At 46.8% G+C, this 63,348-nt stretch overlaps 1 protein-coding gene and 2 long non-coding RNA genes across 4 annotated transcripts in view; 2 read left to right on the top strand and 1 right to left on the bottom strand.

The window, feature by feature from the left end:
• Positions 1-2,619: 2,619 nt before the first annotated feature.
• On the bottom strand, positions 2,620-34,686 carry SHH (sonic hedgehog signaling molecule). Its single transcript, XM_082192534.1, has 3 exons — positions 33,902-34,686; positions 25,303-25,564; positions 2,620-4,564 (listed from the first exon to the last, which is right to left on the bottom strand). Exons 1-3 carry the CDS (start codon positions 34,202-34,204, stop codon positions 3,861-3,863), a joined length of 1,269 nt encoding a protein of 422 aa, XP_082048660.1. The 5' UTR covers positions 34,205-34,686; the 3' UTR covers positions 2,620-3,860.
• Positions 31,231-36,526, top strand: LOC309515119. Its single transcript, XR_014212290.1, has 2 exons — positions 31,231-31,989; positions 35,363-36,526. It is a non-coding gene; the product is annotated as an uncharacterized lncRNA (long non-coding RNA).
• Positions 36,527-63,044: 26,518 nt separating this feature from the next.
• The window catches only part of LOC309515081, an 8,302-nt gene continuing 7,998 nt past the window's right edge, over positions 63,045-63,348 (top strand). The window contains exon 1 of one of the 2 annotated variants that reach the window (XR_014212241.1): positions 63,045-63,189. This is a non-coding gene — a long non-coding RNA (uncharacterized lncRNA). The remainder of the gene's footprint in view (positions 63,190-63,348) is intronic. The other variant, XR_014212242.1, reaches the window with a different exon arrangement.

The raw sequence follows: 63,348 nt of genomic DNA, 5'->3' as shown, positions 1-63,348 counted from the left end.
CGGCAGGTGGAGTTAGCGGAAGGAGAGATGTTTTTGTAGCCTAGTTGTTTTGGGAGCCTGTTCTTGGTGTACTCTTTCCGTACACTTTGTCTGAGTGCCAGTGCAGTGCTGTGGTTAAAATGGCGGCCTAAAACCAAGGGGGCCTGGTTTAAATTCCCAACACACTGTGACCTCTGCTTCTTTTTGGCCCTGCCTGCCACACAAGGATGCTGGGAGGATAACAATGGGATAAGCCCTGTGTGTGCTGGCATGAGCGCTTAAATTAATTCAAACCTCTACGCACTGCTTGTAATTACTAACTGACATCCTAGAGTTGTTGTGAAGATATCTGGAAAGAATTCCACAAATGTCACTTTGCTACGATGGGTGCTAGATATTGGGGGTGTTTTGTTTTTATTTCCACACTACATCTTGTAGTGTGCAAAGTGAACGTTTAGTGCTCCTTCCTGTGCTTTGCAGTTTGGAGTAGTTCTGGTGCATAAACGCAGGAGTACTCATGTAGGTTTTTCTCCCCTTCTCGCTCATGGATTCCAGGATTTGTAGCCATGGTTGGAGCACCCTTGAAATGTCTTGGGAGAGGGGTGGTGTTATGTACTGAGCTGAATCCTAGAACAATAGGATCCAGACTGCAGCAGTCTGACTGGTCTGCAGGAGCCACCCAATCCAGCTCCAGGTGGAAGTGAATCAGCAACCTGATTGGCCTGCAGGAGCAGCTTGGAATAAACCAATCACATGGGGCTGATTGTGTAAATAATGTATATATAGCTAGACATTTTGGGGAAAGTTTCATTCATTGCTACTATGAGCTGAATAAAGAGTATGACATTCACACTCGACTCTGAGTATATTTCAGGTGGGATGCAAATCATATATGAAATGAAGAGTGAAGATCACAAAGGATCAGTGACCTACTTACTCATACAGTAGATTACGCAGGAGTGTGGATGACTTCCATTAGTGCAAAGTATATACACAGCTTCTAAATCAATGTTGGAGAAACTACAGCTCTCCAGATGTGGCTGGACTCCAACTCCATCATCCCCGACCATTGGCCATGCTGACTGAAGCTAGTGGGAACAACACCTAGAGGGTCAGATGTTCCCCATTCCAGCTCTAGTGGTTGCCTCTAGCCCAGGAGGAAATGTGATCTTCAAGGTTAAATGTAAGTCTCTTGCTTGTCCATAGTATGGTCTGCAAGTCAATCTCTTATGGTCAATATGGTTCTTCTTGAAATAGCTTAATTCTTCAAAGTTTGGAAAGTGGATTCAGGAAGATTATACCACCAGTATAGCTGATAACGAAAAACCTCTAAGGTGCTTATTTGCAAAGACATTAGGGAGGGAATTATCAATCACTTACAGAGAAAGAGAGAGAGAGCGCACACCCCAAAATGTACATAATCTAAACTAAGTTTATAACCTCAGATGTATTAACATTCCATCAACAAAGACTTTACAACCTTGATGATATTGACACATCACCAGGTGAAGGGAGAATGATTTTAACAGGCCTAAAGGCCATCACTTAGTTTGGAGAGAGTTCTCAGTTCCCCACTTGAAGGTGGGTTTACAACCCTGAAATTACTGGCAGACTCAAAAGCCATGTGTGTAATAGCACACACAGTCTTAGTCAGAGAGGAAAAGAGATATACCAGTCTATGGCCTGTTATTGAACTGAGGTCCAAAGGTCCTCTTCAGTGTGAACTGAGGATAATCCAAAAACCCTCCTCCATAGAATGAACTCGGGTTCAAACACCACAGTACGTTAAGCATGTGGCTTCTGACAAACCACATGGCAAACTCCTTCTTGGTCCCCATAAGATTTAGGGACCTTAGGGGAATCATTGGCCATCTGAAGGCAGCCCTGTTTAGGGAAGCTTTTAATGTTTGATGGACTACTGTATTTTAATATTTTGTTGGAAGCTGCCCAGAGTGGCTGGGGAATGTTGGATTCCAGCTTCCATCAGCCCCAGCCAGCATAGCCAATGACCAAGGATGATGGAAGTTGGAGTCCAGCAGAATATGGAAGACCCCTAGTCTAGGGCAATATCTGCATCTTGATAGCAACCAAAACACAATTCTTTGAAATTCACACATCTCCCAATCAGTTCTCCAACCAGTCAATGTGTGCAAAAATGTGTATATTTGAATAAAAAGTGTGTGTGCAAAGGAATACATTAGTGAGCATAATATAGAAAAAGAGTATTGTGCTAGAGGAAATGGCTTGCAGAGATGTGTATGTTAGTCAAAATCACATATAAAAATGTGTACATTGGAATAAATGTGCGCTAAAATACTGATGAATCTTCATGAAGACTTTTTAATTATTATTATTTTTTAAAAAAATAAATGCAGATGGCTGCAGAAATTTAGAGAAACTGAAATTGAGTGATTCATCCATCCTCAGTTACCTAAAGATCAGAGATTTTAGCACAGCTCTGAAAATGGCCACGGGAGTGTTCAAAGGTGACTACGTTATTTGAGAAGGTGACTAAGTAATAGCAAGAGAGCTTTGGCCAATCAGCAGCCCTTGGAATGGTGATGTCAGATATTCACATTTTCCTACCTCAACACCTCAACAACAGTTTAAAAAGAAAAAAACAATGTGATGCACCAGGAATCCTTTGTTATTATATACTAACCAGACTGTGCATGGCACATTTTATTTCTATAAAACTATTAAAACTATTACAAAATATTCAAAAATACATTTTAGTAAATTGACAGCGGTTATTTATCAGTTTATTAATGCAAAACATCCTTTGCCCCCCTCCTCTGTACAAACTATTCTCCATTGTCACATAATAGCCAACATGTGCGCTTTTTAAAAAATATTTTCTCATAAATTTCTTCTTCTTGATTTTGAAGGTAAAAATAAGAGAGTTTCTCCCCCACCTCCCCAGAGTTTTGCAGATGAATCAAGGTGTGTGTAACAGTCTTGCGTTCCAAGAGTGTGGTTGAAAAGGGGTGGCTCTTATCTTTTATACAAAGCAAAATATTTCCAAAGACAATTAGAAACAATACAGAAGCTGACATTACATTTGATACTATTTAAATTAAAATAATATATTCTTATATTTTACACTATTTCAAAAAAAATGAAATGTGACTGTTAAGTATTGATCTCTCTCTCTCTAAAAAAAAATTGAATTTACAATTCTGTGTATAAAAATATAATTTACGGACCCCCTCCCCCCCTGTCTATGGAGTAGTATGTCTTTCGTTTGTTCCAGGACTCGCTGTTGTAGAAGAGCAAAGCAACGTACAGATGGGAGGGACAGAAGTTTTACTTTTGGAAAGTCTGGACGTGTGTCACACATAGAAAAATAGAACTCTGTGCACTTTTGCTTGGCCTTGCAAAATAATTTTCTTCTCCCCGTTGAGTGTACAGTTCACATGATAATAAATTATCAAAGAAACTATTTAAGGCTCTTGAAGGTCGGGTTCATATCCTTTAAAACATCTATTTCAAAATACCAAACAAATAAATATCCAGGAGATGAGGACAACGAAACAATCAAACAGACAACAAAATAGAAATCAAATAAAAAATATATATATTTCTCAACTAAACTGGGGGGGGGGTATTCCTGGGCTCTTCCTGCTCCTTAAAGTCTACTTTGGACTGTCCTACTATTATTATTATTGTTTTAAAGTCTTTCATTCTCTTTCTTTCCTTCTTCATCTTAGTTTTCTCCCCTCCCCGCCCTTTGTACTATTTTCATCATCGTCATTGTTCACTTGCAGGCCGCTTTCCCATGGTAAACCATGCTCAGAGTGGCTCACAACACCAAGAAGTTTACATAAGGTGATTCTCTGTTCTTATGACAGGTCAAGGTGGGGTGTGGAGATCCGTCCCCCTCAGCTGGCCATGCCCAGTGGGTGTATCATCTCAGAATCCAATACCCAGCGGCCAATGTGGTAGAGGAGGCGGGAATACCAGTGGACTCCTGCTGGGGCGTCGTCCAGGGCAGCGGCTGGGAAAAGGACTGGGGAGGAGAGGCCGCTGGGGTACAGCATTGCCAGGAGAGCGTGAGTGACTCGGAAAGGGGCAAACGCCCAGTGGGCCCAGCTATGCTCCTCAATGACCGCATAGCACGACGCCAGCACCTGATTGATGAGGATAGTGCCCTGAGCAGTGAGCGGGGCGTAGGCACCCAAAGCCTCTTCCCGCAGGGACACGCTGCGCACCTCGGCCTGCAACAGTGTCTGGCTCCCTTTGCCCAGCACGTAGACGCGTTGACCCGGCTGAACGCGGCTGGCGAAAACAGGCTGGGGCTTGGAGTGGTTCTGTGGTGGGGCCACGAAAAGCAGGTGAGCCGCCGTGAGCAAGAGGCGCGCCCGGGGCCGTTGGGTCTCGATCACGTAGAAAAGCTTGCGGACGGGAGGCTCCTCCTGGTCCAGGAAGGCGAGGAACTCGCTGTAGAGCAGCTGCCCTTGCACGTCAGCTGCCAGGACCCGGTCTCCAGGGTGGAGGTCCTTCACCAGCTTGGTGCCTCCTTGCTCCAGGTTCACCCAAGCCGATCCAGGGAAGCAACCGCCCGATTTGGCCGCCACTGAGTTCTCTGGAGGTGGGAGAAGGGAAGGAGTGTTAGAAGAGAGTGAGGGCACCAACGAGAAACAGAACAAATCGGGACAACTGTCAGGGACCTGTTGAAATCCCAATCCTGAATCTTACCAGGAGCAGGAGGACAGTATAGATTTGGAACAGTGGTTTGCAGAGGGACATAGTTCAGAAGGCAGAAGCTGGGAAATACTGGATGGGGAACAGCTAGGAGACGAAATACTGGGAGAGAGAGGGTTAACAGATTCACAGTCTCTGGGCAGCATTCACACACCCCTTCTCCAAAGTCACAGAGAGCTCAGAAAGTGGCAGAACAGAAGGTACAGAGGGTTATCAAGCTCAGATTACAAGATGTAGGAGTGACGTAAATTAATAAGGACAGAAGGGGGTGGGATCCTTAATCGGGAGAACCACCATTCTGAGTGCCATGGGGGAGGAAACCAATTCCTGGAAGCCTGACAACAAGAAGCAATATCTAGCAACAACACAAGTGAAACTCGGAGTTATCAGGGATACTAAACTGCCACCCCCCGTATCTCTCTAGCTCCCCCTTTCACACAATTTCTATGACATCACATGGTGCAACGTGATGTCATCCTGCCTGTGTGTTTCCCTACCCCAGCCAGCCAATCATGCTGGAATGGGGTGGGAGGTGTACCGTGTGGCGGCAGAACTTATTGCATTATGTTGTAAAGCATGGCGAAACTTGGTCACTGGAGATCAGATGCAGCCCTCTAGCCATCAGGGCTGGCCCTGGGCCATACACCTCACTGGTGCTGCTTTGCACTCGGCCTGGTTGTTTTTGCCTGGCTGGAAAGAGTCCTTGATCCCCATTAATGCTTTTTGCTTGAATGGCTTGAGGATAGAGGGCTTGTGTAGAAACTAGCCTACCAAACAAAGGCAAAATTCACATTCATTGACTTTTAACTCTGCTCTGACCACCACTGGCAAGTTGCCCCAGAAAAATTGCCCAGGAATAAGTGTGGCCCTCAAGCCCCATTCCTGCAGTGGAATTTACAAGGAAGAGGGATCTGAGAGACACAGGCTTTTGTAACTCTCTAGCCAATTGTTCTGATACAGTGTGCGCGAAAGTCAATAGTTCCCTCTCAAATTTGGCTCAATTTAAAATAAACATTGGACGCATCAGAACTAATTCTACTGTGGCTTCTCTAATAGTAAGATGGCGATGAGAATAATAGTAGTAATGTTGTTGTTGTTGTTAAACTGCCCTTCAACGCAAAGTTTCCCAAGACAGGGTACAAATATTCCAATAAAGCACAACAACAGCATTAAAACAAAAATATATTACTCAACAAGATGGCGACAAAGCACAGCTGAATATATTTCCTACAAGATAGCCTGGCTACAAGCTTTTCTGTCCCTCGAAGTCAGAAACAAGAGTTTCTGATGCTCAGGCTGTGAGAGCCAATTCTTACAAACCGAAAATGGAACTTTCCAAGCGCAAGTGGGCAATATCAGCAGGCTTGGGGGGTGAGGGGTACCCAATATTTGCAGGAGTACATAAATTCTGTAGGGAAAGAACCCTAAAAAGTGGGGGAGTCTAACCCCCCCCCAACAATTCTATGTTTCTGATACAGTGGTACCTCGGGTTAAGAACTTAAATTGTTCTGGAGGTCCGTTCTTAAACTGAAACTGTTCTTAACCTGAAGCACCACTTTAGCTAATGGGGCCACCCGCTGCCGCCGCGTGATTTCTGTTCTAATCATGAAGCAAAGTTCTTAACCCGAGGTACTATTTCTGGGTTAGTGGAGTCTGTAATCTGAAGCGTCTGTAACCTGAAGCGTATGGAACCCGAGGTACCACTGTAAATCAATAAAATAGATATTTTGAAAAATGAGGACCGAGCATCGTCAGAGGCCACAGAACGCTGGCTGATGACCGGAGGATCCTGAGGTCAAGCCACACTCTCTCCCTCTGGTCAGCCCTGTCTCCCACCCTCCTGGAGTGTTTGTGGTTGCCTGGAATGTGTCCCTGAACTCAGTAGTGTTTCCTGGTGGTGAGGATGGAGGAAAGAGAGGGGTGTGTGTGAGAGAGAGTTTGTGTAGAAACCAGCCTATGGTGCACTGGAAAGAGATACATTGGCTGCTCATCTCACTTTTGCCTCTGGTACCACACACCACTTGGTAGGAAAGGTGCCCCACCCGTGCTCTAGACTAGAGCACTGGGGGAAGTCCAAAGGGTGGTTAGATACAGCCGTCCAGGGACTCTGCTACATTAGTAAAGATAAAGCATTTTATATGCGTTGTAACACCGTGACACCAGATGGCGCTGTGGGGTTCCATCTTTCACCAACGTGATATATCCCACTTTGAGGTTTACAACGCATTTCCTGAAACACTTTCTGGACATATCTAGATCCAGCCCAGCATTGCCCGAAGCAGCTGCCACCACAACCAGAGCGCACCACGACACACTGACGCAGCAGGAGGCCCCACTGTTGTCGTTTTGCTCAGGGCTCCTGTCAAACCTGGAGCTGGCCCTGGGAAGGATTGACGTTTGTGACGAAAAGGGCTTTCTGGCAGCTCACTAAGAGAATTGGGCTGGCTCCTCCTTCACTACTCCTTCCTGAAAATGGTCCCTGACTAAGAGTATTGCCATTCAGTCCCCTCCAGCAGAGCACAGTCATCCTTTTGTGGCTGGGGCAGAGGCTCTGTGCGACTCCAACAAATGCACTGTGCTGCTTCTTTGGGGGGGGGGTGCAAGATAACAGGTGCAGGAGCCTTTGGGAGGACGTCTGCTCTGCAGCACGAGAGTGATGGGACCTGTTGATGGCATTTTACCATTGCACTGTGGAGAGTGTATTATGGTCTGTGTGTGTGGTTTGGGAGCTGCACAGTCAGCAGAAAAACAATGCTGTCCAGGCTTGTAAAGACTGCAGAGAATAATTGGGTGCACTCTTCCCACCTTAGATCAAATCTATGCTGTCAGGTGCCATAAGAAAGCAGCAGAGATATTGCAGGATAGTACGGACCCCGGAAATGATCTCTTTCAGCTTCTGCCTTCTGGAAGAAGGTATAGGGTTATAAAGGCCAGGACTAGCCACCTGAGAAACAGTTTCTACGCAAATGCAATTCTGGTTCTAAACACAGCATAAGGGGTCTCTATAGTATAGTGTATTTTAAAATGGGGTTTCAGAGTTTTTAGAGGTTTTTGAATGTTTTATGTAGTTTTTCAGTTTCATTGTTCTGCATGGGACAATGACAATAAAGATATTGTATATATGGGCCAATGGGGCTGCAAGCAGATGCCTTCACTTTGGCCTGCAGCTTATTCACCTTGCTGCTAATCTTGCACCAAAGTGGAGCTGCTTCTGCAAAGCTCCCTCTTCTCCTGGCTCGGGTCCATGTCTGCTCCTAGATCACTACTTATAATTATGATTCTAATACATTCCTAAGTGCAAGGGAAAATCCAGGGTTTAATTTGAGTAGGGATCAGCCCAGGAACTTGCCTTGAATGCCAGAGGAATAATTAAGAAGGGAGTGCTTGGAACGTGCGTAAGGAAAGCCTCGTCTCCTCACCGCTGGACATAGGTATTAAATATCTCGGGTTGATTATTTCCTGCCTGTCCTTTTTGTATTTAAATGCTTGGTGCCTAGGTGATACTGGGAAAATCCCAGCTGCGGCCACATTACTGATTCTCAGAGCTTGCTGCCGTCATTTCCCACAAAACTCTTCTTGCCACAACCACAGCCCTTCCTGCTTTTATCCTCACTGGTACATTGGAACAGGCTAAATCAGGCATCCCCAGACTTGGCCTTCCAGCTGTTTTGGGACTACAGTTCCCATCATCCCTGACCACTGGTCCTGTTAGCTAGGGATGGTGGGAGTTGTAGTCCCAAAACAGCTGGAGGGCTGAATATGAGGATGCTAAATCACTAGCTAAATTAAAATGGGTCAGAATAGCCATGGTCTACCTCTGCATATCTGGGGAGAGGAGACCAGCTTCCAGATTCAAGAGTGTAGCTCTGAGCCTTGCAACTACGCCTTTTTTTAAAAAGATTAAATGCTGGGAAAATCCCTACCGTTGGCAACAATGCCGGGCTGAGTGGAGGTGCATTATAATGCCAGACGAGGAGTTTCTAGCAAAACATGCCTGCCTCCTTCCCAGGACGGGCTAGGAAGCTTTGAAATCTAATCTCCCTCCCGCCTTGTTCCTTTCCCACCCGCGCATGTTTATACACCTGCTCCCTTACCTATGAAGTTAGCACGCATCACAGTGGAATGAAAGAAGGAGCAGAGAAAGTGTTAAGGGGCTCTCCCTTCTTCTCCCTTTCTCAGCTGCCCAGATGCTACTCACACAAAGCGATTACAATGAAAAGCAGCGGGGGAGGGGAACCCCACCCAAGGCAGCGTTTTGCCCTTTTCCCTTTTGTCTTTAAAGTTCGCACATTGGAGACACCTGCCCCGGGGTTGCCGGTGTAAGGTGTGCGATGGGGACACAGATTGGTTTTCATTCGGGAAGGGAGGACCTGTCAGTTTGGCTTCATTGATGTCTCTTGTTTTTCCACTCTTAAGCTCAGCTCGTTTCTGCAGCAGTTCGCAACTCGTGAAAATTAGCCAGCATTTTAATATTCGTATCTTTGGGTGCAGGTGTTCCCATTAATAACATTTACCCAGCCCATTTTGAAAATGCTTATATTTTCCCTATTTTAGCAACTCTTTCATATATGCCCTTCACCCCTTCATATACGCATTTTTGGGTTGAAGAACTGCATTGCAAAATTCAGGGAAGTAAACGTTTCTAAGGATGGCTGCATTCTGGTGTTGTCGGCAACTTAAGTGAAAAGGTAACTGAATTTCTCTCATATCCCAGGCTTGAACTCAAGGATGTGAAACCAGCTGTCCTTCTAAGCAGTGCCGGATTTACGTATAAGCTAAAAAAGCTATACATAAGGCCCCACTCTCTTGGGAGCCACCCAAAAATTAAAGGAAAAACAACCTGGATGTTCATTTCCAAAATATAAGATTAAAAAACAAATAAAATAAAGCCTACATACAGCAACAGTGTTTTGTGTTGTGTAGGCTCCTATGATGTAACTAATGGGCTCCGCCTGCTAGCCTGCTCCCTAAAATATCACTGGTTTGCTCATTTCTATATATAGGGTGCCTACATTCTGCATGGACTTTGCATTCTGCATGGACTTTTCAACAATTACATTGATAAAATACATATTTTGTTATGTGCAAATGGCTTTAGATACCTATTAGGTCCATAAATTACCATATAGCATATATTCAACACAAAAAACAGCGACAATTTGTTGACAAAGGACAACTGGACATATAAAGGGCCCCATTACCTTCAGTAGCTTAGGGCCTCATCAAACCTAAATCCAGCTCTGCTTCTAAGGTTGGGTTGCCACATTTCTACGCAATGGTGCTGTCAGGGAACAACCGTGAGGCAGAAGTCCTGAGCCCTACTCAGTAGGAGAGCAGGACTCACCACGTTTTGGAGTTCAGTAAGTGAAGGAAAACACATCAAAAGGGTGGGGTTGGGGTCTGTACGTGAGCATTAAGTCCAGAGTCTAAAATCAGCTCACTTAAGCTAGAGTTTATAGACAGGGTTTCAAGTCCAGGGATCCATTTATTTTCCCCCTCCCTCAGTTTAATATTTTATTATCATTGAATTAAGAGTTGCATGTGAATGGATATGATGAATCATATCAAAAACAGGGATAATGGGAATTGTAGTCCCAAAACATCTGGAGGGCCGAGTTTGCCTATGCCTGAACTAAACCCACTGAAATGAATGAACATGACTAAGTTAGGTCTATGAATTTCAACAGGTCTACTCTGAACAAAACAGAGCTGAATGCCACTCACAGAAATCAAAAGGGGATTTTTTTTTAATTTCCATGAACACTTCAAGCGTGTAGATAGTGATCTTGAAAAATCCACCCTGAGCCAAGGAAACATTTGTGTGGGTGCTGCTTTGGTCTGCCAAGTGGGTAATGTTTGGAACAATATCAAGGGCACCAGTTGCTGCTGATTATTATTGTTGTTGTCTTTTAAACCAGAAATGTTCCCATTCTAAAATGAAGCCCTCATCTTTAAACAAAAACTGTTATGTCACAAATTTAAAAACGTCATTAGAATTCCATCCCACCTTTCTTCAAAGGTGGCACACATGGTTTTCCCGCTCTCCATTTTTTCCTCACAACAACTCTGTGAGGTAGGGTGGCCTAAGAGAAAGTGACTGGCCCAAGATCACCCAGTGAGCTTCAGGACTGAGGATTTGAACCCTGGTCTCCCAGGGCCTAGTCCAACACTTTAACCACCACACCACATCTGGGTTGGGTGCTTGTTTCTGAACGTTCCTTGGCCGGAGCAGCCATCTGCTGGCCTCACCTTGGCTATTGCCGTGCTTGAATGGCCCATGACCAAGAGCAAACCCTTTGGGCCAGGTTTCCCGCCAACCCTGGGGTCTGAGGCCATAATATGTTCATGCAGGAGATTTATCTTCCTAAACAGGCTGAGCACATATGCCCTGCCCGTTCTCCCCTTCTGTCAGACAACCAGTTCTTTGGACATGCAAAAATCCATCCTATAAACCTGGGGTCACCAGTGCTGCACTTGCAGGTGGGCCTGTGCCTATATAGACCTCATCTGGTGCCCACGGGACCCACAACCCCACCCCTTTCCCCACTGAAATTTATGCTCAAAAGAAGACTTATTTTGTAGCTAACTTTTTTCAAGCACTTCCCCGCTAGCTGCGGCCTACTTTGAAATTGCCCCACTCTGTTGCAATTACGGTAGGCTTTAAAGAAACCCCTTCTGTCGACTCCAGTAGAAGACTATTCAACTGCTTGCTGTCCATTACTTACTTACACACACACACACACACACGGTTTTGCACAAGACTCATGTTTGCCTTTCCAGGGCCCCCAGTGGCGTAGCGTGGGGGGTGCAGGGGCCCCCGGCTGCACCGGGTGCAACATCTGGGGGTTAGGGTTAGGGGGCGCAAATCCACGGGTTAGGGGGCGCAAATTACTTGCCTTGCCCCGGGTGCTGACAACCCACACTACGCCACTGAGTGCCCAACAAATAAAACTATACTGCTGCCATACTTCCTGTGGCAGATAATATACATGGGTGACTGTTGGAATCAAGGAAGTTTGGGAGGGAGGATTGATGAGGCAGGAGGATAAAAAACAAATAAATTTGCTCTTTATTCTTCAGAACAACTCATACTTTAAATAGGTGCCTCCTACTCCACTCCATCAGCTAAATCTGTACTGCGAAAATATAATTTATATATTTGTGGTTCTGTGTCTGTCTCTGTGATTTGTTTTGCTTTGGTTTTGGTAATTTTTTTATTATCTGTATACAGTGGTTCCTCTGGTTAAGAACTTAATTCGTTCTGGAGGTCCGTTCTTAACCTGAAACTGTTCTTAACCTGAGGTACCACTTTAGCTAATGAGGCCTCCCGCTGCCGCTGCACAATTTCTGTTTTCATTCTGAAGCAAAGTTCTTAACCCGAGGTACTGTTTCTGGGTTAGCGGAGTCTGTAACCTGAAGCGTCTGTAACCTGAAGTGTCTGTAACCTGAGGTACCACTGTATTTAATTCCAGATCCAATCTTTATGCATATAAAGTTGCTAGGGTGGCCATTTACACATTACCAAAGAAGAGGAGATTCGCCAGCACAAAAAATGAAGACACCAACGAGTGTAAAATTTGCACATGGACAGGTGACCTCCATCCCTGCTTAGTCTGCCGTTCAGGTGCTGAAACTGTTGATGGGACAATATAAAGACCTTTGCAGCAGACAGTCTTTCAGATTGACCATCTTCTGATCACTCTTCAAGACAGAGGGCTGACCTTTGCAGATTAGGGCCCCAGTCCTGCTAAAAGTTAAGTACCACGCAATGCTCCTGTTCTTGTGTAAAACTAGAACTTACTTGGGAGAAAAGACAGCTTCTCCCACTAATATATGAAGTCTACATGTAAAAATCACATCCTATATATTTGTATCTATACAATGCACACACACACACCTTTCAAAAATATAGTCTAAACTTTCTTTTGCCACTCTGCAATGTCTTAAAAGAGCAAAAAGGTGTGGCCGGCCAAATGACCTCAGCAAGGCAACTCTCACCCTAGGGTCATTTTGCCATCTCTATAAGATTTATCTGCCAGATATAAATTATCACCATCATTGCACCAGGCATTGAGTGCAGCTGTGTGGTAGCTGCAGTAAAAGCATTGACTGTAGGGGCTCATATTTCTGTTTCATCCAAAGCAAGCAAATCCATGAGCACCACCTACACTGAAGTCAATAGACATGTTAAGTCATGCCAATGGTTCTACAGTGAGTAGGACTTAGCTGACTACAACCCTTACATTGTGTGTGTGTGTGCACGTGTGTGCACGATAAATTTTATAAGCATATATATGCACATAAAACCTGTGCAACTGTTGCTGGAATAATGTAGGGGCAGTATAAAACTAGGGAGCTGTACTCTGCAGTAGCCACTGAAACTCTGTTACTATGGAAACGCAGTTGCCAGGGAGAAGAGGGACCTTGTGCCCTCGGATTTGCTTCAAACAGCAGACAAAATCTGTGGTCCTCCTAATGGCTTCACAGGTCCCATGTCCGCACACTTTTAATTTGGCTCATTACTGGCCCAGTTTGAACAGGCATAACTCAGCTCAGAGAAGATGAATGCAGCCACTAAAAGGTGTGCACACCAAGATTTCTTCCTACCCATCTCTGAAATAAAGACCCTATTTATCCTGGTCTGTCATTTTGTGACCTGTCCTTCCCCCAACCCCAAGCCTGCCTTGTCCTCTGCATCACCAAATCAAGACTGCAAGATCTTTGGAGCAGGGATTTTTGACTGAATGTTTTTGCATTTTGCCTGGACATGAGCCTTTTCACTCTCTTGTAACATAAGGCCAGGCCCAAGCTAAACGGACTGTGTTCATCTTGAGCTGACTGACTACGTTTGTCTTGAGCTGATTCTCTTTCAGCCAGGACAATACTGAAAGGCAGGAGAACAAAGAAAATAAAGAGTCTTCTGTCTCTCCCAGAACCTGAAGCCTCAATTCCTTCTCATAAACGTCAGCCAATACCATGTCTACTGTAATATACCAACTTCCTTGGACATATTTATTGCCTGAAACAATTTAACACCTTTCTCCGAAGAAACCAAACATATTGGGTGGGTCTCTGACTCTACCCAGGAAGTTAAACATCAGAGCTCAAACAAATGCTTTTCAAGCTCAAACAAGGAGCAGTTTTCAAATTCAGATTCAGATGTGGGTTTTTGTTTCTTGCTGAATACTTGTATTCAGATCAAAAACCTTTGAGGACTTTCTTTTGCTTACAGATACCCCAAATTCACCCAGGGTCAAGCTACTCTCTCACGGAGGACACAGCAGCCACCCCCAGGGATTGTGAGATGAAATCCCAGGTCCTTAGAAAACTTGGAGGAGATACTTAACCTTGTGCCCTCAATATAGCATTGCTTTGGATCAGCATAGTTCACATGGGCCAATTTTACAACATAAAAAAAAAAATCCTTAGTACCCATAGGACCAGGAATAATAATAATAATAGTAATAATAGTCCATCACAAGTTCTCCTTAGTAATTATGCATGGTCAAAGCAGATCTCCAAAGAAGGTGACAGATACTACAGTTTTATGAATGAGGAACTTCCTCAAGGTTACACAGAGAGTTCATGCATGAAAAAGGATTTGAACTCAGCAAGCATCCCTACTTCAAAGTCAACACTCAGTTTGTTGCAAGAGTTGGACAAGAAAGAACATAAAAAGCATGCCATGATCCCAAACACACTTGTTTGGAAACAAGTGTTTTCCCCATGACATAGAGATACCATTTCCATGGTGCCACTATTGAGTACCAACACACTGGGACTTTCAGATATAACATGCACCAGGATGTAGTTCTTTGAAAGGCCACCACAGGATGATAATTTTAATGTATCTGGTGCCATAAACATTTCCTATTCCTGGAACTGCTTTCCTAAACACCTCTGTGCCTCTCTCTCCTACTTCAAAAAACCCAACTCCAAATCCACATTTTTGATGTAACCTTTGGCACAACCAAGTAGCCACTTGTTGAAACACACCACTTGAATGAAGCTCACAGACCACTGGTGGTCCATGGACCACAGTTTCTGAACCACCTGGATCAGCCCATCTGCTGGCAATCTAAATGGAGTCATATTACAAGTCAGAACATTCCATCCAAGGAGATCTGGGTTCCAGCTTCATTGCTATGTTTAAAGCTGCTCTTGGCTGTGGGTTAACTGGCTTAGACAGATGAAGAAAGGTGGTAGCCAGGCACCAGAGGGGAGCCTCAGGAACAGTTAGCAGCTGCCAGATCTTTTCTCAGTCAACTGGAATGAAAGACTTAATACCCCAAGAACTGTACCATCATCCTTGAATGTCATAGAAGCAGCAACCTTTCTAAACCAAAGACAAACAGTGCAGTCCTGTAGGTGTTTACTCACAAGTAAGTTGCACAGTGTTGTAAATTGCTTCAGGACTTTTTGTTGTGGGAAGTGAGTCACAAATTTAATAAACCAATAAATATAAACGGTGTTCAGTGGGGAACACTGTTTCAAGGGAAGGGGCACCGGTCTCAGTAGGTATCTGAAGAACTTGAGATACATGTCACATTTGTGGCATTGTCACAAATCTACATAAAAATTGCACATGGTTGCAGGTAGTTTCGATCTTACCAGAATTGCACTTTGCAAGTGCATCCAGACTGCAGAAAAATATTAAAGGGAAGGGAAGCAGGCAAATTTGGGACTTGAAACAAAAGTTTGTGGCTTTGTTTCCATGTAAGTGTGCATAGTGTTGCAGTCTTAGACTGACTACTCCATCTCCCCAGAAATCTTGGTGAGTCAGGAAGGGGAAGAGGGATGACTATGGGTATCAATTAGAGAACTATCAAGTACCTCCACAAAACTACAATTCTCACCATCCTCTGGGAAAGCTGTTGCAGTTAAACTGGTATACATTTGGAATGCAACAAAGAGTTTCAAAGGGTGGGCCAAGAAGACCCATCTGAAGATCGCTGGACACCCCAGGCTCTCAGAAAACAGCACCAGAAGGCAGGATGTGGGCATAAGTTGCCCTCACAGCTTTCTCTCAAAGGAAAAAGTAGAACTGAGTGCTTCTGCCATACTTTCCAGACATGAGATATCATGGTAGTCCTACCCCAGGGGTAGCTAAGATGCCATCCTCTAATATTGGACCCTAACTCCCATCAGCACCAGCCAGCATGGTCCATGGTCAGGGATGATGGGAGCTGGAGTCCAACGACATCCTGCCCCACCTCAACATCAGGTGTAGTGTCTGGGGAGGATGTGCAGGGCCTCACTCTGAGTGAGAAGGAAGGCACTCAGATGCAATAAGGAAAGATTCCCAGATACATCTTGCCAAGGGTTCTCCATATGACCATTCGGTCCAGTATCTAAAATGACCTCACGGTCCCACCCTCCAACATCAAGAGGTTTTGCAAAATAAGCTGTGTGAGCTGGCTGAAGTCAAGTGCCACGCTGGGTTTCAACGGAGCCAGGATGCTGAAACCCATCTTCCCTCTCTGTCTTTCAAGTTCCCTCTTCCTTCCTGAGTGGGCTATTTCCAGAGCAAATTTCCTCCTAAAAGCAGGCTGGGTCGGGGCAGCCAGTGGCTCGGCTCCCTCTGTGGCTAGCCGGCTGAGCAATTACATTTCGAAATCAACCCTTGGAACCTTTCCTAATGCCTTTTCTCAGGAAGGGGTAAAATAGGAAAAAGAAAACAAAACAGATTGGTATTGATCGGCTAGCAGTTTTATCTCCAAGGCTTGGGCGTGGAGGGTGGGGAAGGAACCGAACAGAAATCTTCGGAGAGGAGGCAAAGATGCCCTTTGCGAGGAAGCGAAAAGAAAAGTTCCTGACACCTTCAGACAACCTCCCTCCACCCCCCGCCAGCCCCCCCTGTTCCCCCCAAAGTCCCGTCTTCTTCAGCCTAGGCTTTATTTGCACACTCGGAGGGGCCTGATGAATAGGTCCAGTTGTGTAGCAACTCAGTAAACATGCCAGCAAGCTGGCGGAGGTGTGAAAATCTGCTTCTTTGAGCAGGCCCTTATTTGGGTTCTCTAATTAAAATCCAATAAAAGGCCAGCATTGTCATTCTGATCTGTGCAATAAAAGGGAGGCACTCTCAGAAGAGAGGACACTTCCAACACTCCACCCTGCCGCCCCCCAGGCCCCCTATTTGTTCAGGTGTGTGGGGGGGCTCTATGCCAATTCACACACGCATACTTTTGCAAAAAGAAGACCCTATACAACCCTGCTGCCCCCTCCCCACCAAAGGCCTTCCAAGAGCTATTTGCACAGACCAAGACACTTTTCCAAAACACTCAAGATGTGTATTTGAAATTGAAATGGAGGAGCTTGCTCTCAGTCTCTCTCTCTTCCCGCCCCCCGCCCTCGCCCGCACCAGCCCCCACGATCCGTCTTGTCTCTTATACGGTGCCTTCCCCCTCTTGACAGTCATTCAGGCCTTGGGGCGAGGGCAGCTCGCCTCTTTTGCATTCCAATCTCTGGGATCATACTTTTTGCAAACAGAGATGGCGGCTCAGAGAATCTCCTCTGCCTGGACCGCTTTGGTTTTTTAATCTCCTCATCGCATTCTCAGTCATGAAACCAGCGCTCGGCCATTGGAAACCAGCTGGAGCAGACGGGATTCAAGCCAGCGCTGGGGAAATCCACCTTGTACAGTCACACGACCTCGTGTGACATGCCCCCCAAGTTACCCCCTCCCTTCCCAAATCCTGAGCGTGCCCCGAATCTCCATGCCCAGATTGAGCCTGGTGGGGCCATTTGCTTCTGATGGAATTGGATGGTGCTGAAGATGAGTATGGGCACCCAGTTTAGGCCTTACCAACACGGCACCCTCCATGCTACAAACCAGGGCTGATGGGAGTTGTAGTCCAACCATCTTCGGAGGGCACCCAGTTGGCAAAGGCTGCTTTGGAGTACAGCACTTGAAATGGTTGTTGAAAGATCTATAAAGGGCGAATTCTTCCCTGATGCGAAGGCCCTATAAAACCATTTATTATTGTAGTATTGTTCCTTTTGTGTTGACCTTGTGGGTGGTAGCTCGGCTAAGAGATAATTTACTCCAGAAGGCAGGTGAGATTGAAAACTTGGATTAGAGCTGATTTGACTCCTCTGGCGGAAACCAAACTTTAAAAAAGAAATCTTGCTTAAGTAGAGGTTTAGAACTGGACCTAGGAGGCATGGGCGTAGCCAAAAGGGGGTGAGGGGCAGCTGCCCCCCTAAATTAAGTAAATCAATAAAAATACTTAACTGACTGAGGTTCTCCCCCCCCCCCACATAAATCCTGGCTATGCCCATGCTGGGAGCAAGCTGCAGCAAGATCTGTTGCTCAGACCTAATAGGTTCTCCATATCCCATCTGCCCCTGATCCCCTTTCCTATTTCAGATCTCACCAATTTGGGCATCAAAACTATGGTTTCCTAATTCCATTTAAAACAGCAACAACATGAAATTATAGAAGTAAGGGTTTTTTTGGGGGGGGGTGAGAGTAAAAGTTTTAACTTTGGCACCTTGATATTAAATGGTAGTGCCTAAGATTAAACGAGCAAGACTTCAAATCTAAGTTTCATTTAAAACGTAATTCTGAAATACCAGTTTCAGTGAGAACCTGTTCGAGAGAGCCATAGAAATTCTGAGATCAATGGGAATTTTTAGTTCCAAACTTGGACAAGATTTTGTTGCAGTTCCCCCAGTTGTCTAATTTTAACATTATCATTATCTTGTGATCCATATTTAAACAATTATAGGGTGGAAATGCTGTATTTACATTTGTATATAAGCAGACTATAAATAAATATTTATAAACTAAAACTATTTGGGTTCCTTTACTTAGAAACGAACAACTTTTTCAATACTTATTTTGTGCCCATGGTATTCTAGACTACAGCGGAGATCAAATGCTATAAAAACCTAAAGTTCCCTATCAGAGGTCCTGTGCTTCTAGTAACTGAAGGACAGGACAATTTTTCAAAAGGAGCTAATTTTCTCAACACAGAGATGTAGCAACGGGCACAGCTATATGTGCTGAGTTTTCCCCGTGTCACTGGAGCTAGTGAATGTGCACAAGTGAGACAAAGGGAACTGGCAAGCACTATTACATCATAAGAATAACACTATTATACCATTCCACATTAAAGGTAAAGGTAAAGGGACCCCTGACCATTAGGTCCAGTCGTGACCAACTCTGGGGTTGCGGCGCTCATCTCGCTTTATTGGCCGAGGGAGCCGGCATACAGCTTCTGGGTCATGTGGCCAGCATGACTAAGCCGCTTCTGGCGAACCAGAGCAGCACACAGAAACACCATTTACCTTCCCGCCAGAGCGGTACCTATTTGTCTACTTGCACTTTGTGCTTTCGAACTGCTAGGTTGGCAGGAGTAGGGACTGAGCACGGGAGCTCACCCCGTCGTGGGGATTCAAACCTCCAACCTTCTGATCGGCAAGTCCTAGGCTCTGTGGTTTAACCCACAGCGCCACCCGCATCCCTTACCATTCCACATTATTGCACTGCAATTGTCCTTCACTTCCGAAAGAGTCTTGGGGGAAGGCCCTTTGAACCCTCACACCATTTAGATTCTATGGCTTGCCTCCAGCTACACTCTGCTCAAAGTAGACCAACTGAAATTCATGGTCTGTAATCAAACTAGGTTCTACTCCGAGTGGATTCTAATGGATAAACCTAAGTTAGACAAGTCCCTGCACTTCAGAGGGTCTACTCTAAGTAGAACTTAGTTGGAATCAACTCAGTGGTCCATTTTGTTCATTAATTCAGCCTTTGCCCACCTGGTGGCCTCCAAATGATGTTGGACTACAACTCCCATCAGCCCTAGCCAGCACACTGGCTGGAGCTGATGGGAGTTGTAGTCCAGCAACATCTGGACGTCATTGCATTGGCAAAATCTTCCTTAATCTACAAACTACAGTACAAGTCTGTCTATCTATCTATCTATCATCTATATCATCCATCATCCATCATCCATCATCCATCATCCATCATCCATCATCTATCTATCTATCTATCTATCTATCTATCTATCTATCTATCTCCTGAACTATTTTTGTACATATATCTTCCAAGATGGTTCTTGGCTGCCACCACAAGATGTTCCACACTCACTATGAGGATCATGAAAAGTATGTGAAACAGAAAATGCCACCGTCCATTATTCTTCCTATCTACAATGAGGAAGTCTCTGTCCTAGACTTCTGGATGCTGTTATGGACCAATCTAGTTGTTATTAACTCTGGATCCAGATTTTAACCATGCCCTCTTCAGTGATTGAGTAAGGCCGCAATCCTAACCATGCCTCCCCAGAGGTTTATCCTGTCCAATCTAATTGGGTTGACTTTCAGGTAAGTAGGGCCAGGCAGCAGCCTAAATCTCAAGCACCTTTAGATGTAAATGGTACCTATATATAAACTTGACGTTGTCCAGCATAAACCACCAAGTCCTTTGGGGATTTCTAGTGATCCTACAGCACGCAACATGCACCACAATAATGATTAAACTATCCTGTATGAGTGTGTGTGTGAGTGAGAGAGAGAGAGTGTGTGTGTGGGGACTTAAGTTCCTGTTTTGGAAGTCAGGTTTTGGGGGATGGGAAAGTCTACACAATACAAATGTGTAAAGATAGATGATTTGCAAGAGCTACAGGGTGGAAATCCAGTTGTAGTGCCTTTTTGAAAGGAAATGAATCATTTGGGTCAATTGTTAATTGTAGTAATAATTATTAACTGGGAGAGGGCTGTCAATGGCCACTAGCCACAGAGGCTACTCTCTGCCACCATAGATGGAAGCATAAATGCTTCCGAATAACAGTTACTGGAAACCACAGGAGAGGAGAGTGGCTCCTGCGCTCAGAAACTGCTTTTTCTTCTTATGTTCTTAAATCCAGGTGGATTCTGAAAGTTCTGGATGAGTACCCCTGAGCATTCCCTGAGTAGGAAAGTTAACCCCTCCCTCCTGCCCCTTCCTCTTTGTTTAAGCTTTTTATTTTTTTTTATTTTTGGCATGGCAGAAAAACAAGGAATATTTAGGCACGTCCTCTGTCCAGGGAGGGCAACCAATAACTCTCAAAATGTCATTGGACTACAATGCCCATCATCCCTGACCATTGGCCTGGCTGGCTGAAGCAGACAGAGCTGGACGACAACATCTAGAAGGCTGCAGTTTCCTCATCCCTGGCTTATGCACATATTCTTATGCATACATGAAAATACAAACACCTTCCTGTAAACTAGCCTCGTAAGGCTCAGGTGCTTTGTTTTCACTGCTTAATTAAACAAGTTGTTGCTGTTCAAGGCTTTTAAATGTTACCTCTCTTAGCCTGAAGCCAAAGAAATGTGGGATATGCTGTCCTGCACATGCCCTCGGACCCTCCGTTGATTGTTATTTAAACAGGGGCAGTGAATTTCCTACTCATTTCATGGTAGGGTGGGGGGCAGAAATGGAACTCTGTGTGTGAGGGTGTGGAAGGGGAGAAGTGGGAGGGCATATATTTAGGAATAGGAACTCTTTTCATTAGACATTAGAGCAGGCATCCCCAAACTTGGCCCTCCAGCTGTTTTGGAACTACAACTCCCATCACCCCTAGCTAACAGGACCAGTGGCCAGGGATGATGGGAACTGTAGTCCCAAAACAGCTGGAGGGACGAGTTTGGGGATGCCTGCATTAGAGGCTACCGGTAGTTAGAAGAAACCCGAGCTGCTCCCATCCTCTTCTCAATGAAATCATCTCCATTGACTTAAATGGGTGGCTGCTCCCCGCCCTCCTCCCAAACACGGGCGCGCCGTTAACTCTTGTTTCTTATGTCAATCGATATATTTAGAGCAAGTTCATTATTTTTCTTTCGCGAATGCATGTTTCTTGGCACGTTTAAATTGATGGTGGGGTTTTTTGTTTTTGTTTTTTTGCCCCAGCTGAAAGCTGCCACTGAACTACTGTTTAAACTCCAGGCAACAAACAAACGAGAGGAGGTGGCAAAACAAGCGGCCTGACTCCTCCGAAATAATTCACCGTTAACTGTTTTGCTAAAAAGCGACAATTTATGCAGATAGCTTGAGGGGGAGGGGGCCGGCCACGTGCGTGCATTTCTACGCCGGACCAGCAGGTGGCGCTGCAAGCACGGGGGATTCCCAGTACCGCCAGGTGGATTGTAAGAACGAAGCTAAAGGGGTGTGTGGAGGGTGTGTGTGTGTGTGTGTGTGGCCCCTACACCCTGTAGGTTTTGGCTCATCTAAACGGTGGCCATTTGTGATCCAGATTAAAAGAATCTGCCTCGTGTCAATGTGCCGATTTACAATCTGGATTTGAGAAAACAACTTTTTTTCATCGGAACTAGGGTGGTTTTATTGCAGATGACAGAGAAGCAGGAACAAGAAGAATAATGAGGAAGAGGTTTACTAATTAACCTATTTTAGGATGAATATAGGGCGAGGCGTGGTGGGAAAGCATTTGAAATCCAGTCGACACAGGACTTGGCCTCTTCCAGCTCGTTGCGAAAGAAAACGGGGTCTTGGCACACGCTGTCTGTCAGAAAACAGCCCTGGCCCTATGTAAGAGCAATTGTGCCGGGTAAATTAGTTTGTGGGTCGCACTGCCTGTTGGAGAGTCAAACACTTGAGAATTCTTACTAGAATCTTTTTCTTCTTCCCAGAAGAGCCACAAAGGGGACGCGCGCCGCCCCCCCCCCCCATCCCCAAATCCCAGTGCCAAAGTTGCATTTGCTCTGGAGTATTTGGAAAACTTGGCTTGCCTACAAGACTGAAGGATGAGCAGCCATCGACTGAGCTGTCCCTGCCTGAGAGTTGTTTGCATTTGAAGTGACGGGTGGGCTTGAGTTGGGGGTGCCAGCTGCTTACAATCCCAAGGAACTATCTAGGTCAGGCCTGAAAGGGCTGAGTCAGTTCTAAGACAGTCTGAAGGAGCTGGAATTGGATTGTCAAGCCTCTAATCTTACTACAGGTGCAGCAATGCACTACTACTCAGTTTCATTTACTCCGGATAAATTGAGCACTAGGCCAGCTCAACTCGCTGATGCTCATCAGGGAGTTAAAAGTGTGCTGTAAAGTAAAGGTAAAGGGACTCCTGACCATTAGGTCCAGTCGTGGACGACTCTGGGGTTGTGGCGCTCATCTCGCTTTATTGGCTGAGGGAGCCGGCTTACAGCTTCCGGGTCATGTGGCCATCATGACTGAGCCGCTTCTGGCAAACCAGAGCAGCACACAGAAATGCCGTTTACCTTCCCGCCAGAGCGGTACCTATTTATCTACTTGCACTTTGGCGTGCTTTCGAACTGCTAGGTTGGCAGGAGCAGGGACCGGACAACGGGAGCTCACCCTGTTGCAGGGATTCGAACCGCCGACCTTCTGATCGGCAAGTCCTAGGCTCTGTGGTTTAACCCACAGCGCCACCCGCGTCCCAGGGAGTTAAAAGTGTGCTGAGGAGTGAGTTAAACTGCATCAAGGGCGACCCATGTTGTAGCCACGCTGAGTTGGAAGCCTGCGCCCTTCGAAACCAGCCTCTCTCACTCGCTGCACCTAAATCCATCTTGCAACTTTGACTCGCAGCCTCAAGTGCATTTGCCAGTGATTCAGCAGAGAAGGAATCCTGACTGCTAGGGGCAAGACTGGCCTATGACCAGTGAGCTTTGACTCTTCCTCGGGATAGGGTAGGGTGCGTGGGATCTAATCTCCTTCCTTCTAGTGAGAACCCAGCTTCTCCCTGTCTAAACACAGTCCTGGAAAGTAAAAATGCTGTCGAAATAAGGCTGCACAGATTTTGTACTCGGGAGTTGGAAGTAGAAAAACAAAGGGCTTAACTGGCTTGGGGAGAGAGGCTTTCAACGAGCTCTCTGTATTCAGATTCCTAGACAGTTTTCCTTGGAAGTAAGTCTCACTGACTTAAATGGAGCAGGCTTCAAGTGGGCAGCAAGACTGCAGCCTTTAGATCTGGCAGGCAAGTCTGGGATAGCCTTTTCTCAGGTAGTTTCCAGAGGAGGGTGGGAGCCACATCTCAGTGGATGGAGTCTGGGGCAAGGTCTTCCCATGGCAATGAAGGACAGATCCGTCCGTTAAAGGTGGATTCTCCCTTACATTATGGGTTCAATGGATATTCAATGCAGACTTCACATTGGAGTTTTGTCCATTAGGGCAATTGGGGCCCTGCACCACCAAGCTCAGCCTTGATTCTTCCCGGCCCATCTGCTTGCCTTCTTACACCCAGCCCAGCAGGTGACACTGCCTGGACCTCAGCCTCAGCATTAGGCTTGTACAATTCAGCAGAGAGGACAGTGGAGACCAAAACCAGTCAGCTCTCCTTTCATTGGCTCTGGCTCCCAACTTTGGTTGGGCTCCCTGCCTTCTTCCCTACCATTTCCACAGGACAACAGCTGCCACCACTTCTCCATAAGCCTGGTTGGGGAACCTGTGGGCCTCCAGCTGTTGCTGGACTACAACATCTCTAACCATTGGCTATGCTGGCTAGGCCTGGAGGGAACTGGGGTCCAGTGAGGTTTGGAGAGCCACAGATTCCCCAGTCCTGCCCTAAGCACTATTCGTCCTCCACACAAGGCACAATGAAGTCAAGTTGATGGATACCAGCAACCAAGGATTTGGCAGATTTGTGGAGAATGGGCCTGCCAGTGGTTTGGCAGACCGGCCATGATAGCTAAGCAGAAACCTCTACACATAAAGGCAGTCTACCTGTGGATTGCTGACTCTGGGCTAGCTCAACACCTTCACGCCCACTTTGTGAGTTTCTCAAAGGCATTTGCCTTGCCAGTATTGGCGACAGTAAACTGGGTTAAGATACGTCTGTTGTGTTGCCCATGAAATCACACATCACAACAAAGCTCTTTGTCTTTTAAAGTGCTATAGCTCCACTGGTGCTTCTTAAATTATCTGACCAATTGCCATGGGATTGTTCCACCTCTCCATTCCTTGCTTCTCTACTAATCCTAAATAACTGTAGTTGTTGCAACTGTCCTATAGCAGGACTAATTGTTGGCTGTGAGATCCAGTGACCAGTCCTTTTCACTATTTCAACTAGCATGTCCCTGGCTCAAAGTGAAGTACTACTAATACTAGGATTTGCTTACTACTAGCAGCAACAGTTACAACAAGCTCTTTTGACCAAAGACCAATCCCTATCTATAAAGTACCTGCTCTGTTGTTTGGAATAAAGAAACAGATGTGAACCACTACTGTACTTACTACCTGCTTACTACTAGGAGTTGGATCTTAGCACTGCCCCTTCTCTTTCTGTACAGGCCAAGCTATGTGTGTGGTTGGCATCCCGTCTGTCTATAGAGAGACAATGGAGTGAGTTTGGGGAGGGGATTGAAGTCGAACCACTGCCTTAGCAGCACTGAAGTGTCTGGAGGTCCTGGGCTGCCCAGGCGACAAGCCTTGGACCTCGCTGATGCGCCCAAAGGAAAGCAGAACAAGACTTTTTTGGCTGCAGGAGTTACCGGAAGGAAGCGCACAAGGCGCCATCCAAATGTCTTAGGGACCAAGCTATGATTATTGTGAAATGCTGCTAAGAGGTTAATAACAGAGCAACATCTATATTTATTGGGAGGGGGTGTTAAGGGTCGGTTCCCGAGTCGAATGAGCCGCCCCCAGCCCCTTCTTACCGGCCTTGACCGAGCAGTGGATGTGCGCCTTGGACTCGTAGTACACCCAGTCGAAGCCGGCCTCGACGGCCAGGCGCGCCAACATGCCATACTTGCTGCGGTCCCGATCCGAGGTGGTGATGTCCACGGCGCGGCCCTCGTAGTGCAGCGACTCCTCCGAGTGGTGGCCGTCCTCGTCCCAGCCCTCGGTCACGCGCAGCTTCACGCCAGGCCACTGGTTCATCACCGAGATCGCCAAGGCGTTCAGCTTATCCTTGCAGCGCTGCAGGGGGGGGGTGTCGAGGGGGGAGGGTCAAGCAGAGCACAGGAGTATCGCGAGGGGGAGGAAACGAAGGCCAGCCGCTCCCTGCTTCCCCACTCCCGCCATCCCAGGGTAGTAATAGCAGCAGCAGCAGCGACCCATCCACACCTCCCTTCCGCACGCATCTTTCTGGAGACGCGCGAAGGCTGCAAAGGGTTAAACAGCACTCCGGTACCCGAATCAAATCGCTTCCCTACTCCTCGCATCAGGAATAGGGAACCTGTGGGCCCCCCAGGAGCTGCTGGGCCCCCTATTCCCCGCCACTGACAATTCTGGCTGGGGGTGATGGGAGCTGGAGCCCTGCAACAACATGGTGGAGATTCTCCATCCTTCAACCCTAAACCAGATCGGTGCACTCATTGATATCGATCTGGTGCGCTTCTGTTAAGGCCAGGATCCGGAAGGGATGTCAGCTAGGATAGCTCCTCTTCCTCTTGCACCCCTAAATGGGCTCCAATCCCTCCCCACCCCATAGCAGTCTCACTGCTGCTGGGCGCGCTCTCCCACTCTGCGTGGACCCCGGATTTCCACGCAGAGTCAAGAGGAAGACTCAGACTGCAAAGGCATCCATGGTAACCATCCCAGCGGCTACCCGTGTCTCCCGGCCTGTGGCCCAACTGGCTAAGCCCACCCCCCTCCCACGCCAAGGATATTGACTCACGCACACACGCACGCACATACACACACCTTTACTAGACCCATACCCACGTTGCTTATTTCTAGGGAGCGTTTGAGAGCAGAGCGAATCGAATATGAGAACATCTTAGAAGGCAGGGCGGGGAGAAAGGTGCGATCCACAGATGTTTTGTGGGTGGTATCCTCCAGTGACCGAAGCATTCTATCGCAAACATTTTTTTATAAAATCTCTTCCGGAAGTGGAGGTAAGAAAGAACCGTGTTGATTTCGAAACCGGGAAGGGGGGATCGCGGTCTTAGGATCGCGGCCTTAAAGCTTCCCATCACCTCTCCGAAAACCAACAAGACTTATTTACTTCTTAAGCCATCTCCTCTGCCCACTCACTATGGAGGAAAAACCCGTGCGCACCCATGATTTCATCCTGAACGTTTCTGCCTGTTTAGGATACGTCGCAAATCGGTTTTGCGAGCAAAGGCCCCAGTTGGGGCTGGCAAAGAAGCAGGTGGGTAGAAAAGACGGGAGCAGGAACTACCCGGCAGAGACCCACGGCATGAAAAGGAGGCTGTGGATGACGTGGAAACTTCCTTGGGAATAAGTCCTTCAATAGAACTTGCTCCTGTATAAACGTGGATAGGATCGAGCTGCACGAAACGTGTGTGTGTGTGTGTGTGTGTGAGAGAGAGAGAGAGAGAGAGAGAGAGAGAGAGAGAGAGAGAGAGAGAGAGAGAGAGTTGCGGTCTTAACCCTTAACCCATCACGGAGAACCTAGGCATAGGCTCTAATCTCTGCCCCGAGGATCGCTCACAGGCACCCTACGCTGGAATCTCCCAAGAAGAATAATTTTGGATCCCATAATTGGAACGTGGTGATATAGGAAGCAGCTGACACTGAGGGTCCTTGTAGCTCCATACCGTCTACACTGACTGGCAGTGGCTCTCCCAGAATTTCAGCAGGAGGCTCTCCCAGCCCTCCCTGGAGATGTGCGGAATTAAGTATGGAAGTCCCGGCAACGCTTCCCACTCGCGTCCCCGGCCCTTCCAAGCGCCACGGGTGTTCGTTCCTTATGCTTTTAGTGTGTCGCGGGAGGGCAAGACCCCTTTCTCCACACTGGCAGCCGAGCGAAGTTTACCGGGGGACACAATTGCCTTCTGTACCTCCCCGCATCTCATGGTCTCGTGTGTTCGATCCAACGGGATCCAGCTGCCGTAAGGTCAAGAAACTCACGCGCGGACCCGCACGTTTAAAAATGTGCCTTTTAGATAGGAGTCCCAGGACTGAAACAACGAACCTTGGACAACAAGCAGGTGCACCCCAGGGAGAAAGAGGTGGGTGCAGAGGCTGGCTTAAGCTATGCCCCACTGGAAAACGCACCCACAAGGCCAGCCTTACCAACAGTCCCGGTTATCTGATAACCCAGGAGGACACCTCTAAATGCGTGTACAGTACTCCGAAACCAGTTAGCTTCGCCTTCTTGGAACCTATTTGCAAGTAAAGTTGTGATCCTTACACGGGAGTAAGCCTTGCTGGACACAATAGGACATACTTCTGAGTAGACATGCCTGCTAGGGTCCTGCCCTTTGTACGCTTAAAACAGCAGCTGCTGGAATCCTCCCAGGTGTCCATGGGACTGGCCATCCCATATCCTAATATTTTTACTCCCAAGCAGAACTGAGGTTAAGATCAGGGTGCTAAGTGGGGAAAGTCCCGTTTATTTCAGTGGGGTTGGCTTTTGAAGCAAACTGACGGAAGGCTAGCATTCTATAAAGTTAAGCTTTCCGATATATCAAAAGCATTGATTCCAAGGTTCAGTCAGAAGCGCACAAATGGCCAATGGGACTTACCCCTTGCTACGCAGGATTGAGGACTCAGCCCCACATTTTCTGCTCTTGGATCTACTCTGCCTACCACCTTATTCAGAATAAAGTTGCAACCGTAAAGCCTTTGCTAGACTGTGCCACTTCAAGCTGAAGTTCTGTGCAGGTCTGACGGCTTCTTTCTCCAGACAAACCAAAACCTCTCAGTGCACTCAGAAAAAAATAAGACCAGGCCAAACCCATCTTCTTCCTGAAATGCTGTTTCTTATCTGCATGAAGATTATTTCCCTTTTGTGTGGAGGAAATTCAAACATGCAAACCCCCACCTGTAGCCTGAGATTATAAAATCCAAGAGCCGCTGCGCCACTGGATTCTGCTCAGTGTCTATACTGGCCTCCCAACCTAATACAACTGGCAAGTGTCAAGACTGCCGTTTCCTTCCTGCATCTTGCTCAGCAGATATTGCTGAATGTGCTCTCTGGGGCCCTGTGGGTGCTCTTCGGCTGCTTTTAGGGATGGAGAGAGACAGAGAGCCGTAGGTCGTCAGAAGAGCACCTGCTTTGAATGCAGAAGGTCCCAGGTTCTGACTGTCCCCAGGTGGGAGGGACTCTTGGCCGAGGTCTTTCTGCGTCATCTACAGCCCTGCAACCCCTCAGTTGACTCTCTGCAATCGGCAGCCGGGGAACCTCCTGGCGCTCGCTTTCCCCGACCTCACTATAGCTATCGAAGCCCCAAGAAGCTTTGCCACAGGCCTGGATTGGCCAGGGGAGGAGAGAGAAAAGTCCAAAGACACATACCAAAACACAGGCCATTCTTTCGATTATATTTTTCCTTTTCCCCCCTCCATACATGGAAAATGTATAATCTGCCCCCAATTAAATCACAACAATCCGGGCAACCCGCTTTTCTGTGCATTCCGAATTTTAAAAAGACTTTGCCTTTCTTCGGGGAAAAGCACCTCCCCCCTACATTGGAGAGAGCGTCCACTAAGTAGCAAACTTTGCAATAAGTAGCAAAGGCCATGAGTGTCCCTTTCAGGTCCTTCAGAAAGGAGGGAGGTGGGGTGTTGTTGGTTTGTTTTTTGTTTTTGGGAGGGGGGCGTTTCTGCTGCTCAGAAGGAGCTTCTCCCGCGTCTGTTCCAGCCTTTCCAAGAGAGAGAGCTGCCAGCCGAGGCCTAGGTTTTCGCTTCCTACGAGCAAAACGCCACCGCTTAGCATTGCCGGGAAGGGCTTGCTTTGTATTAACAGTGACATCATCACCGCCGTTATCACAATTGTGAAAGGAGAGGCGAGAAGCTGATCACGCAATGGCTAGAAAGTGCCCAGACTTGGCGCAAACTCCTTGCGCAGCGTGGCCCGGGTCGTGGCGCATTCCGCCTCTTTCCTTTCCCTTTGCACCGCGGAAGAAAGAAAGAAAGACAGAAAGGGGAGGTGGGGACCTGAAACTTTGACCATCGCAGGCTAGGCTGAAGGGGGGGCGGGGGGCGTAAGGAAAATCTTACACCCTCGGAGCCCAGACACCTGAACTTCCAGGGCAGATTCCATTCTCAATGGGAGGCCTTGGAGGGACGGGGCGCGCGGTGGCCGGCAGGGAGGAAAGGGCAGCTTTGGGGATTCTCTGGCAGCTCCGAGCAGCCTCTTTGCCAAGCGCAGAGAGGAGGGGGAGGGAAAGACCGGCTGAGCCGGGATTGTCAGAGTCAAAAGCCGTGAAGCCTCAGCTATTTATTAATTCATCGGGTCGTGTGCCGCCGATCAAGCCCCGCTCTGCTCAGCCACCGTGAAGCGCAGCAGGACCGCGTCGGTGGGCGCCGTGTGCGTCTGCGCGCGCACGCCAAAGGGGCCTGGCCGAGGGGCTCAACAAGCCGCCCGCCGCCTCCCTCTTTCCCCCCAGCCAGCCGACCCACACTTCGAACAGGCACCTGTCGGGACCGCCGCAGCGCGATCCTGTCCCCAAGCCAGGCAGCGATCGTTTTACCCGAGAGTAAGCCCCGCTGGCGGTGGCTTCTGAGTAGGCAGGTAGGCATAGGATCGCGCTCCTATGCACCAGTCAATACCTTCATAGCGAGGCTGCGGGGAGCCGTCCTCGCCCCACTCTGTGTGAGATTTACTCTCGAGTAAACAGACAAAGTCCCGGGCTGCGAAAATCTGCAACCCTTGGGAGTAAAGCTGCAATCCTATGTATCGCTGCTCAGAAGTAAACCCCACTGAGCTCAGTAGGATTTACCGTCCTCCCGGTAAACAGCAGTCCCCGTCCCCTTGAACCCGGTGGCACTGACTTCCAAGTAAATATTCATAGGATCGGGCTGCGAGAACGACCTTCCAGACTAGGTCTGCGTGCCTCTCTTTGGCTCCCGGGAGCTCAGAGTTCCCGGGAGCTATGAAGGGGGCGGCGGTTCCTTAACGGCTCCCCTGGGGTTTATTATTATTATTTCAGACGAATTCCAACTTTATCATAAAAGAGCTGGCACCCTTATCTTGCCTGCAGATCCAGCCAATGGCTGGCCGCGTGTGTGTGTGTAGGGCTGGGTGTGGGAGGCGGGGTGGGGAGAACCCTTCAACCAAGAGCTTCTGTCACCTGTAAACTTAGGAATCACCCGCCAGCTCCGAGCTCTCTCTGTTTGCGCTCTTCTCCCCCTCCCCACTCCCGGAGTTAATATTAACCAGCGGCTAATGCATTCAAGCAACTGCTCTGAAAGTTTAACAATTCCGTCCAGGGCGTCAGATCTCTCTCTCTCTCCTCTCCGCCCCGCGCCTCCCCCCCTTTCTTCCCCCCAAGGTTGAAAGGAGCAGGCAAATGCTCGGCTGAATCTCGGCTGCGCCGGGACGAAGCAGGAGGCAAAGCGTGGGGGAACAGATCTGATGAGGTGACCCACCAGACTGGGATCAATTCATACTGACACTCTGCATCTCAAAGGCACATCCCGCCCCACGCTTTCTACCCCTCCCTCCCCACAACCTGCAGCGCCGCATCCACACTTGGGGTCGCAGCAGATTCGCTTCCGCGGATGCCCTCGAGGCGGCCTTTGCGCTCCGCCTCGACGGACTTGGCCACCGAGGTCTGCTTATCCGGCCCACCCAAACGGGGATCCCACTCTCCTGCTTGGTTCTTGCTCTCTTTTTAACCCGCCCACCCCCCAAAAGTCTCACCCCCACCCTCGAAATCCCCACCCAGCGTCCTTCCAAGTCCATTGGACGAGTGGCATCGCTGAGGCGCCTGGCGGGCGCAGCAGCTCTCCTCACCTTGCCCTTCCTCCCATTGCGCACACAACACTCCGCACCTCGCATTCCCAGGTGCCCCCTTTGTATACAAGGGAATCAGAGGCACTGCGAAGCGTGTGTGTGTGATGTTGTTTTTCTGTTTCCTTCGTCTGAGGGAAGTTGACAGAAGGTCAGAAGTTCAAACGCTGCTAGCTAATGCAGCAAAGGAGGCCAGCCGAGTAGAAGGAAGGGAAGCTTTGCTCTGCGCTCTGCGCTCAGAGAGAGACCCCAAGGCGCTTGGGAAGAAGGCTGCGGGGCTGGAAGCGGGGGGGGGGGGGTCGTGTGTAGAGAAGCAACCTAGAGCCGAGCAACAGAGGCCGGCATCTCCTCCTTGCTGCGCCCCCCCCCCAATTGCTCATATGCATCTATGCCCTGTTCCCAAGCTCGTCCCATGCTCTCTTGAGAAGGAAGGCACTTGCTTGCGATTGCTTTTCTGATTGACTTCGCCTAAGAAGATCTAGACATAACATGTTAGGCTCGTGCTGTGGGGATGCGCGCACAGAGGGAGAGAGGGAGAAGGCGGGAGGGGGGGGGCGTCTGTTCCTGGAGCTTCCGCGCCACACAGCAAGTCAGCAGCATCAGAAGACGGCAGCAGCAGCAGCAGCAGCAGCCGCCGCCTCGGCCGCCTTTCAAAAGGATACAAACTGAAATTCTAGCCGTTGCGATCGATACAAGAGGAGTAAGTGGAGCTGAAAATGCGAGATGGGCTGGACTGGCCGCCGCACAGCTACCCCCCAGTTCTTGCATCTTGGCAGATGAGGAAAGTGTGCGCGTATGGGGAGGTGGAGGCGGGGGTGGGGTGGGAGATGATGGAAGGAGACTGGGAACTGGAGCAGAGGAGGAGGTCGCCCACAATGCCATGGCACCCCTCTTCCTCGCCGCTGGCCTTGCCCTCTCCATTTGCGCTTCGCCTTCGTTCTCTCTCGCCTTGCAGGAGGCGGGATCGGGCGCTGAACTCTCCCCAAGCCCCGCGCGCTGGCCTGTCCCTGGTTAAGGGAGGCTCGCGCGGCGCGGCGCGGCGCGCGCGTCAGCACCCTCCTAAGGTGCAGTCAGATTTAAGGTGGTCGGCTGGAGATCGCGGCGGCAGCCGCCGCTCTTCCGTTTGGCCCGGATAAATCTCCTAAACGTGCGGAAAATCAGGCCGCGGGAGAAGAATGGGGAGGAGGAAGAGGAGGTGGGGAAGAGGAGCGGAGAGGGCAGAGTTTAGGAAATCCCCCCCACCTCCTCGTGGAGACTCCAGCTGAGCTCTTATTATAGAAACGAAGGTGGGGCTTAAATATATTAATAGCGACTGAGGTGCGGGGAGGAGGGGGGCTACGACTGTTGACCTATATTTGGAAGGAAACCCATTTCTAGGGACTGGATGACATTGCAGGTAGTTGGAAGAACTCCGAAACTAGGAGGCTGGTGCGCGGGGGGGGGGGGGGTTAGAGTTTATGGCAAATAGCACCACCACCCCTGATCAAAGAGCAATCATTAGCTATGATTCAGGATGATCAGAAGAATTCTTCACCTAGTAAAAGGTTGCTGGTTAATGGATTAATAGTTCCAGGATCCAATTTTTAGCACATATCCAATATTTATGGAATCGGGTGCGTTCAGAATATGTATATATACGTATCTATATATGCATGGTAGATAGATAGATAGATAGATAGATAGATAGATGCACCAACCATACATCGGATATTCTCCCTTTCTCTCAAACAAGTGATGCAATGCTGCTTAAGTTACTTGTCCCTCCCCCTCTTGCGGTGGGGGCGGGGACGGGGAAGGAATATAGCTCTGGTGGTGAGCATCCTTAAAGGAAAATCGATAGATTAACGCTCTGTTTGGCACAGTTGCAAAAGATGGTTTTGCAGCACGGCGATAAGTCGAACGCGCATAATAACGGTGATCACGCTGTTATTATTATTATTATTAATTATTATTACTATGATTGCCACTGAACTTCAAGCTAGCCTTTCAGAAGTGAAAGATCCCGACCTAACTGGCAGAAGCTTGCAAGGTGCAATTAGGGAAAGGTGGTTAATTTAAACTGTATGCATCTAAATTTAAAAAATTAAAATAAAATATATGCCCAAGGGAAAGAAGGGGTTTAGCACAGTCGATATGCACTTAGGGGCCCCATTAGCGCCACCCTATTCGTTAGATCCAAGTCGGTCCCTTGGGGGGGTGGGGAGGGGGCAGGATGTACTCAGAACCAGCTAACCAACCAACTCCCAGGGAAGGGCATAGCGTGGTTCTCCCTGCAACTATCACACCATTCACACGCGCGCGCTCCCCCTCTCTCCAGCCTCCTTGGTCACAGCCCAGGAGAAGGAATAAATGCACACAGATAGGCAGACAGGTAGAGGCGCCCACCCGCCCACCTTTCTCTTGCAAACTTATGGAGACCCATTGAGAAAACAGAGCCAAGGACGAGGAAAGGGGAGGATGGGAGGAGGATGCCGGGATGCCTTGAAGGAGAGGACGCTTAAACTCAGGGGGTCCCCCCCTCCCCACCTCTCCCCGCCCCGCATACACGCACACACAAAGCGCGAACGTCTGAACGAGAAGAAGCGGAAGGGTGTATCGGTTTTTTTCCTGACCTGTGTCATCAGCCTGTCGGCTCCCGTGTTCTCTTCATCCTTAAAAATAATGTCAGGGTTGTAATTGGGGGTGAGCTCTTTAAAGCGCTCCGAGTTGCGGCTGATCTTGCCTTCGTACCTTCCACTGGCGCCCAGCGTCTTCTCTGCCACGTTGGGAATGAACTGCTTGTAGGCTAAAGGGGTCAGCTTCTTCGGGTGCCGCCTCTTGCCGAAGCCCCTGCCCGGTCCACAAGCCAGCCCGCAGGAGAGCAGCAGAGCGCCCACGAAGACCAGCAGGAGACCAATTCTCCGCAAGAGCAGCATTCCGTCCGTGGAGGAAACGGCCACTTTCCACGCGCGCGCGCGCACGCACACACACACACGCGCGCACACGGCTCCCTGCCTGGCTGCTGGGTGTGTGTGTGTGTGTGTGTGTCCTCTCTGCCTCTTTCGGTCTGTCTATCTGTCTCTCTCCCTCTCCCTCTCTCTCTCTCTGGAGATCTGCGGTTCTTTCAGAGCCTGCTATCGCCTTTTCGCTGCCTGCTCCTTCGGATACTCTCCCCCGATCCCTAGCCAGACAGGTGCTGGAATGGCAGCTTCGAGGAGGTCGCTTGTGATAACGGAACTCATCGGAGTTGGGATCGTGGCACCGGGAGGCAGAGACCCCCCCAAAAAAACGTTCAGGAAAGCAAGAATGAAGGCGGAAGGAAGGGGGAGGGAAAAAAAGGTCTGGATTCTAATGGGAGCTCAGCTACAAACGCTTTGAGTGGAGCCTGCCTTTAGTTCTATATTATAGCTGCCAGGGCTGAGTTCTGATTGGCCGAGGCGGGAGAAGCTCGCCTTCTGATGTATTAACCCTGAAGAAGGCAAAAAAAAACACACACCATCAACAACAAAAAAAATCTTGGAACATCTCTCATTCTCTCGCTCTTCTCCTTGTACCTGAAGGGCTTGGAAATGAAAGGGGGTGGAGACTGAGCTTTCTTGGGATAACATCAATTACATGTTTTCTTTTCTTTTCTTTTTTCTTCTTCCACTCCTCTTAAACTTTTTTTTTTTTTTGGCAGAGTGGTAAATTTTTGTTAGGAAGAGTAACAGATGCTGGTGCGGAATATATGGAGCGGAGTGGAAGCGAGACACCTTGCTATCTGCCCATCTAGATAGAAACACAATGGAAAGGACCTTTTGAAATCGCGGGGGGGGGGGAGGCGGGGGGAAGAGAACTTAAGGGGGCAACTTCTCAAGAAAGTTAGACTTAGCACCTCCGCCACCTTGGCCTCGAAGACAAGGAAGGGGTGTGTGTATTTTTTAAAGGATTTATTTTTACATAATAAGGTTGACCAAAGCTGCTTATGTTGAAATAACTTTGCGGATGAGGTTATGATATATGCAAATAATATAAAATACGGATTGGGAGGGGGGCGGAATCCGAAAGTTTTGAAAATAAGTTTTTGCTTTATCCAAGTTTATTTCTTCCCCCAGTTGCCGTGGGACTCCTCACGCGTCATCAAGTGAACGGCGCGGATGGGGCTAAGTTTAATGTGAAATTAATGGTTGTCTCCCGCTGGCTGGCAACGGTCGCCTTTATCCCGGGCTGCAGAAAGCTCCTGGTCGGACAAAGGTGTTGAGAGACGAGCAAAATCGTGGAGAGATGGGCCTGGAGATAAGAGCAGCTTCAGCGGCCTTTGCCGAGTCCCAACCAGGAGCAAACAGGTTGGTCGTGCCTGTTGTTCGCTTTGGAGGTTTCCAAAGAAAGCATCCCACAGGAATTCAACAACGTCAACTCACTGAAATAAATAAGGACATTTTTTCCCCCCTGAGGAGGGGGGTATAAAAAAAGTTACCACCTATTTATCAAGCTGCCCACTACGATCTACAGAACGTCTCCAGACTTTTCACAAGACTCTCGTTACTTGCAAGCCTTGCTTGGGAAAAAGTGAATTATCATAAAATCTCAGACAGACCCCAAGTTTCGAAAGAAGTGGGTCATTCTGCAAAATTATAACCATCTGCAGCAAGCATACGTTTCCCCCTACCTACTCTGGAGTAGTCCCATTGGTGTAACAAGATTGTGTATATTTTAAAGCACAGATGCCTACAGGAATTGCCACGTAGAGCCCCAAGTCCCAGGTTGGTTTTGAACTTCGTTTACCCGTGAGAAACGTCATGTCGACTTTTACTTGCAAGTAAAGTTGCTCTAGGGCGGAGCCCCGATCCTTCCCGTACTTCCTTAGAAAGTAAACTCGGCGGGAATCAAGGGACTTACTCCTAAGTAAACCAAACGTATTTACTGGAGTCCGGAGCCCCAGAGTGTAATGACTCTCCTTTATCATTTTACTGCATCAGCTTAACCAGTTTGGGGACCGGCGCTTTCCAGGGCGAACGCTGGGTTGCCAATCGAACCTGTTGCAGCCAGATGCATCACGCTCACCCGAAAATTCAAAAATAGAAGTCAGACACAACCCCCCCTTTACATTAATTTATTTTAATGCGTCATCATTGATTTTCTGTCAACAACCACCCAACTCTCGACGTCTTGTTGTGGTTCCTAGCTAGAATGGACAGCCTTTAAAAGTTTGTGACGTCCCGTCTAACTTTTCAAAGAGAAACACGAGGGCTGGAAACTGGCTTGACATTTTTTTTAAATTCTTTTTTTATAACAATCACACGTCTTATATATGCTCCCTGTGTGTGAAAACAGATCCGAAGCATCTCCGTCTACAGAACCTTATTAGACAAGAAAGACGGGTATGGCCTTTTGATGTGGCTTTTCTTGGAGCTCGTCGATGAAACGGGGCCAGGAGTCAGAAGGAGCAGCTACTCCTTGACAGGCGAGGAGGATCAGGGCTATTGCAAAACTTGGATCGCTCCCCCCTCCCGCCCTCTACCCCGCCCTCCTCTTCAAGGTACAACGGGGCTCGAGCCATAGGTCTGGGGGCGCGGGAAGGCGCGGAGGTTGCGCGCCCAGCCAAGCGCCTCTCCTGCAGGAACAAGGAAGCGGGGCCCCCATCCCGACCTCGCTCTCCCCCCCCCACCCCGCGGTCGCCTCCTTTTCATTATCAGCTCGCCATATGTACAAACCAGTGACCCAAAGATCACTGCAGGAGAGGAAACGCGCCAAGGAGGAATTAATTACTACGCGCGAGTAATAAAAAGTGGGTGGGGGCGGGGGGGCCGGGGGGAGGAAAGGAGGAAGAAAAGTTGTAACGAGGTAGGAAGTTCAGATCAGCTCCGCTATCAAAGGGGAGATGAAAGAAAACAGAGCTGCTCTTCGCTAGGGCTGGGTCTAGTCAGCTTCACCTAAGCTCTGGGGCTGCAGCTGTTCCACTCTCCTTCTCTCTCCCCCCCCCCCCCATCTCTTAGAAATGATGCAAAGGAAGGTGGAAGAGAGAAGCGCAGACGGAGCCCCAAGGTGTCCTTTATTCCAGGACTTTCTCCGGAAAGGGGACATTCAGTACACACACAAAGAGGGGTGCGTGCCCAGCCATTCTTGAGAGCCACCCAAGGAAGGAGCGATTGTGCGTAAATGTCACTTTTTTAAAACTGCTTTTACATGGGAACTTTATAGGCAGCGTGCTGCTTGAATAAAACTTCCCCGTCCCATATGCCTCCTTCATGTTGTCCTACCTAGGAGCGGTGGCGTGAAGAACGCTTTTCCTTTTTCAGAGGGCGGGGGGGCTTCGCAGAAGCGAGGCGTGAAAGTTGAGTTCTGGCCTACACTGCAATGCTGTTGGCTTCAACGACTCCAATATTCCTTGCAGGCTTCTGAAGGATAAACATCTCAAGTCGAGGGGGGGGGGAGATATTTGGAGTTTTTGAATATTCAGCCTGATTTATGTCTTTGTTCAAGACCATTTCTGTACAGCTTTATGGTACAAGAAAATCCTCTGATAGGTGTACAACGACAAAAAAACCTGGAAAATTACCAATATGCAGCAAAACAATCAGAAGAGCAGTAAAAAGGAGGCAAAATGTACAAAAATGACAGGGTGCAGCTGAATGATCAGAGAAGGCCTGGCGGTGGTGGTGGGATTTGCCTTCAAAGGACACCTGAAGCAGGTAATTGCTGATGTTTCCCATAGGGTAGGGAAAAACGTCTGTGCATATGTAATACCCACAGCCATACACACAACGTGTGCGCCTGCCTGTGTCCAAGCAACTCTAACCAATAGATCCTGGGCCTAGATGAACTCTGTGTGAGGATTAATCTCTTAGCCTCTTGAATAAAAAAAAAAAAGAAAATCAATGGGAAACCAGTTGCCTTTCGGATCTGAAACTCACGCTATGGTTGGCTCTGTCTTCTGAAAGAGCCCAAGAAAGCTGCCCTCATATCTGTCGAATGAGATGAAAAATATACCATAGAGACCTAGTTGTTCAGATGAACGGCTCCCCACTCCATGACCCAGGATGAGGGACACGTGTCACCACTTAACCTTTCATTGATGTATATTCATATATGTTTATGTATATAGCGAGATAGATATTTATGTATATAGAGAAGCAGTTAAAGAGATAGAGGTTTTGACACCACTTTCTTTGGTCTCGGCGTCTTGAAGGCAGGAAAATCCCCCGTCCCTCACAAGGAGGACTGCCCCCCCTCTCTTTATGGGGTCCTCCATACCTGAATTCGCCCCCCCCAACCAAGCAAAGAATATGACCCTCCCTTCCTTTCCCTGCCCACCTGTCTGTTCAGGCTACACATAGTTCTGGACTTGAACCCTTATTAAATTCCCTACCCAGTCAGATTTTTAATGGAATAATAATGGTTGCTAGCAGCTCAGTAGCTGTTGCTAACCTGCACTTTCAAAATGTGAATACTGTAACAACAAATAGTTATTCCATTAAGGACAGTCAAGATGAAGAAAGGGGGTGGGGGTAGGAGTGGGTGAGCTAGGCGGACCAGTGGTCTCACCCGGTATAAGGCCGACTCCTGTGCTTCTTCACTATGCATATAACCCTGTCCCTCTGAATTTGCATTAGAGACTCATAAAAGTCCACCAGGCTCGCTCTCTTCTCATGCCTTTCCTCTCTGGCATCTGGCTTGCCTGCAGAAGGCCCCGGGTTCAAGGCCTGACACTTCGAGGTAGGGCTGAGAGAAACCGCTGCCTCAAACCCTGGAGAGCCACTGCCTGTCCGTGTGGGCAATACTGAGCTAAATGGACAAATGGTCAGTATACAGCTGCTTCCTCTTTTCCACAGGCAGGCGATAGCTCTTCTCTTTATTAAACCACGCACGACCTACCGCAACCTTCCTCCCACCCCATGGCAGTAGCACCGAACGTCTCCTTGCCTGTGAAATTGCTAGCATCCCGTAACAGCGGCGCAGATCCTAGCTAGCAAATCTGGAACCTCCTTGTCCCGGTATCCACATCCCCGAGGCTTCTGAAAACCCCTCCGCCCAGACATTTGCATTTATGTTCCCCCGACCTCTGTTTTATTATTCCCCTTTTATTGCAAGGCGCTTTTGCGCTGAATAAAAACGAGTTCTCTCAGAAGTGAGTTGCACTGATTTAAAGTTGCACAGACATCCCAATGTTGTGGTGGGGAACGCAGCATTTTAACCATTTGAGCTTGAAAGGGTCTTTCCGTCTCTCTTCTCTGGTGCAAAGGCTGTTTATCTGGCCTCCCCTTTGTCCGCAGGTAGGGGCGTGTCCTCATTAAAAAGGAAAGTTACTGGTCCTCAGTGTTTCTCCCAGCCAGCCACGCACTCCGCATCTCTACCTTCCTTCCTCTTTCAGAATCCTCCCCACTATCCCCAGCATCGCTTTCATTTCCACTGCTGAATTTCCACCTTGGTGGGGAAACGGCCAAGCTCGGAGTCGCTTCGGGTTCTTCTCCCCTCTATTAAGTCGAGGAAGTGGGGGGGGGGGGGAATCTCCCAACTCCCAGCACTTCGACCCCTCGCTTTCTCCCAGGTCCCTGCCTGCCAGTTCCTTCCCGAAACGGTAGGAGGCTCCCTGGCCACGGCGCGCCTTTTATTTGGAGCAGCCGTAGCAGGATGGCGCGGGGCGCGGGGGCTAGTCTGGTGACCTGCGAAGTTTCTCCCGGGGCCTGGGCAGAGCATACTCGTCCCGGGAAGCTCCCTCGTCCCTCCCATGCCAGGGTCTCTCCTTGGCAATCAGGCCGGGGAGTTTACAGCAGCGCCCTCCGAGAGGTTCCGCTTCCAAAAGCGTGCGCTCTTAAGCGCCCTTATGGCGCACAGCGGCGCTGCCAGGCTACCCTTTCCAAGCTATGGGGAAATCCGCCGGGAAGTGCCTTAGCTCAGTGGCACAGCTCCTGCCTTGCGAACAGAAGGGAATAATAATAATAATCATCATCATCATCATCATCATCATCATCATCTCCAGGGCGGCTTGGAAATGATTCCTGCCTGAAACCCTGGAGAGCCGCCGCCAGTCCGTGTAGACATTCCCAAGCCCGATCGATGGCCCAATGGACAAGCAGATGTGCGTGCTTTGGGGAATGTGCAGAGTGCCTTTCCTTCCCTATTCAACTTGCTTTGCTGCACCCAAGCCATCTGGAATCAAATGGCTCCGGCACAGAAGGGTCCTTTTCTAGGCAACGGGGCGCTTTGTGGGCTTGTCTGTCTCAGGGACCCGTACCACCTGACTGGCTTTGGGGCCTCTTGGTTGCACCTTGACTGGGTAGCATTTCCTCAGGCAGCACGACATCCTGGGCCGGACGGCCATACGAACAGAAAGCAAAAGATTCCCTCTCCGTTGCGCGCAGCCGGGTCCTTTCTACGCTCGGGGCGAGGAGAGTGGCACCTTGGCCATCCTCCCGCGCGAGGTCCGCCTTTCCCTCCTCTTGGTGCGCAAGGAGATTCCCTCTCCAGCGAGCACAGCGCGCAGGGCCCGCCTCGTCCTCCTTTGGGGATGCGCGAAGGATGCGCGTCCTCGTCCTCTCTGGTAGGGCTGTCGGGAAGGGCTTTGCTGGATCGCAGTCATGGTCAGCAGGATCAGAAGCGAGAGAACTCAGAGTTTTAAGAAGCACTGGAATGTGTACAGTTGTAGTGCCTGCCTTCTGTACATAGGGGTGGAGCTTAATTAAACGGAGAATACTCAGCTGGAGGCCACATTATAGCTAACCAACCTACTATGAGTTTCTCTTGTCCAGGCATTGACTAGACCCAGAACTACTGAGTTTCAGGAACCTAAAAAAGTCCCAAAAGGAAAAAAGGAAAAAGAATAATCATGTGCCTTAATACCATTTCCTGGAACCACCTTCCCAGGTACCCAGGAAAAAAAATGAATAGTTTTCTTGGATAACAACCCACCTCCCAAACCTGCTTTGCTGCCTTCTAAGTATCAATCCTTCAGGTATTTGAAAAGCTCTTCATTTTCTCTTTCTCCAGTGCAGCGTTTTCTGCACTGCTCATCTTTCAAGACAGTGGTGGGAGACCTCCAGCCTGCAGGGCTTATCAGGGCCCATTGGGGGTGAGGTATTTTGGCCAAGCCAAGCCCATCTGCCCTACAGGTGAAAAATCTGCTTGAGCCAAAAGCAGGGGGTGGGGTTTGCAGATACTGCAGATCAGCTGATCAGTGGTGCTTGCAAAGCACTGTGCAAGGCACTGTGCAAAAGGGTGCATTGAAAGATGCTCTGCAAGACCTGGTAATTGTTGGGTCTTCAGAATGCTGAGCATTATGTGGAGGCGGCCTTATCACGTTTAATCAGGTGGATTTGCCTTGTTCTTTCCTCACCCAACAACCTTGTGAAGGAGATTATGCTGAGAGACAGTGGCTGGCCTAAGCTCATTCAGTGAACTGGATGTCTAGGTAGAAAGTGAAGCTGGGTCTCCTTAGTTCTTAGTCCAGCACTACATCACACTGACTCTCCTATTAGCAAAAGGCAACATGAGGTGGCACCACCTCGGATGAAGCAGTCTGTAGGCTATGAAGACATGAAGATTTTTACTAGGGTGAAGATGGTCATGGAAATGGTAGCAGCAGCCATTCTCCACCAGTGATAAGGAAGAGACTTGAGTCACATGACCTTGTGGTACTCTTAAGTTCGTGTGATCTCTGCTGTTCTCCAAATCAACTTGCTGTTGTCTGAGCATTAGGACTCTGGAAGGAAGCTCTGCTCAAGCATTTGGCAACCTGGACTTCTTTTGTTTCTGGGGATCCACAGCAGATATCACACAACCATGTAATATCATCCTGCTTTCTTTGTATTTCTTGATTGGCTAGGACAGGGTTTGCCAATGTGGTGTCCTTCATATGTTGGCTGGGGCTTAGGGGAGCTGTTGCCAAACACCATCTGAAGGGTACCATATTGGAAACCATCCTGGGCTATGATGCCTCCAGAGCGCTTTAGAGTGATTGAGAACAATGGAAACAAGACCACCTTTCCTATGGACCACCTGCTTCTAAAGTTGAAGAGCTCAACTTAGTTCTTCACCCTTTGCAGCCTAGCTATAGTCAGTCTAATGAGTTTTCTGAAATTAAAGAGAAATGGGTACAAAACACATACACTATGGAACAATCCACATTTCTGGGCTTGTTGTTGTTTAGTCATTTAGTCGTGTCCGACTCTTCATGACCCCATGGACCAGAGCACGCCAGGAACTCCTGTCTTCCACTGCCTCCCGCAGTTTGGTCAAACTCGTGCTGGTAGCTTCGAGAACACTATCCAACCATCTCATCCTCTGTCATCCCCTTCTCCTTGTGCCCTCCATCTTTCCCAACATCAGGGTCTTTTCCAGGGAGTCTTCTCTTCTCATGAGGTGGCCAAAGTATTGGAGCCTCAGCTTCAGGATCTGTCCTTCCAGTGAGCACTCAGGGCTGATTTCCTTAAGAATGGATAGATTTCATCTTCTTGCAGTCCATGGGACTCTCAAGAGTCTCCTCCAGCACCATAATTCAAAAGCATCAATTCTTCGGTGATCAGCCTTCTTTATGGTCCAGCTCTCACTTCCATACATCACTACTGGGAAAACCATGGCTTTAACTATACGGACCTTGGTCGGCAAGGTGATGTCTCTGCTTTTTAAGATGCTGTCTAGGTTTGTCATTGCTTTTCTCCCAAGAAGCAGGCGTCTTTTAATTTTGTGGCTGCTGTCACCATCACTTCTGGGCTACTGCTGTGCAATACTTCTGGAAAGCTGGCATCTCTTTCCTCTCTGTAGCCTCAGCGCACGACACATGGTGGAATAAGGTGGAAAGACCTTATAGAAAGGTTCATCTGAACTGAACCTGGTGGCTTTGGTGGGACTCAACAGGTTGCCCCATCAAACCTCATTGCTCATTTTCCCAGTGAATTTCCACTGTGAGCCTGACGGCATCATTGCAAGAGTCTCCCCACCCCGCCCCTTGGGTAAGCCCAACTGTGAAAGACCTCAGCAGCTATACTTTGCCTTCATTATTCCACATCATGATTCGGTAATAAAAAAAGATGAGAGATCTCATCTATTTTTATCTGTTTTAGTTTAAAATAACTGAACTGGTAGCCTATTACTTTGCATTATTTAAGGGCAGGGAGAGGCGCTGGAGCATCTTCCCTTGTAGTGGAGTTTGCAAAAGTCTTATTTTTAAACTCTCTAAGGTTCAATGCCTTGATGTAATTTGCTTTTATGAATGCAGTGGCAACACGGTGGATGAAGATGGTTTCTCTGCAGAGGGAGGGGGCAACCCCAGACACTATATTTGTGTAGCTCTAAGACTGGAGTTTAATTGCTCTCCTAAGAAACACTCCTTCTGCACTCACCTCCTATAGATAACAATTATCACTTTAAGTGAGTGTTAAAGCTGGATTTTTGGAACCTTTAAAAAACTGTGATATTTATCATGAAAAGAGCTTGGGCCAGATTCTTCTCTCATTTCAAGTGAAAGCAATGTATTAACACTGGGCACAATCCTTTGGGAATGTCTCCAGTACATGCTCCATTGAAGTGAATGGGATTTGTGAAAGAGGCACATGAATGGCCTTGAGCAGCTCTTATTTATTTCAATGGGACATGAGTGCGATCATTTCTTAATGAGTTGTGCCCAGCTGTGTAAAATTTAGCACGAAAGAACCATGCCAGAAGCTTAATCTCCAAATTATTATTTTCTTCACCAACAAGATTAGTTTTAAGGTCCAGTCGCGGAAGACTCTGGGGTTGCGGCACTCATCTCGCTTTATTGGCTGAGGGACCCGGTGTACAGCTACCGAGTCATGTGGCCAGCATGACTAGGCCGCTTCTGGCGAACCAGAGCAGCACACGGAAACACTGTTTACCTTCCCGCCGGAGTGGTACCTATTTATCTACTTGCACTTTGACGTGCTTTTGAACTGCTAGGTTGGCAGGAGCAGGGACCGAGCAACGGGAGCTCACCTCGTCGCGGGGATTCGAACCGCCGACCTTCTGATCGGCAAGTCCTAGGCTCTGTGGTTTAACCCACAGCGCCACCCGCATCCCTTAAAGATTAGTTTTAATGCTCACTATTCACAATTTTTTCACAATATTTTTTGAGAGTTTCAAAACATGTCTTCCTTTTTTGGCCTATGTGATCCTTGGTTGGCTACGATGACCCAAGAGATGAGGAATATACAACAGTAAGAGGAAAAGTCAACAACACTGTTCAAGAGGGGGGGAGAGAGAGAGAGAGGGAGAGAGAGAGACTGATATTCAAATAACTGAAGTCTTCTTCAGGATATATTTCTATTCAACTGAAATTTCTGTTTTTGAAAACTAAAAAGGGAGACTATTCAGTGGAGTCATAGTAAGTATTAATGTGCTATCCTTACTGACGGTAGCCAAATGGTTCTTTCATAACAGTGATAAAAGAGACACCCACAGACACAACCCATTTTATCCTCACAATAACCCTGAGAAGTTAGAAAAAGAGAAAGTAACTGGACCAAGGTTTCCCAGTGATCTTCACGCACCTTCTCCTTGGTCCAATTCCAATATGCTACCCACTGTACAACATTTGCTCTTTAACATTCCTGACTCAAAATATTACATTATTTCAGGATGTTAATTAGAGTGACTAATACAAAATGTCAGGTAATAACTTTTGCAGAAGACTAGTAAAAATGAATGCTATAGCTTTTAGCTGTGTTTGGTGCACCTCTGAAATGTGCCAACCATTGTACAGCACATGATACAGTAGCGAGCTTTTGTTCCTCAATATCTTCACTCACCTCCCCCCCCCAAGAAATATGTAGGCTCAGCAAGTCACAAAGTACCCCTAATATGTTCACACAAGACATGCCCTCTCCCGTGACGACACGCATGTTGACTTCACCACACAACAATAGCCACCTGAAGGAAGCTTGAGGATGAGTGGCTTATGCATAGTTCAGAACCTAGGAAAGATATTGGTGTGTGTGGATGTGGAGGAAACGTAGGATGTGAGGGGAGATGGCATGTAACTGTGTAGGATTTAGAGAAGCAAGTCCATGCTTGGGATCCTTTCTGGTGGTTTGGGGAAGTGAGTCGGGCAAGATTTGAGAGGATCTAGGGATGATTAGAGAAGTTTCACAATTGTGAACATTTTGATGTTTTGATTGACTTCCTGTGCTCCACCTTATCAACAGAGGTTGTTAAGAGAAGAGGAGGTTGTTATGGATCTCTGCAGGTGTCTAACCAAGAAGGGAAGCAAAAGGATAGACTGGAGCATATAGCCAAGATAGGAGCAGACTTTGGTCTTTCAACCATACCCTGTGAGGCCAACATTTAGCACCCCCACAGGTAAGAGTACAGCTAAGCAGAACCAGGGCCAGAGTGAGGAATGGAGTTTGGGAGCCCTACAAGTGGAGTGCTTTGTTTCGGAGAAAAAGTCTGCCAAGACGTTTGGGGAGTTATAGGACAGGAAGCCAATCACAATGAGGAAGGATGGAGCAAAGCAGAGAGACATGAAAACTACTTGGGCCCAAGAAGCCTATTATACTTTCCCAAAGAGATACAGTGGCTCAGCTAACATCCTGGAAGGTTTATGATCTGTGTCCACCCATAGACGCTGCTTTCCCTGACAACTCCATCTGCAAGATGTTCTCAAGCACGAGCTTCTATGGCGTTGGCACCTTGGCTGGTAACAATATGCACATTCAAGGAAGCCACCGCTTCCTCTGCATGCTAAATGGCAAAAGCCCTCCCAGGATAGTTGGTAGCAGGGTTTGTTTATTATTAGGATCTACATTTTAACTTCTTTGTCTTCTTTGGTGAGGGAAGCAATGGTGGGCTTAGCATGCAGGTCATGCTTCCAGTTGCATTTGGTTAGGCACAAAAAATGTTTTCCGGGTCACATTTTGGATTTTCTGAACGATGAGATGTTACCACGTCTTCAGCACACAATCCCTCAAAAGGGAGATGCTATGAGAAGCCCGAAGGCATGAGTTACATTCAGCCTGAAACAATCTTCTTAGCTCTAGCAGGGCAAAGTTGGCTTGCCTAAAGTACACAAACCTGCAGACTGGATCAAGACTCACTGTTTGGGTAAGGAGGAGGAACAAAGCCTGCTCTCTGAAGTCCATTGCCCAGCCATGGTAACCACTGTATTCACTGGCCCATGGTAGCAGGCGAGGTATGTGCAGGATTGTCTTGGGGTTTTCTTCTTCCCGTATGTTTGCAGACCATTTCTGAACCTGGCTTCCATGATTTCTTTCACCTCTTGACATATTTACACCCTTGCATTTCAAGATACTTTGCCGGATTCAGCGGAGAGGTTAGCAACCTGTTTGTGTGAAAGTTGCCTTTTCCTATATGGGGATGTGAATGGGAATGGCTTTTTAACGGAGGGTGTTCCCATGTGACTGTGCTTTTGAAAGCCCAACAGCTGGGCTGGAAGTTGCTAGAACCACACACTGGGTGGGTTTGTGGACTAAGAAATTGGATAATGGAACAATTTCTGCGTTTTGCAAGAAGTGTTGGTTTACTATACTACTGCAGGTGGGTGGGTGGGAGAACAAACCCCAACCGGAGTCTTGGCAGCATTTGACAAATACATGTTTCCACACACATCTCTTCCACGTATGCAAGATACAGTTTAATCTCAGTTGAATGCACATATGCCTAATCCACCCCCTTTTAGAGGGAAGGATTGTGGGGGGCAGGCAGATGCAGATGTATGCATGCCTCAGCTACCACACTGACTCACTTAAAAAAAATATGTGATTATTCTACTTAGTTTGGTGACTTTTTATATTTATTTATAATTTTCAATTATAACAAAAAAGAAAACATTTCACACATCTATCAACAGTAATTCAGTCATTTTGAATCTTGACTTTCCTCCCCCCCCTTTCTGGGGTTCCTTAAACTTGTTTTCGTCTTTCCCTGCATATCCCAAATTGTCTCAACCTATTCTTTTTTAAAAAATAAATAAATATAAATCTGCTATTATATCTTTTTTAAAAACTGCAAGTTTTTACAATAGTCCTGCTAATGTCTTGATCTGTTTGTAGGTATTCACTAAACCATTTCCATTTCTTAATAAAAAGTTTGTTATCTTGATTTCTTATTCTTCCGGCAAGTTTTGCCATTTCTGCATATTCTATTAATTTCTGCAGTCATTCTTCTCTTGCCAGGACTACTTCTTTCCATTTTTATGCAAATATCATTCTTGCGGCTGTAGTTGCATACATAAATAAGTTTCTATATTGTTTAGGTAGCTCTGATCCCTTTATCCCAAGAGAAAAGCTCCTGTTTTTTGTTTGTTTGTTTGTTTGTTTTACAAATGTTATCTTAAACATCTTTTTCAGTTCATTATATATCATTTCCCAGTAAGACTTAACCTTACTGCAAGACCACCAAATATGGAAAAAGGTACCTTCTTTCTCTCTACATTTCCAATACTTATCTGATTTTGATTTATACATTTCTGCCAATCTACTAGGTGTTAGGAACCATCTATATAACATTTTCATACAATTGTCTCTTATACCATAGTGTTCTGTAAATTTTAACACTGTCTCACATGTTTGATGGTAGGCATATGCATCCCGATGCTTTGCTATGAATACATGAATTCTGACTAGCCACAGTGTGAGCCAGCCTTGATCGTAATTTGTTGGTATATATTAACCGTGGCAATGAATGGATTAGCATGTGAGGGGTTGTAATGATCAGTGGTCCAAGACAGCTGACTGCAAGGAATATTTTATCTACATTGCAAGACGGATGAGAACACGGTTCATCCATGGAAGCATAGTAGATCACTTTGAATGCTATTCATCTGAATGCTACTCATCTAATAAATCTACATCTAATAAGAACATAAGAAGTGTTGGGTTGGATCGGGACAGAGGGCCACATTGCCCAGCATCTGTTCTCACAGTGGCCAACTGGATGCTTGTGGGAAAACCACAAGCAAATCCTGTCTGCAACTCCTCACTGCCCATTTCTGATTCCCAGCCGTTGGTACTCACAGAGGTATTCACTCACTCACTCACTCAGCGGCAGAACTAGCTGCTCAGGCACCCAGACCAGCACACAGGCAGTGCACCTGGAGGCGAGGAGATCTGCCCAGGGGGTGGGGTGATGGCGCCGGGGGGGTTGTCACCCCCCCTCAGGGATTACACCCGGGGCAGACCACCCCAACCACCCCTCCTTCCTACGCCCCTGCACTCACTCACTCACTCATTCATAATTATACAGTCATACCTCGGGTTACAGACGCTTCAGGTTGTACATTTTCGGGATACGGACAAACCGAAACCCGGAAGTACAGTGGTACCTTGGGTTACATATGCTTCAGGTTACAGACTCCGCTAACCCAGAAATAGTACCTCGGGTTAAGAACTTTGCTTCGGGATGAGAACAGAAATCACGCAGCAATGGCGCGGCGGCAGCGGGAGGCCCCATTAGCTAAAGTGGAGCTTCAGGTTAAGAACAGTTTCAGGTTAAGAACAGACCTCCAGAACGAATTAAATACTTAACCTGAGGTACCACTGTACCGGAATGGGTTACTTCAGGGTTTTGGCGCTCGCGCATGCTCAGAGGAACCAAATCACAACCTGCATGTGTGCAGACGCAGCACTTTGGGTTGCGGATGCTGTGGGTTGCGAACGTACCTCCCGCACGGATCACGTTCGCAACCCGAGAGTCCACTGTATTTGTATGCTGCTTTTCCACAAGAAAGAATAACGTTCAAGCTGGTGAAAAGAAAACAAGCATGTATCGTCTCAAAACCAGCCATTGCGAGAACAATTTCGTAATAACATAATAAAACAACAGCACAACAGCAAATATGGCAGCATGCGAAAAACAGCATTTCAGTACCATAAATATAGTGAAAAGCACAAGGGAACTTAACAGTTTTGCATTGGTTTTAGAAACATCCCTGCCAATTCGAAGGGGCATTTGAGAGTAGGAAGAAAGTGGGAGGTAATTCCCCTTTTAAAAAAGATATTGTTCACTGCTAGTGGGAGAGGCCCTCTGTTATGTTGCCTTTTTCATTCCCTAGTGCAATAGCACAAAAATGGGACAGGGAAACTATGGCCCTCCAAAAATTGCACTCCAACTCCCATCAGCCCCTGCCAGAATGGCCAATGGTCAGGGATGATGGGAGCTGTAATCTAGCAATATGTGGAGGGCTGCAGGTTGCCGCTCACCAGCCTAAAAGATTCATAATAACGTCAACATTAAACAAGTGTGTCCTTAACTCTCTCAAGGCCCATCAATGAAAATTGGCCTTTCTGCAATTATCCAACTAAAGTGATTTCATTGATTTGACTATTGATTAATGCTTGTTGCAGGCATCCTAAAAATATTAAAATCTCTTAATATTAAGAGGAGATTATCCTCAGACTGCCCACAGAAGGGTTCCCTTTGTTTTGTTCAGAAGCAGCTGGGCATGAGATATGTCCCAGGTTTGGTCTTGAAATTCTCTCTTTTTTCTTATATTTAGTCTAAGGGAATAGAATGTGATACCTTAATGCAAGCAGAGAGCTGTTCAAGAACCTCAGCAAAAGCATCCAGTCACAGCAAGTGGAAAGCAGGGATTGCCACAAATTACATTAACTTTTTGAGGCAGTGATACCTTCTGAGTAATTACAGCAGTGTGGCTCAAATCGAGGGTAATGTGACAACTAATGCATTGCTCAGATTTGTTTGGAAGATTTAGTCAATTTTAATCGGTAATTGCATTTGGGCAGCAATTCAGAAATGCCCTCATCTTTTTTGGCCCCAAGTATTATTATTATTATTATTATTATTATTATTATTATTATTATTATTATACTATCCAAAAAAAGTTGCTTGGGCAGCATGATACCATACTACCACTGCAATGCAATCTGGACAATACTTGCATAGATGATGTTTATTGAAGCCACACCTCTAGAGGTCCACTGCTCTCATCAAGAGCTATATGTCTAGAATGCATTGGAGGGGCTCAGGGGATCATAGCATCATACAATTGTAAAGTGCAAAAGGGACCCAAAATGTCATCAAGTCCAACCCCCTGCAGTGCAGGAAGCAGAATAAAGGTTGTTTTCTGGGTCATGTGGCCAGCATGATTAAACCGCTTTTGGTGCAACGGAATACCATGACGGAAACAAGAGCACACAGAAACACCATTTACCTTCCCGCCGCAGTGGTACCTGTTTATCTACTTGCACTGGTATGCTTTCAAACTGCTAGGTTGGCAGAAGCTGGAAGAGAGCAACAGGAGCTCACCCCGTCATGGGGATTTGAACTGCTGACCTTTTGACCAGCAGGCCCAAGAGACTCAACAGTGAGCTAGATTGACCGATGGCCTCACTCAGCATAAGGTCATTTGCTATGTTCTTAGGATGCTCATCAGGTTGCCTTCAACAACAAACCCTTTTTGCTGATGCCCGCTTTCCAATATTCATGCTGATTTGAACAAATAAATACAGTTTAGACACCTCCACCAGTGGCTATTAGTCATAACATCTGTATTCAGTCACTGTTTGCTGCTAGAATGCCAACTGGTATAGAGCAGGCTTTCTCAACCTCGGCCCTCCAGATGTTTTTGGCCTACAACTCCCATGATCCCTAGCTAGCAGGACCAGTGGTTAGGGATGATGGGAATTGTAGTCTCAAAATATCTGGAAGCCTGCTGTAGAGCAACAGTGGGTGAGGGCTATTTTCTTCAAGCCCTGTTTCTGAGATTCTCAGAGGCATCTGACTGACCACTGTAGAAAGCGGGATAGTGGACGTCAGTTTAACCCAGCAGGGCTCTCTTTACGTCCTCATTGTAACCCAGCCTGTGCCTTTGGAACATAGTTGGGGCAAAATCTGAAAACTGACTTGGCTTCTCTTCCTTTACTATGCTTTTTGCAGTGTCCCTTTGGAGGAACTTTGCTTAGGTGCATGAAAAAGCCTTGTGGATTGACAGCTTGCATGGTTAATGATCTCAAAGAAGCCATCTTTAACGTCTCATACCAATAATTATTAAGAGCAATGTTCCAAACCTGGCACATTCATATAATCTATCACTGCAAAGTTCTGCCCAGGCATATATTGACAAAAGGCATTGACAGGGTCTAATGAGACGAAATCGCTGCCTGACAAGGTCCTCATACTGCTTCTCTTGATGATACATCGCAGTGGCTTTCAGCGGCAGTAGTTCTCCTCCATGTAGTGAATCATGTTGAAGTCATGAACCCTACTTTCCCACTTCAGCTGTGGATCAGCTAGTGCCTGGATTTCTTCCAAGGTTCAAGTTCCCACTCAAAGCTCAGTGGCAGATCATCCGCCTTGCCTGCAGAAGGTCTCAGGTTTAGTCTCTGGCATCTCTGGATTGATCTTGACTTAAGGATCTTAGGGTAGAACAACTGGGAAAGAGCTCTCTACTTGGAACCTTGGAGAGCCACTACGTGGTCCATCAACAGTTGCACAAATGGACGCATTGGTTCATCTAGCCAAATATTGCCTCCACTAGTCTTCACCAACCTGCTGCACTCCAGATGTTTGAGAAGACAACTTCCATCAGCCTGACTAACTATTGCATTTGTACGTTGCTGTAATACACCCTGGGACCTTATGGTGAATGACTGATGGTGATGATGGTGATGATGATGATGATGATGATATTCAGTGGACTAATGGTTTCATAATGTGCTGCAGAGGGCCATTAATATGAAAATATCAAAAGTATACACAGCACAGATAAGGAGACAGTGGACCTTCTCAAAAAACCAAATTTTTGAAATGCAGGTTTGACAAATATATACACTTTTGCAAGCATTTTCTATGTTATTTTCAATAATATATACATTTTTAGGTTTGCCATACATCCAGAATCTCCTGGACATATATGGAATACTGTAGTTGGAAGCAGTGTCCAGGTGTAAATCGTGAAAATGTCCAGGAAAATTTGGACGTATGGCAACCCATGTTGTTTTTGTCGATTTTCCTTAAAAATTGCTTTTGAATACTTTTTTTTTTTTTGCAACTTTGCCAAAAAATCTTAACAACTTTTGTGTCCGGATTTTCACTTTTTGAAATATGGCAACCCTAATTTATATTCGCACTTTACCCTATCATATGCATTTTTGTCCATACTACTTGGCTAGAGAATTGTGTTGCGAAATTCAGAGAAATGCAAAGTGCAAAGGATGGCTGTGTTTCAGTCTGCATATTGTTTCAGAAAGTACAAATTAGACAAGTTCACCTTCAAATGTGAATTGAAATAAATTTATCCCCGATGCCTGGTTGGTAGTGAGCAACTGTTCATTTTACCTTTGTACAAGGAGGCTAGTTTAACAACCCACACTCACAGATTGCTCTTGATCCTCTATTCAGGCAAGCAAGAGGCACCATCAGAGTTCGAGGACACATTCCAGCCAGACAAATACATTCCAGGAGGGGGTGAAGCCGGGCTGGTAAGGGGAGTGGCCTGGGGGAGTGCCAAGGGCCAGAAAGGGAAGCTGCATTTGGCCCCTGGGCCTAATATTCCCAGTCCCTGCTGTATGAAGTCAGTTTAGCCCACATCTAATTCGGTCTCCTGGTTCATGAGTTGTTCTCAACAGTGCACCTCATCGGTCTGTTTTAAACTGCAGTAATGGTCACATTCTTTTTAAACCAGAAGAACAACAAAATCCCAATGTTCTTCCAAGAACCGGCAAACCATTGTTTACTGTATGCTAGTGTCTGTAAAAGATATGAAATGAATATCCTTTAAGTGACTATTGAGGAGGGCAGCAGTTTTGCACCTGATGTCAGATCTCTCTTGTTTGCATTCTTAAACAACAACAACACACGCACACACACACCCCTTGAAAAGCTCACATACCAGGAAAAAATGGCTTTCATGTGCATTAAATAAAGGAAAGGTAAGACACGTCCAGGTATAAAGCTGTAACCATCAAATTCACTCTTCATGTCTATGGGCTGCTGTAACGGTGTGATTCCTTTTATGATTGTATCCGTCACGCTGTCAAAAATGAAATCTTATCTTCACTCATTACTAAATATACAAAGGGCTGGGATTTCCACTTGGCAAATGCTCCTGTTTACCTGAAGGCTTGAGCTCTGCCTGAGCTTTGATAAAGTTCATTTACAGCTGTTTGCAGAGATAGATTCAGCTTTTAAAATCTTTAAGCTGCTTGAGTTTATAAGCCAGGGTGCGCTCTGAATTGCATGGGGTGGGGTGGGGAGGGTGGGGGTCTGCTTTGGAAAGGGAAATTGGAGGGGAGGGGAGGGCGGAATGAAGTTTAATAATACTTTTGCATTTATGGAGTGTGCTGCGAGTTGAAAGTGCTCCCCACACATTATCTGATGTGGGAGGCAAACAATGGTTTTTAAGAGAGTTGAAAGAGCTTTGAGAGACGCTTTGCTTCTCATTGTGTACACACACACACACACACACACACACTTCTTTTGGCGCACTGTTGCTTCTGGTGAAACAGGTTTTGCAGGTTTATGGGACCGTGAAAAAAACCTGGCAAACCTGCATGTCCAGGAGCAAAAGTGGGAAGACTATGTTGTTAGTTATTTCTCTCTCAAGATGCCTTTAACCCTCCAGAGGACGGGTGGCGGGGATGGAGGAATGGTTCTTGTTCTCTAGCCTTAGGAAGCTGTTACATTAACCTTCACCAACGTGGTGCCCTCCAGTTGCTTTGGACTACAGCTCCCATCATGCTGCCTGGGACTGATGGGATTTGTAGTCCAAGACATCTGGAGGGCTGCCTTACACAGAACGAACAAATGGACCCAAAAAAGGCAAGAGGCACGAGAAGTGATACCTGTTGAATTTATTTATTTATTTTATTTATTGCATTTATAGCTCATCTTTCTTCCAATGAGCTCAAGGTGATGTTCCTGGTTCCCACCCCCCTCATTTTGCCCCACAACAACCCTGTGAAATAAGTTAGGCTGGTCCAGAATTGCCCAGTGAGCTTCATGGTTGAGTGGGGATTTGAATCTTGGTCTCCTAGGCCCTAGTCTGACAAACTAATCTCTTCAACACACCTGTTAAAGGTGCCCTCTTTTTCAGCTGGCCACCCTGGACTCTCACAACACCTCTGCAATATAAGCTCATGTCATTAGCCTTATACTGCAGATGAAAAGCCGAGGTTTTGCCAAGACTCTAAGGCTGTCAACTGAGTTCCTTGTCTCATGGCATATTCTCCCAGTCTGATCCTGTCCATATGTACTCAGAAGTAAGTCCCACAGCATTCAAATGGGATTCCTCCCAGGTAAGCATACACTGGGTGCAGCCTTAGCCACCAACTTATTTCGGCTCATGCTGTGTCAGTGACTCAAATCTGGGAATCAGATGACCTCCAATCTGCAATATCTTCTAGCACAAGGATGGAGAAACTGTATCCCTCCAGAACCTGCTCGTCTACAGCTGTAATTGTTCCTGACCATTAGCCATTGTTCAGAGGATAAAGCTACCAATGACTTTATTGTACACTTTTATGATTGTGCTTTACATGGCACTGAACACTTTTAGTAGTATTAGTAAGTATACATAAATGCAAATGCAGATAGAAGCAATAATTTTACACACACACACACACACACACACACACACACACACACACACACACCCTGCCTAGGCAATTCTCTGCAAGAGGATAGGATTCACCCAGCCTACCTCTGGCTGCTGCCATCTAGCTCAGGGGTCAGCAATGTGCGGCCCATGGGCCAGATGCGGCCCATGAAGACCGTTTTACCAGCCCACAAGCTGCCCCCAAACTGAGCTGCCCGCTCGATGAGTCCTCTGCACACTGCGCTAAACCGGCGCAGTGCAGTGTGGGGACTCGCTGAGCGGTGCTGGAAATCGCATCTGCGCACATGCAGATACCAGAAAGCACTTCTGTGCATGCCCAGACACTGAAAATCACTTCTGTGCAGGTGCGACTTTCGGCATCTAGGCATGCGCAGAAGCGATTTCTGGTGCTGCGCTGCGCCAGCCCAGTCCACAGATAATCTCTGTGGGAGTAATCTGGCCCATGGCCAGTAAGCCTTGCCAACCCCTGATTTAGCTGTTGCTCTCTAACCAGGCTGACTGGGGCTATGAGAAGAAGAAGAGGAGGAGGAGGAGGAGTTTGGATTTGATATCCCGCTTTATCACTACCCGAAGGAGTCTCAAAGTGGCTAACATTCTCCTTTCCCTTCCTCCCCCACAACAAACACTCTGTGAGGTGAGTGAGGCTGAGAGACTTCAGAGAAGTGTGACTAGGCCAAGGTCACCCAGCAACCGCATGTGGAGGAGTGGGGAATCGAACCCAGATCACCAGATTACGAGTCCACAGCTCTTAACCACTACACCACACTGGCTCAGGAAGTTGGAGGGCACCAAGATGGGGAATACCCAATCAGAGCTTTTTACCCGTCCAGACTGCTCTAAAGACCCAATCACAAAGCTGCTGGCTTGAACTATGGAACTTGTTTCCATGGGAGGCAGTGGTGGCCACCATCTTGGAATGGCTTTAAAAGAGGATTATACAAATTCTTGGAGGATAAAGTTATCAGTAGGTACTAAATCTAATGGCTGTGTTCTATGCTCACTGTGGGAAGCGGCTTGCCTCTGAACGCCAGTTGCTGAAAACAGTGGGGGGGGGGAAAGAATGCTGTTGTGCCCATTTCCTGATGGCGGGATAATAATAATAATAATAATAATAATAATAATAATAATAATAAATCCAGAGCCTGGCTCACCTTTCACATTTACAATGTCTGTTGCCAACAAGCTATTGTAAGGCTATAAGTTAAGGAGTCTGCTATGCCCAGGCATGATTGCTCTGAAGTCCTGTTGACTATCTTGGGTTAAACAATAACTTTCTAGGTGTTCCCTGCTCTCCTCCTGATTAATGTTCCAAATAACTTCTCTACCAATGGAAGAGACTGAAAATTTAAGACTTTTAAATTTTCTTAAAAGAAAACTTCCTCTTTAAGTAAACAATTCAAAATATACAGGAATACAAGTATGTGCTCTCTTGTGAACATGAGGCCTTCAGAAGTCTGCAAACGTCTGCCTGGGCTTGATAACCATGCAGCTCTGATCTTTGATTCCTTTCCACCTCCCTAGTTCTTACTTTTCCCAGTTGCTTCAGCCTTAGCAGTTTATCACATTCACACCCCATTTTCTTCCAAGTTGCCCAGACATGGTGCTGCTTATCCCATTTTATCCATGCAACAACCTTGTGAGGCCAAGCAATGCTTACTTGCCCTAAGTAATGCAGTGGGCTTCCAAGACTTGAATCCCAATTTGATTCACTTCACCACACTGGGGCCTAAATTCTCTACCATCTTTGCTAAACTCCTCTAAACCCTTCTGAAGTTGAGTCCATCAGCAATATTTGTTTTGATATCTAAATATGTATGTAAAATCTTTATTATTCCCAGAGCATGTGGAATGCAGAGTTAAAATTCTGTTACTAGAAAACTCCTAATTGGTTTTCTTTGTCCAGATTTTGGATAATAGTAGAGCAAGCATGAAAAGAACTTTTTCGGAGCCTTTATCCAAGCCTGCTTTTTGTATTTCATGATTTTCTGTACTACAATGAGAACTAGAAACTTGGTTTTTGTAAACCATTAGTTCCCAGATTCTCCAAGTTCAAAAACACCTCACTAACTTATTTGCTCAAAAGTCAGCTCTTGTGAATTATGATGTAGTCATGGCCATTCTAGGTGGATTCAGATTTTTTGTTGTTATTCTCGGTTGTCCTGTGGCTGTAATCAACAACATGTGGCAATTCACCAGAGGGAGCTAGAGGGCAAACTCTTCGTTAGATTATGCTAAAAAGACTTCAGGTGCATATTTAATTATGGGGACATAATAATGGTTGCTGTCCTTATTGTGAAACTCAGTGCTGAATCTTTTGCCCTCATCATGTGTGGTTTTTAAAGCTACAAATTACGATGCTTTCCTATTTCTGCTCTTTTGTTTGGTTGGGTTGTCTGGGGATAAATGATTTGCATCTTCCCTAAGGGAAACTTGGTGGCATGAATGGATATGACTGAATTTGCCCTCTACAGCTCTCTAAATAATGTTGCTGTTTGAAATGAACCTCCTGTTGCCTATGCTTTGCTTATATGGAGAGGTTTGCTTGGCCTATGTCTGTGTTTCAGTGTCATAACAAGGAAGTCTGAGGCAATGCCTGCGATGAGAAACTATGGACTGGAACATGTATGGAATCAGTGCTGGAATCGGTAATGGGTTGAATGAGTGCAAACTGAAGCGCCATCTCAACATGATGGAAGTACTGTTGGTAGGTGGTGTTTTGATGGAGGGAGAAGTGGTGTTAGAACCAGTACCTAAAGGTAGAAAGCTCAAGTTTGCAACTTGTGGATGCTCCTACGTTGGGCCCTAGCTTTGAATGTCCAACTCAGTCCAGTAGACCAGATGCCCAGCCCATTCTTCACCATCCTCTAGGAACTTCCATGTCACACTGTTGTGATGTATTCTGTTTGGGGCTGCCGAAGTAATTTGGATCCACTGGAATATCTGGGAAGTCTTCAAATTACTGGTGCTGCAAGATTCTTGGCCACAACAAGATACATGGAACCCATTTCACCTTGGCAGGTGCTCTGGCAGCACAATTCACAGGGCTGGTGTTAACCTTTATAATCCTTCATGGCTGGGAACCTAGGTACCTGAAGGCCCACCTTCTCCTGCATGAAGCTGCTTGCTATTTAATGAATTGGAGTTTCAGCTGATGGTGACCAGGGAGTAGTCTGGCCATGTTTTTTGGTTTCTAGAGGACAATACACTATTTCAAATAAATCCTCTATTTGAATGGCTCAAGGCCAGCATGTATGCATGTATGTATGTATGTATGTATGTTATTTAGATCTACATACAGCTTAATAAAAAATGATAATCGGTGGGCTCCTTTGGGAGAAAGAGTGGTATATAAATTCAAGAAATAAGAATATACACATACATAAAATATTATTTCAAAAATAGCAATAAAAAGACAAGACAGCAGACATAATAAAACTATGGTAAAAATGAATGCCAACTACGCAATATTTTTCTTCATAGCATTGGACTTTCCTTTCGCTTCCAGGCGTATCCACAACTATACCAACTATGCAAGCCAACTATATATATATATATATATATATATATATATATATATATATATGCCAACTATACAAGCAGGGATTAAAGTCTATTTCACTTATCCCACTTTCCCTTGATAATTGTATGTATGAGATTCTTACTTCGCAGTGATGAGGTTACCTTTGTAACTTTTCCGGGGCAAATCAACAAGAAAACACCCAGTGTCAGTGAAGTTAATTCTCCCCCCCCCCCAAAGAAACCAAAACTGATCAGGCCTAGCGATCATAGCAACTCTTCCCAGGAGGCCTTTACCCCAATGAGGCAATTGCGAGGACTGATGGTTCCTGCCTTCCCACTGCACTCTAAGGCTCCTCCCCTGGTTCCTTCCCCAGCAGCCTAAGGCTCCTTCACCTTGTCTCTCTTTGCTCCACCTTCTTCATTCCTCTTCATGTTCTGGGAGATCAGCGGGGAGGGGAGCTGGTCACAGCAGGAGGGGGAGATCCCCTGGCTTCTTCAGCAGCCTGCCTCATCTCTTTCTTTTGGCCCCTCCTCTGTTGCCTCTGGTTCTGGACTGCCCTCTGCCACAGCCTCTTCCTGCTCACAAAACCCAGTTACCTCTTCAGCTTCTGACACTTCCTCCTCCCAGTCTGCTTCCTCTTCTCCCTCTGACTACTCATTGTCATCCCACCACCAATCCCCTGGCTCTGAACCTTCTTCCCCTGCAGATTCCCTTGGGGCTTCCCCAGCTGGTTCCCCACACCACTGGTCTGCATCCAGCCAGTCCATGACATACGTAACTTTAGGTGTAAAAATGAAAGACTTGGGGGTTACTTGGGTGAATTCCATTTTCTGCCCAATTGCTTACTGGGAGGGAGAGGCATGAGGTGGTGGGGAGGCCAGCATGCTGTAAGCACACCAGCAGAAGGGCTAGATTGGCTCCACCAGTGCATTTGTACCATGCCAACCTACCCACCGCCTCACCTGTCTTCTGCTTCCTAGTAAACAATAGCAACCCAGTTGCTGGGCAGCTGGTATAGTACGTCTGTTCTATCTGGTGGGCCACTCCTGTGTCTCTCCCATGTTTCTAGTCTCTTGCCTTCCTGGTTTGCTGAACATGAGCAGAGCCTCATGCCATCTCATCTGGATGAAACCGGTTCTTGAAAACTGCATGTCTGCTTGCAGAATGGATAGCTCCACAGCATTTTATTTTTAAACAGCTCATTGCCATGTCGAGGTCTAAAAGGTTCACAGTGGTTTTTATTGTATAAACAGGAGCACCATCTTTCCCTAAGATTCCAGCAAGCTGAAATGCACTGCATTGATTTTATTTTTCTAAATCATTTGTCCAGGAAAAAACAACAACAGAACACCACAAAACAAATACCTGGATTTCTGATAGCTGATATCATCTTAATGCACTTGTTCCAAACACACGTTTTAAAGGTAAGACGATATGGGCAGCCTCTACCATTTAGGGTGTCGTTGTGTCCAACTTTACAGAGGCCAGCTCTCTATTTGAAGGGCTTTTGGAGGACATTCCTCTATGATTGAAGAGATTGTCTATTTAATGGGTTGTCTGATCCAAGTCTGGCTTAAAGATGAAAAGCAGAGGGCACCTGGCGTTACCCATCGACAGCACCAAGGCGGTAAATCCAGTCACCTGATCTTCGCACTATGTTTAGGGGAATGCTACCCCCATCCAAGTATATGCTGCCTGAGGCAGTTGCCTCATTCTGCCTAACGGTAGGGCTGGCTGCTGTTGGGCCCTGCTTGTTCCATCAGAAGATAGACCAAAGGGAGGATCAGCGTAGGAGAAGCTGTGAGAAGGACAAGAGATCCATTGTAACAACAGGATAGAACAGAGCACATTAGTGTTCTGGTGGTTCACATCGAACCTACAAGGGCAAAGCAATTCAGTGCTTGCATGAAGTGGTGACTATGAGCAGCATCTGAAGCTGGCTTTTGTCTTTGCTGGGAAAGCAACCATTGCAATTCAAGGCAAAAAGTAGGATAGAATCTTCAGCTCCATTTGCAGCCCATCTAGATGAGGTGGTTGATTTCTTCTTCCTCTTCAAAAAGTATAAAATATAAAAATAACACGTTGGATAATCTCCAACAATAAAAAGGCTTCCAAGTAGTAGATCATTGCCAGACTCTTTACTGTAGATAAGTTCAAGCAAAACAAGTGTTACACCCAGTGAATTCTAGTGTGACCTCACCATACAAACAGGTGAAAGATCAGGAAGTTCATGATTAAAGGCACAGCACTGTGTTCTTTTCTCTTTCAGGCATGAGTAAAAACCAAAGTCTAGGTTCTCAAGGGAGGTCAAGTCTGTGTAGAGGTCACTGGAAGCCGAATATTTGTCCATATCCAGCTCTGACTGGCAGAGGCTCTCTGGAGACTCAGGCATAAGCAAGCCTATTGCCTCACCTTAAAAAGGATATCGTAGAGTTGGAAACGGTTCAGATGGCAACCAAAATGATCAAGGGGATGGAGTGAATCCCTTATGAAGAAAGGGGACTTTGGAGTTTGGAGAAAAGACAAGTAAGAGGGGACATGAAAGAAGTTTAGAGAATTATACATGGCATGGAGGAAGTGGGTAGAGATAAGCTTTTCCCCTGATCTCATGACGCTAGAACTCATGGGCAGTCAAGGAAGCTGAATGCTGGAAGTGTCGGGATAGATAAAAGAAAGCTCTTTTTCACACAGAGCATAGTTCAGCTGTGGATCTTACTCTCATAAGAGCCAGTAATGGCCAACAACTTTTAAAAAGGGGATCTGGCAAATTCATGGAGAGGGATATTGATGGTTACTAGCCATGATGGCTAGGCTCTGCCTCTATGGCCTCTACAGCTGTAGGCGACTAATATACACACAATAATTACCAAAATGATTATATTCTTTATCAATCTTCTGAGAAAAATACAAAACCTTATGCAAAGCCACAGAGACTTGCAAACTACCCAACCCAAGATGAACTTATGTGAATGTCTTATTTCAATGGATTTTTCAAGTGCTTAACTCTGTCTTTTGTTTTCTTTATCTTTTTAGGTAAGTTCACGAAGACTACCAGGGCGAAACAGGTGCAAAACAGGTACAACTTCATTAACATCCATCTACAACCTCACTAGCATCTCTCGGTACTGTGAACAACACTGAACTTACCTTTTGTTGGTATCTTCATGAACTCACCTAAAAACCACTTGAAAAATCAATTGAAATCAGACATTATAAGTTCATCTTAGGTTGGGTAGTTCGCAAGTCTCTGTGGCTTTGCATAAGGTTTTGTATTTTTCTATCAGCAGCACAGGTTGCATTTTTCTAGCTCTACAGCTGTAGGCAGCAATGCCTCCGAATAACAGTTATTGGTAACTACAGGAAGGGAAAGTGCCATTGTACTTGAATCCTGCTTGCATATTTCCTACAGGCACCTAGTTGGCCACTGTTAGAACAGGATATGGCACTAGATGGGCCATTAACCTGATCCAGTTGCTCTTCTTATGTTCCTGTCAGCAGTGGATGGCATTGTAGGTCTGTGCTGTACACAAGAGCTCTGTTTGACTGAGTGCTTGATTGGCTCTGCCCACACGTTCGCACTGCACCAACCTCACCACCACAGTAACCCTCCCCTTCCCTCTCTCCTGCCTGGTATGCTGCAAAGACCCAGGGAGACAGAGGTAAGGTGAGTGACACAGTCCTTCCTGAATCTCTGGAGAGCCACTGCCAATCAAAGTAGACAGTACCAGGCTGGATGGACAAATAGATCCATTTGCAACTGAATTCCATGCATGTTTTCTCAGGAGAAAGACGCACTGTGTCCAACATATTCCTCCCCCATATCAACATGCATAGGACTGCACTCACAAAGCCCTGTTGGGTTTTGTTTTCTGCTTCAAAGCAGCTTTGATCACTATAGTGTTAAGGGTTGGAACAGCAGGGGTGTACATAGCCAATAGCTGGCTAGGTTTCGCAAAATTGAACGGGAGGAAGTTGCACCGCTCATTATCTGTACCATGACATCACAGATAACGTCCAATACATGCCTGTGATTCTCGCACAGCAATTCCAGCCAACAATCTCATCTGCCAAGTATGTTTTGTCTGGGGGAAGTACTGCCTTTTATACCAAAGAGTGCTTGGAGTGCAATATTCTCCATTAAGGAAGTGCAAACTTAAGGGGAGATATATGGATTCTGCTCAGCAAATGTGAACGAGCTGTTATTGTGCAAAAACATTATTGTGCCTTGGGGCATGTCTCTTTTCTTCTGCTTTTGGGAAGGAAAAAAGGAACACAGGGACAAAGTTGAGGGCGGGAGTCACTTGAAAAGGAAGATATGATGTATCACAAAAGGACCCCTCACCATACTGTACTTCAAAGCTAATATTGTTCAGTGATTATCTCAGTTCTCTTCCTCACAGCCATTCCTTTGAGGCCAGTATATAGCATGGGACAAAGATCCCAAGCTTTTGTCTGATGTTACAAAATGAGGGAAGTACTGTCAGAGAGACATAAACCCCACTTGTTAGCAAAGTCCTTAAATAATACAGATGGAATCCAAAGAGAAGAGAAATGCCTAATACTTTACTGGGTAAATGGAAGAATACAAGTATGGTACATCATATGAGATGAAATAAACAGAGGAGTGTTAGTCCTTCTTAGCAATTCAGGCCTAGTTGATACATGTATGTCAGTCCATACAACTAACATTCAGATGAAAACTCCCTCAACACTAACTAGCCAATTAGAACTCAGTTTACCTCAGCAAGGATCATGCCATTCTGACCAGTTGCTAGGCAGCACATCCACCACCACCACCCCTTTGCTGGTTGACTATTAACAGAATTAATTCTTAGGTTACTAACTGAATGATCTCGGCTCTTGTACTTCCAATACAAGTAAGATGTATTTCCTAAGAATCACACATTCTGTAGGACATGTTGGGTAATTTGAGGTACTTAGCATTTCAGTGCTTGTTTAGAAATCATTGTAATGATCTCTGGAGGCAAGTATCTGCAGTAAAATCCAGCAATAGAACAGTTTATGTGTTTAAGATC

Source organism: Podarcis vaucheri, assembly GCF_965113315.1.
Source record: "Podarcis vaucheri genome assembly, chromosome: 12".
Lineage (NCBI taxonomy): Eukaryota > Metazoa > Chordata > Lepidosauria > Squamata > Lacertidae > Podarcis > Podarcis vaucheri.
Note: the sequence above shows the minus strand (reverse complement) of the source record. Positions and strands in the feature narration are given on the sequence as shown.

What these genes read in the sequence shown, in the direction of transcription:
- SHH (XM_082192534.1), bottom strand. Translation starts at nt 34,204, where the DNA reads ATGCTGCTCTTGCGGAGAATTGGTCTCCTGCTGGTCTTCGTGGGCGCT. An exon ending in CCGACAGGCTGATGACACAG is followed by an intron (nt 25,565 to 33,901) that starts GTCAGGAAAAAA and finishes CCCCCCCTGCAG; the next exon opens with CGCTGCAAGGATAAGCTGAA. An exon ending in CCACTGCTCGGTCAAGGCCG is followed by an intron (nt 4,565 to 25,302) that starts GTAAGAAGGGGC and finishes TCCCACCTCCAG; the next exon opens with AGAACTCAGTGGCGGCCAAA.